Raw genomic sequence first — 69,858 nt, forward strand, 5'->3', positions numbered from 1 at the left:
TTTGATTATTTTTGAGATAGTAGATAGTCTTTTTGCCCAGAATAGACTGGGAATCAGGTTTTGTGTGGAATTTCCAGAGCTGCTCTCATGGAGTTAGATTTGTCTGACTTAATCTGTGATGATTTGAACATAATGCTAGGATGGGCAAGGCTCTTGGAACACATACCTGCATTATATCACAAATAGCACTTTAATTTCATTCAGCACTGAAAACTGCTGCCAGATCTTTAAATCTCTTTAAAGCCAGGGAAGCAATTGTGCATATCCCTTAGTGAGAAATGCAAATCAGAGTCCAGTTTCTGACAAGCTGAACTTGAATGGGTTTAAGTTGGATCAGAAATGAAGGATTGACATCTCTTGCTTTCTGTATGCTCTGAGAAAGTGACAGCTCATATGAATGGGAAAGAGCTTTAGTCTATTTTGTCTATTCTGTATCAGCATCTGAGAGCCCAGTATTCTTGATAACGTGGTTTTCATTTGTGAAATGCATGATGAAATAAGGAATAGGTTATAATGATGGCCATAGAAGCCTTAAACTCCTGTGTCTAGAGTAGATAGGTAGACACTTGTGTTCTCTGTTGTGTTAAATTGTGAGTGTTCTTTTACTGAGTTGCATTTAATGTTGCAGCTAAAGCTCTGGATAAAAACTTACTTTTAAAGTTTTTTTTATAGGCTGGCTGCTGAGCTAACAAAACTATTTAATATGTGTATTAAATGTGTACAGTGGCAGTCACTTCTAGTAACTTAATTGGTTGTGTGAAAAGATGGAAGTAGAATTCCAGAAGTGACAGGGTTATGACTTTGTTTCAGTAGTGAATGGTCACTGAGGTATACTTAGACACTTGATGAAATACAAAGTGTTTGCTCAGTCATTTCTGCACATTTTGCAGTCATTGAAAGGGTGTGGGTAGATACACCCCACAGTAGCCAAGTGTGACTGATTTTGTTGAAGTTCTGTTCCCTCCTCAAAAGAACCTCTGAATTTTACAGAGTATTCTATATCTTGCTGTAATAACTTAACAGTAGAATTGCAGCAAAAGCCATCTAGGTGGTGAATAATGAGTGAATTGGGATATTGACATTAGCACAGCTGCAAGTATTTTGTCCTCAGTTGTTTTTCATTTATTGCTTAGTTGAACTACTCAAGTTAGGAGATGCACTGAATTTTGATTTACTGGAAGTTTCTAATTTACCTAGCGTGAAAATCCAGCCTAATTTTGAAGAGACAAAATGGGCACTGGTCCTAAAATATGCTTGACCTGTAGCTAACAGAAGGATCTGATGTTGCAGCTGAACTGAAATAAAATTGATTTCATCTTAGCTAATACCCCTTTTGTTGCATTTGCTGGGAAAAAATCCTTCAGTGACTAAATAGCTGAGCAAAACACCTTCTCTCTCCACAAAGTTTGTTGTTTCCTGATCTGTCAGTGTTGCACTCCTGCACAAGCATTTGAGTAATGTATTGTTGCAGAGGCTCTTGCCTTTCAATGGGTTTGTTACTGCATTTTTTCCACAGAAATTGGGCAAGTAAAATGAGAATTTTGGTAATGGGAAGTTGAAAGAAAATTCTCAGAGAATGGTAAAACGCAATAGAACCTTCAAATGGCCTTGAAACGAGTTCCACGCTTGAGCTTCTGTTACTGCTTTTGTTGGTATAGATCTATGTCTGCACTGCTTATAAATTCTGTATAGCAAGTTCAGTGTGTTGAGATGGCAGACTTGGTAGAAGTAGGAAGTAAATCATAAGTTCTACAGAAGAATTTGTAAGCAATTGTTTTATATTAACTTAACAAGCCATAGAATTGTTTTATTGTTTTAGGTGGATGAGAATACTAGGAAAAGTTTATTTAAATTGCGCTCCACATGGGATGATATTTTTCCTTTGAAGAAACTGTATGCACTTGATGTCAGAGTCAACTCATTAGATCCTGCTTGGCCAATTAAACCTCTGCCCCCAAATGTGAATACTTCTAGCATCCATGTGAATCCTAAGTTTTTAAACAAATCGGTAAGTTTTCGCGCCTCCTGCACGAACAGATGGTAATACTTGCACTGTGCCTTGTTTATATGCTGCTTTTTCACAGTTAGTTGATTAGAAGTGAAGTGTCTGACCTTTGTAGCCAGGTAAGAGGAGTTTCTGAATTCAGAAAATACTCAATGTGTTTGATTTTTTTATATTGTAGATTTTGGAACATTGGTGGATTTAGAGTAGATGGTGTACACCTGTCATGTCAGGCAGATTCTAGTGGGGCAAATTCTAAATGAGTAGTGTTTTGTCACTGCTCTGCACACTTTAGTCTCAGCCCTGGAGCATAGTAACAGTTAAAGGAGATGGAGTTAGTTGACTCCATCAGGATTTTAAATGTAACTTTTTTTGTTCTGCTTTTAGCCAGAGGAATCTGCTGCACCTACCTCTGCTGTCAATTCTGGTGCCTCTACTCCTCCAGCTGTTCCTGAAATACAAAAGAATTTGACGCAGGAGCAGCTCATAAGGCAGCAGTTGCTTGCAAAGCAAAAGCAGTTGTTAGAACTTCAACAAAAAAAGTTAGAGCTGGAGCTGGAACAGACTAAAGCACAGTTGGTGAGTAGGATAGTTGAAACTTCTATAGTTGGGTCTCTCTTCTGGGCAGTACTTGGCTACCCTGGTAAATGCAGTACATTTTCCCTTACGTTAGGCAAGTGTGCTTATTTTAGGACTAGAGCAATGCAAGTTGATAGGAAGTATTTGCTACCCAAAACCTGTAAGAATTACCCTCAAAATAGAGGTTAATAAAGAGAAGTTTGTGGCTTTGTTTTTAACTTCTCTCCAAAGTGATGCCTGCCTCTGGTCCTTCACATCCACCTAACAGCAGGCCAGACTTTTTCAAATTCACTTGGCTCCTAAAGAGGAAGAAAGCCCCATCGGTGGAAATCAAGTCACTTTCTTCATTAGGTCAGGTTGGATTGATGCCGTGATCTGGAGATGGCAGTTAAGCTGTACTGTTTTCATAGAATCACCTGGATTGGAAAAAATCTGTAAGATCATCCAGTCTAATTATTAACCTTACAGTGACAGGTCCCTGACTAAACCATATCTCTAAGCAGTATGTCTACATGACTCTTACATCCCTGAGCAAGCCATTCCAGTGCCTTTCCATGAAGAAATTCTTCCTAATATCCAAACTAAACTTCCCTTGATGCAGCTTGAGGCCATATCCTCTTGTCCTGTCACTTGTTACTTGGTTGAATAGACTGACCCTCGCTTCTCTTGCAGCCTCCTTTCAGGTAGTTGTAGAGAGTGATAAGGTCTCCACTACTTTTGCAATTGAAGGTCTTGCAGGGTTGATAGTCGATGATGCCAGAGCAAAGCATCTTTGAACGGTAGCTGTATGAGACGTAGTTGGTGGCTTAGTAGCTTGGATCATGTGGAATGTATAGAAAAACTCTCAGTGACATGGCTGTCTCAGTTGGCTTTCAGGACATTTCTATCTGCAGCTTTTGTTCAGAGACAGAATATTGAGTATCTTGGGGTAGGAGTTCTCATGCAGATTGATGCTGGATTTTTTTTCTGTTGCAGGCTGTATCTCTTAGTGTTCAGCAAGGATCATCTACTGTAGCTTCAGTTCCAGCACCTTCCAAGCAACACATGTCTCCCACTCCTCATATGACAGTTAAACCACCTCATCAAACTACTGTGCAACCTGAAAAAAATAAGCCATCCCCAAGTCCTCCACTTCATGATACAAAAATAGTAAATAGGGATCCTCGACTTAACAGGATGGCTCAACATTCTTCCCATGCTAAAGATCAGTCTCACAGGAAAGAATTTCCACCGAGCGTGACCAGTCAGTCCGATACCAAGACTAGCAAAACAGCACAGGCTGAAAAACAAAACTCCACGAAGCAAGAAAAACTGAAAGCAAGTGAAAAAACACAGAAGAAAGAACTCGACCAGTCAGAAGCAAAATCTAAATCACCATCCCCTTTGAAAAATAAGATACCCAGTACTAAAGATACTAAAACCCAAGAATGTGAAAGCACTAAAGTATCTGAAATTAGTAAGCGGGATCCAAGACTGAAGAGACATCTGCAGGATAAGTCAGAGGGCAAAGAGGATGAGGTGAAAGAAAAGAGGAGAAGTACAGAGAAAAAGGAAAAAGAGGAACATAAGACAGGTGAACATAGACCAGCAGGCAGCAGAAATAAAGTAGTTAATGGTGCTGTTCAGAAACAAGACACCACTCCAGAGGAGTCAGAAAAACAGGGTGGAAAACAAGGGAGATCGAGTAGTAGGAAACGGTCACGATCACGCTCCCCTAAAGCACGCTCACCATCCACACATTCTCCAAAGAGACGAGAGAGGAGATCACCCAAAAGAAGACTTAGGAGTTTATCTCCCACTTCATCAACTCCTAAAATTGGAAAGATAAGACAGATAGGCACTAAGCAGTCTCATGCTGAAGAAAGCACACAGGCAGCAAGAGATGAAAGAAATTCTAATAAGAGAAATGCTAAACAAGAAGTGCGAGATCCGAGGAGAGTGAAAAAAGCCCAAGAAGACAGGCCTCAAGAAGCAGCGAGCCAGCATTCCACCAAAGCTTCTCCTGATCCAAAGGAGAATGCAGAAAACTGGCAAGGATCCAAATCAGGCAAGAGGTGGAAATCTGGTTGGGAAGAAAACAAAAAGTAAGTTACTATCTTTTAAAAGACTTCTGTTTGAAGGCACTGGAAATTCTGCTGCTGGCTTGAGTCTAGTCAGCTTTGGGAGACAATGTTCAGATTGTTAAAATTGATAACGTCAAGTTACTTCCACTTTCTAACAGGAGTGTGACAGTTATGCCCTGAATGAAGGAGTAATCTCTACTTTGTATGTGTTCTTGCTTGCAGCTCACAGCAGAATGAGGAACACCAGGCACTTGGTAAGACCCCTCACCAAAGACACCGGGAAAACTGGCCTGCCGGTAAAGGAATTCTATCGCCCCGAGCGCCAAAGCAGCAGCACCGCTTAAGCGTGGATGCCAATCTACAGATTCCCAAAGAACTGACGTCTGCAAGCAAGAGAGAGTTGCTCAAGAAGGTAATACTGACAAGTCTCTCTTCATAGAAGTGTCCTGGGTATAGTTTGCTTCGCTTGTCTTTTTGGAAGTCTAAGCTTTAACTTTGTATTGCAGGCCAACGAACGCTTAACATCCGGTGAAATAACACAGGACGAGTTCCTCATGGTGGCTCATCAGATCCGACAGCTGTTCCAGTATCAGGAAGGAAAGCATCGCTGCAGTGTCTGGGATAGCCCTACCGAAGAAAAGTGCGGTTTGAAAAAGAAACCTCTTCTGTCAGATGCTGAGTTAACATACTATGAACATAAAGCTAAACTAAAAAGAACACAAGTTCAGCATTCCTTGTCAAGGCTTGACTTGCTGGATCCTGATGATATTTTAGATTACCACATACCCGACGCGTTGCTTTCTGGACTAGAATGCGAGCAAGCGAAAGCCAAGCGTGGAGTGCAGTTTGACAGGAAAGAAGCGTTTGGAGACAGGTCCAGGAGACACTCTCCTGTAAGTGGCACTAACAGATCGTTTCCTGATAACCTCTCGCCGCTTGAGAGTCGGCGAAGGCTGGAGGAACAAAGTGCTACTAAAGGAGCAAGAGGTTCCAAGAGCTTCGATCCTTACGACAGCTGGGGAGAATCGGATGAGTTCAGAGATGCTCTCAGACAGCAGGGGAAAAGCACAGCGGAGTTCCAAAAACTGGATGGTGATGCAATCTGCAGGTTCGATAATCGTGAGGAGAGACAGCTGCTTGGGCAGGCTGGTACGTGCTTTCACCTTGGCTTACATCTGTTAAACAGTTGGCGACAGTGGTGGTGAGGGATTATCTGAACTGCTCTCCTTGTTGCAGGCGTTCGAGAGGAGCCAAGGTCGCCCTTCAGCGACCGCTTCAAGAGAGCGCGCTTTGAGGATCCGGAGAAAGCACCCTTCCCGGAGAGTCCGGGCTCCAGGTTTGGAGGCATCGAGGCAAAGCAGAGGATAACAGCACTGATGGAAGACAGACCTCTCTTTGATGGCTCGCCTAGACCAGCTGCTGCAAGAGTTGGGGTAGATGGACAAGGAAGTCCTTTTGTTGATGGTCCTGCTGCTGGCTCAAGTTCCAGAATTGACGGGCCACCGGGACAGGCTGCCCTGAGATTTGAGGGGCCTTTGGTGGGGGCAGGTGCATCTCAGTTTGATGGACCACATGCAGGAGCAGGGGGAGCTGGAGCTCTAAGATTTGATGGGCCCCCAGGGCAGCTGGCAGGGGCCCTGAGATTTGAAGGACCCCCGGGACAGGTTGGTGGAGGAGGTCCACTAAGGTTTGAGGGACCTCTTGGGCAGATAGGTGGGCCTTTGCGCTTCGAGGGGCCTGCGGGGCAGCCTGTAGGTCCGAGATTTGAAGGACCTGGAGTTGGGCTCAGGTTTGAGGGTCCCCGTGGTCAGCCTTCAGGTGGTCTCAGGTTTGAGGGACCTCATGGTCAACCTATGGGGCCTCGAGGTCAACCAGGGGGTGGTCTCAGGTTTGAGGGACCCCATGGTCAGCCCTTGGGGCCTCATGGTCAACCAGGAGGTGGCCTCAGGTTTGAGGGACCACATTTGCAGCCATTGGGGCCCCATGGTCAGCCTGGAGGTGGCCTCAGATTTGAGGGTCCACATGCTCAGCCTATGGGGCCACACGGACCGTCAGGGCTTAGGTTTGAGGGGCCACACGGACCATCAGGGCTCAGATTGGAAGGACCACATGGTCAGCCAGGTGTAGGTCCTAGACTGATCGATGGGCCAGTACACCAGGGAGCTGGTGGACTTAGATTTGATGGTCCTCTGGGTCGGGCTGGTCCCAGATTTGATGGTTGTCATGCAGCTGGATTTGATGGTCAGCCTGGACAGCTGTCGCTCTTGCAGAGATTTGATGGAATTCACGGGCAGCCTGGCCCAAGATTTGAAAGGGCACCTGGCCAACAGGCACAACCACGATTTGATACACCCATACCTCAGAGATTTGATGGACCTCACCAGTCAGCCTCTAGATTTGACTTGCCCCTTGGCCTTCAAGGTGCACGTTTTGAAAATGTAGCTAACCACCCTGCCTCAAGACTAGAAATGTCGCCATACGGACAAGGGGGTCCTTTTGTTGACCATCCTGGCCAGGGCTACAATGGACCAGCTCATGGGATGCAATTCCAGAGACCTGAGCTGTTTGATGGGTCACCTGGACCAAATTTCAATGGGCCAGCTGGCCCTGGAGCACAGAATTTCCCGTTGAGAGCAGCTGGACATTACTTTGATGAAAAAGGTCTTCAGGGTCCTCAGTATGGAAACTTCAACAATATGCCAATGGGAAGTAACCAGGTAAGAGCTGATGGTGTGAAATGGTTTGCTTCCAAAGGTGGTTGTGTCTAGAGAATTGGCTGTTCTTTTCCTCTAAAAATGACAGATTTTTCTGAGGAGCCAGCAGACTGGGAGCCAGTGCCAAGCTAGAAGCTGTCCTCCTTCAGCAGTTTATAGCTAATTGAGAAAGGCCATGCATTGCTATTCTTGAAGAATGTTTTTTTTCTGAAGAACTTAACAAAACACAGTCATCTTTTAAGTGATTATAAATGGGAGTGTGACTGTGAAACTGGTATTTTTAACCAGGGAAGCCTGAGGTGCTTGCACAAAGCTGAACTCTCTGAAGCATCAAAGATAATGCAAGTGGATAAACATGATTCATTTTTCTAAGAGGTGTGGAATTAGAATGGACCAAAGTCTTTCTGCAGCTGTTGGTCTGAGTGAGGAGGCAGTTTTAAAGAGATCCCCATAACCTGGGGGAATTGAGAAAGATAAACTACAGTCTTGTAAAGTTACCTCTGCAGCAGCACGCTTTATGAACTCAGTTGTCTGTGCTGTTGCCTGTGGGAAACACTTTCCTCAAGAGAGGACAGCACCACTTGAGCAAAAAAAATACTTGAGCAAAACTGTTTCAGTAAATGAGAGATTTTGGAGAGTAGTTTTCATTTGGGGGATAATAGCTGAACATGAAGAGTTCCCTGATTACACAAAAGCAGGCAGTGTGTTCTGCTAACCTGCAGTGGGATAACCTTTTAAACTCGGACGTGCAGAAAGCAGACGATTAGGGGAACCATTTTTATTACAAGTCTGTTACTGAATTCTGTCTGAAGCTTGCTGTGGCTGGTCTGCTGAAGATTCCTGCTTTCAAGATGTGTTTCATGTAGTGGGTGCTATTTCATAAGATAAGAATTAATCATGGCCTTTGTTAATAGTTGTTTACTGGGGTTTTTCAAATCTCTTTCTGGTGAGCCTGCTTTTGGGGAACAGGAGGTTTCATGTTTGGGAAATGTGATCAAAGACTTGATAAGTAGAAGAAAACTTACTTGGGTTTTATTTTTAATTTAAATGTTAGGCCAAATGAGTGCATGCTGAAGTTTCCTAGAGGGAGATGAAAGTGAGGGAAAGGTTATGTAGTCATTTGTGGACTGCTCTATACCAAACTGACATTCTGCAGTCCCCAAAAGAGTGTAACATCTAGGAGTTAATGCTAAAATCAAAAGCCATTAAGTTTATAATCACATCATTATACAAAACCCACTGAAGTGCTTACTTCCACAGGTTTCTCTCATGTCAGCTCAGCCAGGGTCTTATGGCCAGGGTCAACAGTATTTGCCAAATCCTGGAAGTTTTGTTCAGAACCCCACAGGTGCGTAACAAAATAAGTAACTTCCTTTTTCTTTTCACCTTACTCTGTGTGTTAGTGGCCACAAAGATTATCATCTGGTAGGGTCCTGCTGTACTAGGTCTGTGTGGACTCAGAACCACAGAACATCAGAGGTTGGAAGGGACCTTCAGAGATCATTGAGTTCAATCCCCCTGCCAGAGCAGGATCACCTGGCGTAGTCTGCACAGGAATGTATGCAGGCAACTTTTGAAAGTCTCCACACAGGGAGACTCCACAACCTCACTGGGCAACCTCTCCCAGTGCTCTGTCACCCTCACTGTAAAGAAGTTTCTCCTCATGTTGAAGTGAAACCTTGTATGTTCAAGCTTGTACCCATTGTGCCTTGACTGATTATTGTGCACCACTGAAAAGAGCTTGGCCTCTGCACTTGACACCCACCCCTCAGATATTTATAGACATTGATGAGATCCCCTCTCAGGCTTCTCAAGACTAAACAGCCCCAGGTGTTTCAGGGAAGTATCCTCAGCTGAGGTGCCATAGATGTGATTTCTGTCTTGCCTTCATCTCTTTAGGGCTTTCCCTCAATCAGTGAAGGCTTTCATTAGTTTTCATTAATTATGTGGTTTTGGTATGTGGTTGTGTTTACAAACAAACAAACAAAAGCTACCTGCAAGACACCAGTATGTAGGTCTGTCTTGCATTTGCCAGGGTGTGTAAACATTCCCAGTATATGAGTGGTTAGTAATATAATGCTTCTAGGAAGTCAGAAGTGGTTAAAGTAGGTGATGAAGTAGGTTAGTCCTGGTGAAATATTTAAGCATAAAATAAGAAAATAGTGGATTCCCATAAACACTGTGCAGCAGAAATCTGTGCATGGGCTTACCAGCCTGGATAGCACATGTGGGGTTGGGAGGGACTTCTAGAGGATGTCTAGTTCAATCTGCCTGAAGTGAGCAGGGACATCCCCAACTAGATCAGGTTGCTCAGAGCCCCCTGTCAAACTTGACCTTGAATGTCTCCAGTAATGAGCATCCATCACCACTCTGAGCAACTGGTTCTAATGCTCTACCACCCTCACAGTAAAGAACTTCTTCCCAATGGCCAGTCTAAATCTACTGTTCATTACTTGAAAACCATTGCCCGTCGCCCTAGTGCCGCATGCTCTTGTAAACAGTGCCCCCAGCATTCTCGTAGGCCCCCTTCAGGTACTGGAAGGCTGCTGTAAGGTCCCTCCCCAGTTGGTGTGTCCCAGGGTTGTGAAGGAAGCTGTTGCAAAGGAAGAAACTAGCCAAGGACGAGGCATAAAGCAGAGTTGATAATTTAAAACAAAGAATGGAAGAAACAGGAGGCAGAAGGAAAAGCATGTTTTGAAATACACTGATGAAGGTGAAGTGAATTTCTGATGTAAAACTTCAGTCTGATTGAGTGTTGGTGTTTTTTCCCAGGAGCCCTTCCACATTCCTACCCTGATAACCACCTTGGACAGCTTGATGTCAATGAGTTATTTGCTAAACTGCTGTCAACGGGGATCCTCAAACTGTCAAAAACTGATTCTACTTCAGCACGTATGTAGCAGCCTTGCTATGTTCTAAATACTCAGCTTACTCACAGTTGAAGTATAGATAAGAGTTGTTATGAACTCTAGCATGTGTGTTGTAAATGGAACGTTGTTTTGGGGAAGGAGTTCAATGCATGCAGTGGAGTAAATTTGTAGTGTCCTGTTTAATTTGTACACTTAGCTGTCCATAGCAATCGGTTTTATCTTTGGGGCTGTGCCTTAGTAACTTGTTCCTGATGATAATCAGATTCCTGTCAGTTTCTGAAATAACTCTGTCTGTGAAGACTGACTTTAATGCCAAAGGCTAAGGTGAAATACTGTTTCCCTAAATTGAAATTCTGAGTAACTCTTAGTATCTTACATGCTTTTTAAAAGGTTATGTTAGAAGATTACTCCCTTAGCTCCTGCACACTTGCATTCTAGCATAGTCAGGTATGAGCACTTCTTTCTTTCTGATGATGTACTGATAGTTTGATAAAATACTGTCTTCACAGAAGTGAATGAAACCTCAGCCCAGCCAGCTGCTGAGGAGGAAGAAGATGACCAGAATGAAGATCAGAATGTTCCAGACCTCACTAACTTCATAGTTGAAGAACTTAGACAGTGCGTATAATCGAATGAGTTTACAGCACAGTGACAATAACGATGTGGTAGTAGCTGGGTGCAGTAAGGAGCTTTTAAAAGGTGCAGCATTTGATGTTAGCCTTGGAAAATTTGAGGGAGGAAACAGGGACAACTAATCTGGGAGAGCTGTCTTTGCACAAGTTGCATGTTGTTGCTCAGCCAATAAGGTGGTGATACGTATTGAGGTCGGTGTTTCTTCCATTGTTACTGCTGATTTTACCACCTTCTGTATGGTTTGCAAAGCTGAGCCAAGTGCAGGTGTTACCCTTTCATGCACACGGTAGCTGATGAAGGTAGTAGGCATGAAACTTGACACACACTCCTCATGAGTGGTTAACGTGAGCCCCTTGTTATTTGAATCTTTCACTTGATTGTGTTACAGAAATCAAGAATAGTGTAGCTATGCCGTGTGCTGTAACCTTGCAGTAGATTGATGCTTTTCCTCTGCTCTCGTGGGCATGCAAAGTAACGTGGTGAGAAACTTGCCTGTTCTGAGGAAGCCGCTGAGGCTTGCGCTGTGTCCTTTTCGTAGGCGCTACGACAGCGTTATAAACCGCCTGTACACGGGAATTCAGTGTTACTCCTGTGGGATGAGGTTCACCACCTCGCAGACAGACGTCTATGCAGATCATCTGGATTGGCACTACCGTCAGAACCGGACGGAGAAAGACGTTAGCAGGAAGATTACTCACAGACGATGGTACTACAGTTTAACGGTGAGCGGTGCGGGATGTGTCTCGGTAGATCACTTGGCTCTTCCATGCGTGTGCTGCGGGATGGCGCTTGGAGGTTTACCTCGTCGTAGGAGCTGGCCTTTGGTAAACAGCGATGCCTTAGGTACCTCAAGCGGTTGTCAGATGACCGCCAACATACGAAAGGCGATTGCGTGATGAAACGGCAAACAGTTTGACGCTGTTGGGACTGTTTCCATCCCAGAGGGTAGGATGGAACGTCTGTAAGGAACTCTGGATGTGCAGTGTTGTGAGAACGTGTGCGCTGTGCCCAGGCTGCTTGTGTTACACTTGTGATGAAATAAGCCTTAGTAGATCTGGTGCTTTTTTTGTATTTCCCCCGAGATGTGATTTCTCTAAATATTTCTGGCTATTTGTCAGTGTCTGAATGTGAGCTGCAAACTTTTTCCAGGACTGGATTGAATTTGAAGAAATAGCTGATCTAGAGGAGCGAGCAAAAAGCCAGTTCTTTGAAAAAGCCCACGAAGAGGTTGTCTTGAAGACACAAGAAGCTGCAAAAGAGAAGGAGTTTCAGAGTGTCCCTGCTGGACCAGCTGGAGCAGTTGAGGCAAGTTTCCTCTTGCTTTTATTAGCCCAGATACTGGGAATCACCTTGTACCTCAAAGAAGTTCAGAGCATTCCATCCTACAGTGGGAAGCATTGTTGTTGGACCCCCATGCAGTCGCCTCATAGATTTGTGCATGTACTGGTTGTTCCCCAGGGGCAGGTAGTAGTATAAATGGCTTGTAACTCAGAAACAATCTATACCCGCTGCCATTCTGTTGCTTTAGCAAACCGAAATGGGCAGTGTGTTATTGTACTGAATGCTTCCATAGGAAGAGTACATAGATCAAGTGATGAATTGGTCTTTTCTCATTCAAATAATGATTTGCTTTACTGGGTTTCGATGCTTGGACACAGAAATGTCTTTGTTTTCTGTGGAAGATGGGTGTTATGACAAAGACATACCTCAAAAGTAACCAGTAGTGCTGTATTTTGGTAGATGAGTTGATGTGGTAACCAGGCAAAATGTTGATAGAACCTACAATTCAGTTTTGCATGCTAAACCTCTAAGAAATCAGCCATGAGCAATGAGGGCCTTTGTTTTTATTCTTTAAAGTATTTTTGGTGCTTTGTTCTGTGAGCTGATTAGTTTGCACAGAAGTACTGAAAATGTTAATACTTCATCTAAAAGTTTGCCTTGTTTTATGGCTTGAGACCCCAGGCTAAAGGGAAGAGTGAAGATAATGTCATAGATAAGATGAATTAAATACATGCACTAGACTCTCTTACCTAACAAAGAGTATTAGGTTATTATGTGTGTCAGAGAGACTTCCTAGCTTCCCTTTCTAAAGGGACAGCAGTCTTCAAAGCTAGGTGATGATCGTTACTCAGTCTGCAAACTGTTATACTCAAGTAAAGTCTCCTAAAGTACTTTTAAAGTGTGGAGGAAAGATGATGTTGTGGCCTTAGTGTATTAATCTTAATTTAAAAGACCCTTTTTTTACCCTTGGCAGATTGGTGGAAGTTGATGCATTCAGTACATTGTCGCAATAACCTCATTTGTTTTGTTACTCTGATGACTTTATAGAGCTGTGAAATTTGCCAAGAGCAATTTGAACAGTACTGGGATGAGGAAGAGGAAGAGTGGCACCTGAAGAATGCAATCAGAGTAGATGAAAAGGTAATTTGATCTTACTTATGTGTGATGCTTATTTATAGTAAAACCTCAAAAAAATTATAGCAAAAAAAGGAAAAGGGAGGACTCTCTCTCCTGGAGGATTCCCCTGGTATTTTTCCTAGCTTCCAATTATATAAATAGATCAGCTTTGGGAAGTTTGTGAAGCTAGTGTGACTATTGTAGGTCATCAGCCTTCCCTTACACTGCAGTGCTAAAGGAGGAATGAATGTCTTCATATACTAGATACTAATGTAGATACTGCTTCAATTATTTTCCCATACAGCTGTACTTAAATCATTCCCAATACTTCCCAGGTTTCCATATGCTAACTTCTCCTAAATAAATAGGACAATGATAGGAAAAGGGGCATGTATGGTTCCATGTAAACACAAGGAAGAATTTTTTCAGTGTGAAGGGTGGCAAAACCGGTGGGCTGCCCAGAGAGGTTGTGGAGTCTCCTCTGAAGACATTCAAAACCCACCTGGACATGTTCCTGCGTGGCCAGTAGGTGATGCTGCCCTGGTGGGAGCATTGGACTAGATAATCTTTCAGGGTCCCTTCCAACCCCTAATGTTTTGTGATTCTCTTTTCTCTGTTTTATTTGATGCCATGCATGGCTTGCTGATACCATTGCTTTCTTAGACAGATTGTGATGTGTAGCTGAAACTGTTGTGCTCTTAACAGAGATCCTCCTATCATGTATTGTTATGTATTTACATCTGTAACAATTCTTTTTCAGATTTACCATCCATCTTGCTATGAAGATTACCAAAATGTAAGTGAATCCTTCTTTGTACTTTCGGAAGCATTTTGCTTTCAGTTTGTCAGCTTGATCTGGACTTAGCAGGAGGCAGATAAGTGCTTGAAACAAGCATGCTGCTTGTTTGTTTCGCTCATGACTAGACAGAGAATTGAAGGCCTTGAGCGAGGCCAGCTTACAGTAGAGAATTAGCTGAGATGTCTGTCTTGTGAAGTACTGAGAGACTAAAGAGAAGTCATACTTTGAAAACAGATTCTTCATTTCTTGTTGAGTAATGTGTGTAGTACCAGGATTTGGCAAAAATGTTGGGGGGTGTTACTTTTTAAGGCTTTGGGAGTTAAAATTCCCCTGGGAATAGCAGAGAGTGTGCTGTTCACAGTAACACATTAAGCATTTAATCACTGCCTGTATGATAGCTTATCACAAAGTAATTGTGAAAAAGTGATGCTAGTAAGAATAAGTTTGTTAGGATTTAGGTAAAGTAGAAGTTTGGATCTTGAGTGCCTGACTGCAAGTGTGTTTGCATCTCGAAAAGGTAAAGGGGATAAGAAGGTGCTGATGGTTATTTCCCTGTGTGTTAATGCTGCATGGATTTTTGCTTTGCAGACATCATCATTTGATTGCACACCATCTCCCAGCAAGACTCCTGTAGAAAATCCTCTAAACATAATGTTGAACATTGTCAAACAGGAAACACAAGAGTCCTGTGACTCGCCTAAAGTGAAAGAAGAGCCCGATGAAACCCCTTCTGCCTGTGCAGAAGAAAGCACGCCTGCATCTACAGATATTAAAACAGAACCTGATGAGTCTGTGCAAATGAACTGAGGTATAGTTTTTTGTTGTTTTTTTACAGAAGAGCTGCTGTGTTAACTCCAGAAGGCAAATACTTTTTATATGAAATAAAAATGTTCATCTGAGGCAGGGCCTCAACTCTTGTTTGGTTAATAAATACATTTTTGTATTTGAATTTCTTCTTGCCTGCACAGTTTCAGGTGTCATTGTGTGAAAGGTCTGTAGATGGGTGAAAATTTAATGGAATTAAATGATCTATGTATAAAAATGTACAATTTTCACTTGTGGAAATGTAAATTATAAATAAAAGCTATTTTTGCTATATATGGAGTGTAATGTTTATGCACACCATAAAATGAAGACAGTGTTTCTGTACTTTTTTTTTCAGTTTAAATGGAATTAAAAAGAACTTTTGCTCTATAAGGTTCAGAAAAATTCAAGCCAATAACTTCCTTCAGTTACCCCATAGGTGGGTGAGCAAGGGCAGCAGTGCAGGAACTTCTCAGACAACCCCAGACTGATCTTCTTTTAAAACTCATTTGAACAAGCTTACATATACAGGTATCTAAAAACCCCACAGCTCAACCAAACAAAAGTCTCCAAAAAGAGGGTTCTGGGTCGAAGGGGACAACTTAACAAAGCAGCTGGGAGCGCTTGATTGTGAACACAAGTGCCAACAAAGAGTTAACAAACCAGGATGCCTGGTACTGAAGACATTTTTGATGATTTTACTTTTTCTTTTTTCCTTTTTTTTAATTAAACACATAAGAATTTAATACAAGTGAAGAAACTTTTCTTTACATTACAGGGGGGGTGAATGTAAGAATGCTCATTTGAAACAGGGTTTCTTTTTTTCGTTGATTACTGGACTTAGATGGTAAACCAGCTATCCTGAGATGTTAATATTTCTTAAATCTAATAAATAAAATTAAGCATACATTTGAGTGTGAGTCTCTTCCTTTCAGCAATGGGTTCGTGTGGCTGGCATGTTTGGGGGATTGGAAGAATTCATTTAATTGTCTTGAGAGAGCGTGTGTTTAGTGTTCTGTTCACTCTGATGTGTGCATGGTGCCTATTTTTAAAGCTGCTGGGACCAAGGCATCAGCACTAAATGCTATAGGCCTAGTAGATTTAGTACTCTCACAGTGAGCATACTTGAAGGCGAGAATTTGACCTTACTGTGCAAGTAGAAATAACAGCCTGTGAAGGTGATTTTGCTGTTCCCTGCAACACTTCTTTCCATCTTCACAAAAAGGCTTCAAGCAGTTTTTAAGATGTAAATAATTCCTTGGTTCTCACATTAAGGCTGTAGCTGTGAGTGTGTCCTGTTACAGGTGGCAGTTTCAGCTGGAGAAAGTCTAGAACAAAAGCGCTTGGGATAAAACTACTTGGCTAAGTCAGTCCATGTGGTCTGTGTGGCTTCTGCTTGTGCTGTGGGGATGCATTCCTGTGTTGCTTGTTGAAACTTCCCAGAGCAGGGATGTAGGCTCGGCCACATTGACACTTCATGTCCTGAATTACTGTAAACTGTTCGTTGTACAAACTGAAACTCGGAGGAGCCTGAGCAGAGCCGTGAGGTCTTTAAATCAGACTGTTAGAAAGGGGGACCAATTACTTGTGTTAGGGATAAAAAGAAAGAAAAGACCTGCAAGTTGCAGGAGGAGGATTTATAGCAGTTTTCTAATGACAAGGATAGTTGAGCTCTACACAGACCTTACTTGGTCTGTGTCATTATAAATGTGCACCTGTAAATCTGATTGGGAAGGGTTCACTCTGCTTGGAAGCAGCTCCCTTCTAAGGCACACAGCTTCCCACGCGTGCACCCACTGGTTCTGGCTAATGGGGCTGAGAAGCAGGACTATGTAGCTGCTGGACAAGATCCATCCCACTTGCATCTTACGAGCATCTTCAGTGCAGAGAGGGTTAAACATATGCCAGCTGTGACTGGAGGCTAATTATCCTGGAGGCTGATTATCCTGCAGGGAGAGAGAGCGCATAAACAGGTTAAATGCCTCTTGGTCGGCACATGAGTGATGGTTTCAGGGGCGACAAGAGATCCTTGTTTGTTACGCTTTGGGGAATGAAGACACGAGCCTAGGGCTGCTATACAGGCGCCCGGCAGCACCACCCGGCGATGGAGGTTCCCTCACGCCATCTTTTCCCAGGCTTGCACAGGTAACTGTGCTGGAGCTCACACGCCTGAGCCCTGCCTTCACACACGCGGGGCCGGCGGGCTCCGCCGCCCCAGCCCCGCGCTCTCCCCTCGCCCACCGAGCCGCTCTGGCCGCCCCCGGCGGGCACAGGCCTCCTCGCGCGCCCTGCCCTGCCCTGCCCTGCCCTGGCCGCCATTTTCCTCCCACCGCTGCTTCCCGGCGTGAGGCGAGCCCCGGGCCAGCGCACCCCGTCGCCATAGCAACCCGTCCCGGCGTCGGGCGCGGTGAGGAGGCTGCGGTGAGGAGGCTGCAGTGAGGAGGCTGCAGTGAGGAGGCTGCAGTGAGGAGGCTGCAGTGAGGAGGCTGCAGTGAGGAGGCTGCAGTGAGGAGGCTGCAGTGAGGAGGCTGCAGTGAGGAGGCTGCAGTGAGGAGGCTGCAGTGAGGAGGCTGCAGTGAGGAGGCTGCAGTGAGGAGGCTGCAGTGAGGAGGCTGCAGTGAGGAGGCTGCAGTGAGGAGGCTGCAGTGAGGAGGCTGCAGTGAGGAGGCTGCGGCAAGGGAGGCAGGCTGAGCCCAGACCCGCCGCCTCTGCCGTGAGGCCGCTGCGCCGCTCTCCAGCCGGTGAGACTTGTTTCGCCCGCGCCCTTCTTCACCCTCGCCGTCCCTTAGGCCCGGGGCAGCCGCGGCTGCACTCCGAGCAGCGTCGTGGCGGCAGCGGCTGGTGTCCGCGGCCCCACCACCAGGGGAAAAGCCCTGCCCGGCGGCAGCGCGGAGCTTTATGCCGCCTGAAATCCGCAGTTCGTGGCATGGGGCCCCGTCAGCACCCACACAAAACACGGGGGTGGCTCAGTATTCCCACAGGTGCGGGGAAGGGCGGCGTGACGGCGGCGGGCACCCCCCGCCAGCCGGCCGGGCCCCAGCGCCCCGACCGAGCTGTGGCACTGCCCTTGCTTGGGGCCCAGTAGTGGCCTTCGCCTGCGGCATGGCTTGCTGGGGGGCTGGCAGCCTCCCCTCCTCTCCTGGAGCTACTGCCAAGATGTGCTGCCTAGGATTGGGGTTTTGTGTGTGTGCCACAGAAATTGTCTGGGTAATGTGGTGTTTAGCACTGTGCTTTAGGGGTAGGCTCAATCTTAAAGGCCTTTTCCAACCTCAATTATTCTATCATTCTGTAGTCTTCACTTAATCTCTTTAATTAATTTTGGCCAGGTATTCATCTCAAAAAAAAGCTTACTTAATTCTTTCTTTAATGGAATTTTCTCCTAGACTGTCCAATAAGCATTTGATAATAGGTTTGATTAAAAAAATGGTGCTGAAATTACAGAACATGTCCTTCACTTTCTGTTTTGTACAGAACTTATATTAGCAGCTGTTTACTGAGCTTCAGCCCAAGGGCAGCTGCCTTTGACTTGCTTTTGGTGGCCAGCACCAAGAAGCCGTGCAGCAGCTCTTGGCATTCATCTCTGTACAGTTGTAGGTCTCTGGAGGCAGGAGGGAGACAAAATTCACTCTTCTGGCAGGCCTTGTCCTTTGCTTTTCTCCTGGATACAGAAAACTAAAATTAGGGATTGCCTTGAACTTGCAGCACTGGAACATTGTGTTAAACACATTAATACTTCAGCAAGTCATGCATTTGGCCAGATCTTCCTCCGATGCAAGTCTGTATAATTGTGCTGAAGAATGTAACCCTCACTTGGCACGATGAGAAATTACTCTCTTGTGGGAAAGTTATGTCCTGAAAATATTTTCTCTTTAAACAGCCAGCTCAAACTACAGAACATGCTTACATATTACTGAGAAACATGAACTAGATGACCTCCTGAGGTCCCTTCCTACCTGAATGCTTCTGTGGGTTTGTGCTGCTGCTGTTTGTTTGTACAGTATTTTGCAGGATGGAAGCCACTTGTCACAGGGCACTGAATCAGCCCATGGAGGTGGGGGAGGTGGAAGTGGAGTGACACAGAGCCACAAGATCAAGCAGTGTGTTACAACACAGGGTGTGTTACTCTCAGCCTGCATTATTGAAGCATCTTCAGCCCTCTGTGGCAACCCCAGGTCTGCCTCGACCACTACTGTCATGCTACAGATTACATGAAAGCAGGCACTGGTCAACTGCAAAGGCTGGTTTTCATCATATTTACTGCTTTTTGCATACATCACAAGCATGTTCATACCATGCCTCGTTTATGTTCTTTAATGGTTGTTTTCTTGTATTACATAACAGTTTTTACTACTACTGTAGTTTCTTCTCCCCAGGTGGAGAAGCAGAGGCACGAGTACTTGACACCTACATTTTCCTGCTTGCTTGACTTGCAAAACAGTAGCCCATCTCTTCAAGTGCCTTTGGGTACTGGAATGATGACTGCTCCAGAAGGTGACTACTAGCTGTTTCAGGTTCCTCTTATGTTTGCCTATCTGAAATTAGCCCCCTCAGCCATTGCATGCTCTTGCATCACATATTTCTGTTCAAAAGTTTTGGCAAGGTATCAAGGTGTTGCAAGGGGGTTGGCTATGGAAAAAACTGGAAAGGACTCCCATTGTTTCCAGTCACATAGTTAATCAGTGAAAAGGCATGCAAGGTAATACTTGACCCCACTGCTTCTACATTTAGAGTTTGATTCTGTGCCACTGAGGTCAGTGAAAATGTTACTGACTTTGGTGGGAACAAAATACTGGGCTGCTAAGAGTGAGCTGTGACAGAGCAATGCCATAATTCTAGCAAGAGAGTGACAGAGGAGAACTAACACATTGCATAAAACCCCTGCTTTTCTACAGCAGCTTTTTTTGATAGCAGCTTGTCCTTGAAACCTATCTGTGCAGCTCATTCAAGAGCAATTGCATGGTATGCTCACCTGCTGAGGGCACTGGTGCCCTTCAGCATGCTCTGCTGCCAAGTTCTTAGGTAGGAGCAGCAGGAGCATGGCCGTGTGGAGCACAGAGGAAGTGATGGCTGAGAGCTTGCTTGCCCAAGTGAGAAACCTTGCTGGTGCTGTACTTGGATATGTGACTCATGAAAGAGTTTATGATGCCCACAGCTTTGGAAGACATCCAGTGCTGGTGTGGACCCGCTCCAGCATTTGCAGACATAGATGGAGTAGTTCTGCTTCCTGCTCTTGTGATGCTTCTTGTCATCTTCCCCAAATCATACTCTTTTGGGTCCTTTTCTGTGGCCAGAGGGGATGTGGCTGTCTTGGTGTTTTGCACATTGCTCTTTTCTGACAATCAGAAGTGATTTAGGACTCCTGCTGAAAGGAGTCTCAATCTTGTGTTACTCTGAACGTTTTGATTGGTTCCTGTGCATCTGACACCCTGCTGTTTCTTTGATTCATCACTCATTTCCTGTCTCTTAAATGTTGCTGAACTGACTAATGCCCTTTGTTTATTCCTCTCTAGCTGTCAAGAAGCAGCAGGATTATGCTAGTGTGCATGAGGCGGTGAGAGCTGGTGATGTAGAACAACTTGCAGCCATGATAGAAAGTGGAGCTGGTGTTAACGAGGTGGATGTAGTCCACAGTTTCACACCTTTGCACTGTGCTGCACACTCTGGGAGTCTGGAGGTAAAACATGTTTGTGTTCAGACACAGCAAGGTTTTTCTGAGGTAATGTTTTCCTTCTCTGGGAGAGGCTGAACACAGAATTGCTAGTTTTGATCAAGCTAAATGAATTAACTCTGCCAGTTTGTCTCATTAAATATATTCTCTGGAGAGCAGAAATGCAGGATTTTAGGTGTTCATTTTGCCTTTCTGAAGGCCCAGGTGGTTCATATAGGAAGTGTTGCCAGAGACCCATCCTGGAGTACGGTGTCCAGCTCTGGAGGCCCAAAGGAAGAAAGACATGGAACTGTTAGAGTAGGTCCATAGCAGGGCCACAAAGATGATCAGAGGGCTAGAGCACCTCTTCTATGAAGAGAGAAAGTTGAGGTTGTTCAGCCTCGAGAAAATAAGGCTTGCAGAACATGTGAAATGTTCTGAGGATGACTGAAACTGGTGAGGAGCAATATGAAGACATGCTCATTCTATTTGCCAGTGTCCTGTCCCATGCCTCATTTTCTAAAGAACTAGATCCAATGCAATTTATTTTAACAAGTAAAGACATTGAATAAGGAATCAGCAGGTGCTTGGGTGGATGTTCTGAGCTTCCAGAAGGACTGATTTGCTGCACTCAGCACACCATTCACCTTCTTCTTGCGGCCTCCTTGTGTGATCTCTATAGCAATCTTGTCTTGAAGCCACAGGGCCGTGAATAACCATCCAACAATTCATGTCCCAAGGAAAGACTGGAAAGTTCTCGCTAACCTCAAGAAATAGTAAGTGCAGTGCTGTTTTGGAATGTACAGAAACTGCCAAGAGAAGGCTGGTCATGGTGTGGTCAGCCTGAAGAACAGATTGCTTACCCACTGTTTTCTTCTTCTAGAAATGCTGCTTGGATCTCCTGCTTTGCCATTGATACAGTAGGCTTATTGAATTATCTGTCGTCTGTTTGCCTCTGAACTCCTTGGTGGAGACAGTGGAGGAGCCAGAGCTGTAGGCTGTCATAAAAGATAATAAATCATAATAATCTGTAGTAAAATTTTAACTGGTCCTGTGGCTATTTCTGGGTAGTCCATAAAGCTTTCCATTGCAAGGAGTAGTATCTGCTAGAAAAAGGTGGCTGTATCTAGGCAGTGGAAAGATGAGAGGTGACATAAGAAGATGGTGCTAGTCTCTTTTCAGTGGTGTCCTGGGATAAGACAAGGGGCAACAGATACAAACTGGAATGCAGGAGGTTCCATCTCAGCACGAGGGAAAGCTTCTTTACTGTAAGGGTGATGGAGCCCTGGAACAGGCAGTCCAGAGAGGTTGTGGAGTCTCCTTGTCTGGAGACTTTCAAGACCTGCCTGGTCTCAGCCCTAGGTTGCTGATCCTGCTTTGGCAGGGGAGTTGGACTAGATGATCTCTGGAGGTCCCTTCAAACCCTTACCATTCTATGATTCTGTACCTCAAGGAGCCTAATAAATGAAATGAAGCTTTAAAGTTGGTTCCTGCCATTAATTTGAGCTGGAATTTGAGTAAGCACGTTTGCATTGTTTTTTCCAGTGCCTTTACCACACCCCATGTGCATACTCTCACAGATTGTTTTACATCTGGAAGAGTAAAATTAAGATGCCCTAAAAATCAATGCTAAAGTTGTTTGCACTTTCTGTCCCCATGGGTGAAACCTGGGAAGTATAACTTACCTGTGACTCGCCAGTGCACAAGTACCTGGCTGAGGGATACACTGGGGTCTCATTTCCATGATGAAGTATTCTGGTACTGTCTTGAAATGTAAGGTTGATAAATCCTGGTCAAAGTGTGCCTTGGAAGTCACAAGATAAGAATAGTTAAGTAACCCCTTTGGTTTTGGTTGGGCAGTGCCTTCACTGGTTGCTCTGGCACGGAGCTGATGTGACGCACGTAACCGTCAGAGGCTGGACAGCAGCTCACCTCGCGGCCATCCGAGGCCAGGATGCTTGCATGCAGGTATGTGCAGACAGCCACTCTCAAGTGAAAGTGAGTAGGGCAGAATATCAGTTTGGACAAATCCATTATGAAGGTCAGCTGAGAGAGCTCCTAATGGAGCTATGAGTCAAGACATCTTGATGTCTTTACATCTGGAAGCAAGTAATACTTGTTAAAACCAATACACTCATTTGCTGTGCTGATTGGTGTTCTGTCAGGGCCTCGAGGTCATCCCAGAGTTACCCTGCTCATTGTCTGAAGTCATCCTGCTTGGCAAGGTTTGCCAACTCAACTTCTGCTTTGCCTGTCTTTAGGCTCTGTTAATGGCCGGCAGCGAGGTGGAAGCCCCGGATGCTCGCGGCTGCACGCCGGCACACCTGGCCGCGGCCCACGGCCACTCCTACACCCTGCAGACCATCCTGCGAAGAGGAGCGGTGAGAGACTGCTGCCCACAGTTCCCCGGGCCAGAGCCAAAGTCTGGGATCTTCTTCCAGACACATCTCTCCCTAGCTTCCAGAGAAGGGTAGCAAAGCTGGGGAGGGGTCTGGAGCACAGCCCTGTGAGGAGAGGCTGAGGGAGCTGGGGTTGCTTAGCCTGGAGAAGAGGAGGCTCAGTGGAGACCTTATTGCTCTCTACAACTGCCTGAAGGGAGGTTACAGCCAGTTGGGGGTTGATCTCTTCTCCCAGGCAACCAGCATCAGAACAAGAAGACAGAGTCTCAAGCTGTGCCAGGGGAGGTTTAGGCTGGATGTTAGGAAGAAATTCTGCACAGAAAGATTGGCCATTGGAATGTGCTGCCCAGGGGGGTGGTGGAGTCACCATCACTGAAGGTGTTTAAGAGGAGCCTGGCTGAGGCACTTGGTGCCATGGTTTAGTTGATTAGATGGTGTTAGGTGAGAGGTTGGACTTGATGATCTCAAAGGTCTTTTCCAACCTGGTTAATTCTGTTCTGTTCTATTCTAGTTTAAGATGAGATTGAGGACTGTAGATTAATTACTGTTGGTGGTTTTCCTTTTGGGGTAAATTTCCCTTTTTTGATTGTAAGATGTGCTAGGGAAATGATGCAAACTTCTGAAGAGCATCAGTGCTATGAGTAAATCACCTTCCACTCAGGATGCCGTTAACTGGGATTGGGTGCTGTGATGGTTGTGATTTTTTGCAGTTGCACAAACATCCTCTATAGCAAAGGAGACAAACTTGAAAAGAAATCAATCCAGATCCATACCAAAGGAATAATGACCAGCACAGCCACAGAGGCATGTCTGAAACTGCACCTTTCATATGTGCATTATTGAAATAAACCCAAGAACGTGCAAAACAGCTCTCCTGGAGTGGGGGCTGCAGATAGGGGATGAGCTTTGGCAGTGTTATTTGATGTGATTGAAATAGCCTAAGACAATGAATAGTTGATGCTGTTAATAAAGTTTGTCCTGTGCCTAAGAGTAATAAATGACCCTGCTGCTTCCCTTTTAGAATGTGAATGTTTCAGACAGGAGTGCCTGGAGGCCTCTCCATTACGCTGCTTTCCATGGTCGCTTGGGGTGTATGCAGCTTCTCGTTAGATGGGGAGCGTGCACAGATGCTGTGGATAACAATGGAAACCTTCCAGGTACATCAGGGTAAATCATACCGTTGTTAACCTTTGATCTGCAGTTGTGCTATGTGATAATTGTAGCAAACAATAATTAATGCCCACCAGCAGCATTTGCAGTTTGATTCCAGATATTCCATTTTTACAGTGGTGAGGGGATTTATAACATCCAAAGTAATGATCTCCTGGTGACACTGTCCTGTTCACCTCCTGCTGCTGCTGAGGATCAGAGCTGGAGTGGTATCTCCCTTTAGCCCATATCTGGGGCCAAACTATAGCAGTTACTCTGCCACCTACAGACACCTCCCCAGCAGGGAAGGGGAATCTGGAAAAGGAGAGAAGAGCCACAGCTTGAAATGAAAATGGATTTAATGAAATGGTCAAATTAATATTAATGTCAATACAGGACATATAAAGTTACACTGAGCCTAACAAAATGCAGTAGTCACAGTATCCAGGAAGGCAGTTCTCAAGAGCAGGAGGAAGAAGAAGAACAAGGTAAGGAGGATCTCAAACAGGAAGCTCTAAAGTGAGACTCCCCTCTTCTCAGCAAACTTCTCCCTTTGCACTGATCATGATGCTCATGGTCTGGGATACACCTGCATCCAACTCCAGTCATCTGCCCTGGCTGGCTCAGAGCTGCTAATGGCCTGCAGCCCATGTCTGGTCTGGGATTCTGTCCCAGCACAAATGGGCACTGGAGTAGGGAGGGGGCTGTGTAGGTGGGAAGCATCTCCAGTGCACGTGGTGGAGCATGTGTGCCAATGGAAGTCACAGGAGGAGAAGGGTAGGTGGGGCAGAGGCTCCTTTTTGATTTTGTGCCAGGCTTATTGTGCCACTGTGATCAGATTCTGGCATGTTCATATGTTTTGTATCCCTCTCTTTCTTAACTGATTTGGTAAAGCCTCTGTTCACATGTACCTGTTATTTCTTCATCTTGATTTCTGGAGTAGTGGTGTTCTGTGTGATCTCTAAACTGTACTCTTTTCTTACTCATGGGTGTAGTTGTTTCTGCACTAAAATGGGCAGTGTTCCTTGCTCTTCATAGTTTCTCCAGTCTCCCTCTGCCTACCACACCACTGCCTCAATAGCTTCTGTCAGTTCAATGATGCTGTTTACAACCTGGATTCTCATTGCATCCTTTCAGCATTTTCCTTCTTGTGGGGTGTCACGCTGCTCCAAAGAGCACATTGGGTTTTTCCTCTGTATCTTGTAGCTTTTTAAGTTCCTTAAATCCCTTACCCTCTGTTAAGCACCACTTACCTAGTGAAGTGCTGTCTGTGCTCTGTTTTGCAATGCTTGGTCTTGTTAAAGCCTGGGAGGCTCTTGCATCCCCGCAGGACATCTGGTGTGTTGTCGGTAAGGAGTGATGGTGCTGGGCACCCCGATGGCAGTGTACAAGGTGGATTTTATTTGCATTTGGGAACATGTTCCTGATGACACACTTCTATGGAGCCATAGCAAATGCCAGCACAGTTGTACTTAAATGCTCTGTATATCCTGCTTAGTAGAACATTATTTTTGTTGTTGTTTTAGTATCTGGAGCAGCTTGATCCTCTGTTTGATTTGATCACATCGTCATCCAAAGGAGAGAAAATGCTGTGGCATGTCGCTAGTAAAAGATTTATAGAGGTGGTGTACTGTAGGGAGCAGCTTTTTTCCACAGCTTGTAAAACAGCCAAGGGAACTTAAATCATCTTTGCATACCTCAGCTTCAAGATCAGCTGGAGTGCTATAATTTTCTCCTGAGAGAATACTGAACTAAGATGACTGAGTTTGCAGTGCCATACACTGAAAGTGAGAAGAAAGGGGCTGCACCCTCTGCACGTGTGAGTTACAGCAGAGCCTTTAGTTACCTGCAGCATGCTGATTTGTGTGAAGAACTGTGGCCCATTCATTGCACAGAACAGGCTGTGCTTGGTAATTCAGTGTTTTGTTTTCTCTCTGTGTTAGATTCTGGGCCATATCCATGCTGCTTTTATTGCCACTAGTTAAACCTGTTCTAAATAGAGTATTAATTTAATCATAGCACAACATCTGAATTTTTCCCCAGACACTGTGTCTTCACTTGACACTTTGAGGAGAGCAAACAGTTGTTAGTCTGATTTTATACAAGCTGACCAGCACTAACTATCCACTGCCTGTTCATGATGCCTGAAAAAAGGTTTTCCCAAGTCCTTGGCACTGAGCTGCATATTTTGTGTTGCCATCACAGTACCCTTTGGCTTTGGTCTCAGTTTCAAGTGCTCCACGTGCCTGAGGATGGGTTACAAGTTGGGTATGGGCTACTGAGGAGCACAAAGGTTAAAAGCTAGCTGTGAAAAGCTCCACTTTGTGTGCTCCACAGCATCCCACTGAAGCTGCAGAAGGACACGGACACAATACAGTTCTTTCATCTCTTTTCCCATTGCCATCTCTGCAGAAGGTACAAAGCTGTTCTGCCTGCTTCCTGCACAGGGCAGACAGCCAGTTAAAATGAAAAGTAAAAAAAAGCTGAGTAAAATTGTATCCCTGGAATTTCAGGCATCTGAAAGTGGGTTCATAAGGGCTGAGTCAGTGTTGCACCAGCTAACTAGTAATTTGTACTTGACCTTTAAAGGGTGCTTCTTCCTTTCACTTCTCCCTGAGTAGCTAACTCACTGAACAAAGTTAAGAAAATGGGGAAAACTGCCCAGATTAAGCTCAGATTTAACTTTTAGCAATCATCTGTACCTAAATATTGTCATCTTGCTGTAAAACCAATACCCATAACCTTTTAGAGCAGTTGCACTCAGCTGTGAATGGTTTGCAATAGAGAACTTGGATGTGCCAAAAATTGACTTGGTTTTTCCCTTTTAGTCCTGGGTACATTGTATGTGCACCATGGAGATAATGAGATTCTTGCTTGGAGACAAGCTAATCCTTTTGCCTGTAGAACCTCAGCCAGCTTTGCCAGGACATTTTCATGGAGTGATAACAGATAATAAGCAGTTATTTGCCAGCTTTTTTCCCATTAATGGGACTAGAGACTACTATTCATTTCAAAATAATGAGCATGTTTTGTACCTCTTAGTTTGTTGTAGGTCCAGCACTCTGGTTTGGTTAAGTAACTAAACCTCAGCATAGCCTAAAGGACAGAGGAGGAAATAACTTTCACATGGAAGCAGTCCTTGCCACGGTGGGCTGGAGCAGCTCCTGCATGCAGGAGCTGCCTACTGCAGTTGAGAGGGGAAAATGTAGTAGCAGACATGCTGTGAGTCGAAGCCTCTGCAGTGGGATGTGCCTTCAAACACTCTGCCTGGTAAAGTGAATGTCACTGTCCTCATTTTGTAGGCAGAGTAACTGAAGGTGTGATGCAGCTTGTTTGTAGTGGCACAGTAGAGGCAGAACTACAGCAGAAATGGCTCTAATTTGTAATCAAAGATACTGTTTCTGGCCCTCAGTTTTGAGTGTGCCTAGGATAATGAAGTCATACAGCTGCTGAGGAATGAGATTTGTGTTCATGGGAAGATAAAACCCCAGCACTGCACTCTCCTAGCTAGTGCTCAGTGGTCTCTTGGCAGCATTGTCTCCTGCAGTCAGCATGGCCAGGGAATCTTCTTTGCAGATGACAGCTGTCTTCTGCCTTCTGAACTCTGTCCTAGATAGGAGCTGGACATCCTTGTGGAGACTGAGGCTGCCCATAGGTGTTTTGCAGTGTTGGATGGCTCAAGTGCTGTCAGTGGGAGCAGTGCTTTCTTGGTGGGCAGCAGTGCTCTGCCCTAACATACTTTGCTTCTTCCTTGTGCTGTAGCTCATCTGGCAGCAGTAGAAGGACATCTGCATTGCTTTAAGTTCTTGGTCAGTAAAATGGCCAGTGTCAGGCACACACTGGAAGCCAGGAATAACCAAGGAGACACTCCAAGGGACTTGGCTGAACGGTTCTACAAAGAGAATATTCTGCAATATATTAATGCTGTGGAAAGAGAGGGGAAGCATCCAGAGACACAGGGAGGTGAGTGTGGGTCAAGGTGGTGTTAAAATAGGCCTTGGAATTCTATCAAAATTCTGAAAACCTGTATGAGCAGCAGCAGAACATTTAAATTACTGATACAAGGAAGAGCTGTTGCTTTCCATGCTTCCTACACATACTGATAGCAAATGAGAGGGGTACTCAGTGTGATCTATAAATGTTTTAGCTTTACCCATTATCAAAATCAAACTTGCCACTCTGTGTAGCACTGTGAATACCAACTTATCTATATTCTTCACTTCCAGCAGAGCTCCAGGAAAAGTGTGTAATTGTAATGAGTTTGCAGATTCACCTGCTCACAATCCCTTGCTTGCATGGAATAGCATCTTAGCCTGCAAGTGTCCCTCTGAAATTGAGGTTACTCACTAGCCAGCAGTACTGCTGCAGTGAGAGCTGCCAAAGGATGCAAGCATGGCAAGGTCTGTAAGGAGAGCCTTCAACAGATCAAGGACATGGGAACTGCACCTTCACCTCTCAATCTATCTGCTAGTTTTTTTTCCATTAGAGATACATGTCATTACTCTCTCTCTCTACAGAATAATCATCTAATGAATAATCTAATCTACAGAAAAATCTAATTGTCTGGTTTTAAGCAAGGAGAAGTAGTCTGTATACTTGCTTAGACTGTGGATTTCAAAGCAGGCAGGTGACTCCAGTTACCTCCAGCACTACAACATCAGCCATAAACCAAAGGAACAGTAGTTATTTCAGGTTGATGAAATGAATCTCTTGGCTGTGTGAGATGCCTGTAGCCATGTCAAAGCCATGTTTAGGCCAGTCTGTGAAGAACAGCGCTGGTTACGCAGCTGCGTTTTCACTGGTGAAGCGTGCATTAACCTTGCTGACTATAGCTGCGAAGTCTCCGCGCGTAAGTTGCTGTAGGAGAGGCAAACGTGAGGGTGTTGAGTGGAGTTACTGGCAATGGTTTGGAAACGGGCATTTCATTCTCAGTTCTAGCTTTCCCAGCCCACGGCGCTGCTTTCAAAGGGGACTTGTCAGCGCTGAGGAGATTAGTGAGAAGCGGAGTAATCAATATTAATGAGCGGGATGATGAGGGATCCGCTCTCATGCACAAAGGTCAGTAATTATGATCTCTCTTTCAGCCTGTTATTGGTGGTTGCTGACTTGTTTACTTAGTTTTTCAAGTGGCTGCTAATCAGATAAACTTCATGAACAACACTGCCTCATTTCCTGTGGGCTCGAAAGGGCAGCCCTGAACAACTTCTTTTGTGATGCATGTGTGCGTGGGTGTCACTGTGAAAGGGAGTTACCAAGCTGAAGTCAGGAAAGAAGAGTTCATGGTAAAGGGGAAGCAATACCTAAACTGAAAACGAAATTGTTACTTCTCCCAGGTGAGATGTGACTTTTAGAAACACTGACTAAGGTGGAAGAGTGATCCATGTTGTGGCCTGGGTCTTTATTTGCTGAACATATCAGTGCTGTGGAGATGTGTGACAAAAACACAAGGGAGACATTTGGTAGGATGCTGTGAAGGAAGGTAAACTTCTGGTATTTAACACCTTGATGTGTAGTGGGGAGGCAGCATTACAGAAAAACGTGGTCCTCTTGTGTCTGAGGGTTTCATGGTAGTGTCTGAAAGAACAGCTAGGAGAGGAAGCAAAGAGGGAGCTATTGTAATGTGTTGTTGACACTGTTCCCCATATTTCTTTTTGGCTTAGGTATGAATGGCAGAACTTTAAAAATCACAGTGGAAGTTCTCATTAGAAAAACAACTGTTATGTAGTGCCTTAAGGCCCATTTGTGTTCATTGCTTTCCACCCTCTTTTTCTGGGAGTGGTGCTGACTTATCAGTTGTTCCATGCCCAGTCTTTACAGGTACTGCTACTGTTATGGGGAAGTGCTGTGGCTGGTATTGTCACTTGATTTCCTTAGAAAGAAAAGGAATGTGGTAAACATACAGAGGGGTGCTGTCAAGAAATGGATTTACTCTTCCTTGAGAAAAACAGCTTACAGGTTTGAGCTGGACATGCCAAATATGATCCTCCATATGTGAGACCTTCCTGGCACCACGTGTTAGGAGCAGTAGCCATGCCAGACCATATGACTGGGCAAAGCTGGTGTCTTAGACTGCAGCTGAGAAATGCTGCCTGGAGTGAAATGATGTACCTATAGCTCCAGCACAAAGTCCTGGCTTCTCTCCTGTGTGAGACAATGCCACACACCACAGACTGGGGCAACAAGCTCTGTCTGACACATGAGAGCCCAAAGCCAGAGGGCAGTGACAGTGCTTTGCTGCTTCTCAGTGACATACAGGCCTGACTGCAGGAGTGTGAGGCAGCAGTTATTTGTGTTCCTCATGCTTCCTGCATGAGACTGGGCATGTTTAGTTTAACTTGTGTCCAGGAAGAGCTGCCAGTGAATTTCTGGAATTGGAAAGAGTAACAAAACCTCCTTGTATGCTCTTCTCCACAACTGCCTGTAGCCACATGGCTTGAGCATCTCGACATACAGTCTTTCCTGGAAACACCATCTCCCCTGTAGTGACTTAGTGAACCCAATCTCTGGCATGTCAGGCAGTGACAAGAAGAGGGTGGTTTAGATTTGGAACACTTAATTTGTACACAACTGACTGGTGCACCTTCCTTCCTTTAGCTGCTGCACAGGGGCATATCCAGTGCTTGCAGTGGCTGATTGAAATGGGAGCCGACTGTGACATTAAAAATGACGCTGGAGAGACTCCAAAGGACGTGGCCAAGAGGTAGCAGTACATGTCCTGTAGCTCTGGCATTTATTTACTTGCTCTTTAGAGATCAGTAGTGTGTCAGCTTTGTTGGAATTAATCCTGATTTTCAGGGATGGAACAAGAACAGATCAGGCCCATTCCTTCCAGTGCTGAGTGATAAGCAAAGCTGCACTGTAGCTATACAAGGTGGAAAGGGATAGTTGTGAGCCAGTATGCTGACAGCTTGCTGTGCAGAGTAAATAACCCACAGCAAAGGCCAGCTGGTTTCTGCATTAATAATGCAGTTTCTGATGAGATCCAATTAAGAAATATCCTGCAAAGGAAAAGAGATGCCTGATGTAGGAGTCAGTGTCATAAGAATCCACTGAGGCAGAGCTCATGCCATCAGAATACTACAAAAAGCAGCTTAGCTGCTCATAGTTTGGGTACTTGTGCTTCCTTTATCCTGAAACCCCCTCTCATAAAATGGAACACAGAGTTTCAAAGAGTTTCTGTCATCACATGCCTTTTTCCAGGTGAGGGGTATCTCTCAGTGCAGGTTCACTCTTTTCTCTGCAGATTTGCCCAAGTGGCAGCTGTGGATCTTTTGACAGAAATAACTGGAGACAGTGACTCTAGTGCTGAAGAGCTGGATGCAAACAATGTGAAGTTCTTTGAAAGCCATGGTGTGGAAGGCAGTACAGATAGCAAAGGAGATTTAGCCCTGGACAAAGAGCAGAGAAGGAATGCACGCAGTAAGCACTGTTTCCCCACCACTCTTGACTGGTAGGACCTTTTTTTTGGTTTAAGATAAGCTAACTGACATGATGTCTGTACCACTGGGCATTCAGAGGAACTGTGGAAAATTGGAAGGCCCAGCAGAGGGAAGTGAGAGTATAGTTGTTGCAATTGTTTTGGTCTGTGCTGGTGAAACTGCTTGGATTGCTGCTTGATTCTGAGACCTGTCTGCTGTGTGGGGGTCAGGTGTAGCTCAGTGTTTGCCCAGCAGTGCAATTTCTACTCTTGTGTTTGTGAGACTCTTTTCCAGACTATTGGACTGCAGCAGGACTGCCTTCTCTGTGAGTTTCACCTACCTGCAGCACTCTCTCTCACAGTCAGGGCCTATGGCAAGATTCAAGAGCTTCAGCAGCTTCTAGAAACTGCCTACAGCAACTACAGGCAGCTGGGAGGGATAACTGAGGAGGAGAAGCGGATGAAGAAGGAAGAAAGGGAAGCTGAGAAGTAAGGTTCATTTGCCCTGCTAATGTGTGACTCTGTGAGGCCTGTTTTAAGCCTTCTTCAAGGCTGTCTTACACTCAAATTGTTGAGGCCATTCTGTCCTTTTTTGCTTACCAGCTTTAGGCAGGCCAGAAAGAAAGGGACTTTAGCAACTTGTCTGACCATCTCAAACCTTCTGCCACTGGCATCAGCCCCACAGCACAGCCCAAGTGTCTGATGGCTCCATGCTTTTTGTGCAAGGTCACCTGTTTTCATGCAGTGCATGTGGAGTAGCTCTGCACAGTCCTGGCTGTTTTGTTTCCACTGAAGATGCCAAATGCATGTATGCACTTGAATTAAAAACCACACATTACTTTTGGCATGGCTTGGATGGCAGTGCTTATACAGCAGAAATGATTCAAGGTCTGCTACATTTCTGCATCAAGGGCAATGCATTTCCATGCTCAAGAAAGCATTAGCTCACATGCAGACCAGAGGAAAAAGAAATCTCAGCAAACCTGCTCTTGCACATGGAGAGTCCATGGTGTCTGATTCTCAGGGTGAAAGGTTTCTGTTTGGACTGGTGATTTGCTGGGCAAGCTGAGTTTCAAAGAAAAGAAAATGCAGAGCTTAAGTGATACTGCAGCATCCAAAGGTGGCCCTGCCTCCACCTCTACCTGCCCAAGACTTGGCTACCCACTGTGCTCAGTCTATTTAGATAATCATGTCTGTGTGTGTTTGAGCCACCAAAACCCACTGTCTGTATTTGGTCACTTAGAGGAGACTGTATACAAAAGCCTTTATGTCATCAAGCAGACAGCAGACTTAGCAGTCTGCATAGATCTGGAGCAGGTAAGAAGTGTCACAGATTGGCATTAAGTAATGTATTTTACAGCCATATATGAGCCAAGAAACTGAGGTCTGGATTTCTTTGGGTTCCACACCCCCCTTTAACTCAGCCCAGGCTGAAAGTCCATCTTCCTTAACGTGCCTGCAATGCAGATATCTGTAGCTGACTTAGTTACCTTGAGCTCCTTTTCAGAATCCATGGACAGATGGAGACACTTTCAGACTTGCACCTCAGGATATTCATAACTTCTAGGAGCAACTCTCCTGGCTTTAATGGAGAGTGGCCAGCTCAGATGCTGATGCTTGCATTGGAAGGTCAGAACACCCTATTTGCAATGATGGAGAAGTCAGTGTTGACTCATAGCAGACATCAGAGTTCATTTTGGCTAGAGCAGCTACTCAAAAGCTAGCAGTGCCTGTTGGGGGTGTGGGGGGGCTCTGATAAGGCTCTTCAAGAGATTTGGCTTTCTGTGACCTGTGCAACTAAACTAGATCAATTGTGAGGATCTCTGAAGGGTCTTCCTCTCACCTGTGGAGGCCAGAAAGAATCCCTAGCTTGGCACTGGCCTTTCAAAGTGGAAATACTGCTTCTAGTTGTACCCACCTCCCCTTCTCATCCCCAGGGATGAATCCCAAGCTGCTTGTATCACTTCAGGTCATGGTTTAATGGCATGGTGGTGTTAGTTTGATGGTTAGACTTGAGGATCTTGGAGCTCTTCTCCAACCCAAACAATTCAGTGGTTCTATCATATGCCCCAACCCCTCATATTTACAAGCTGCCACTTGGGAAGGCCACTGCAGCAGACTTTGGAGATTCCTGCTTACAGTTTTCTGGCTGTAAGACATCTGCTCTGAATCACTGTGCAGTGCTTTGGCTGGGCTGTGAGCTGTCCCATCGCTGATCTGAACCTTGCAAGAAGTTGCCTGTCCCCCCAAGCATAAGCAGAGGCTGATGGAGCCTTATGGCTCTGGGCTGCATGAGGCAGGAACACTTCAGTCTCAGCAAGCAGCTCTCGCTGAGAGCTCTGCTGCTGTGCCATTTGGACCCACAGGGCAGACATTTCCCTCGTCCTTCTACCAGTCTTCCATCTTTGTAGCTGTGCTAATTTACCCTGATAGAGAGGAGGCCTAGCTCCACTTCAGGTGACTCATTTGCTGAGGTCAGTTGCTGTTATAAGAGTATATGTGCATTATGTCTCAGCTACCCAGTGCCAAGACTCTCAATTGATTCAGAAGCTGTTGTGGGTGTGACTGACGAGATCTGGTGCAACTGATTCTCAGCCAGTGCTTCAGTTTCCCTTCAGCGGCACGCAGGCTGTCATTTGAGTATTCCTCATCCGTAGCTAAAAGCCAATCAACAGGAAGGGTGTAGGAGCGCCAGATGTAAACGATAAGGCTGTGTCTGACCCCTCTCTGTTTCGTATTAACCGTGGGCACTCCTCCCACTTAGGCGGCTGGGGGTGGCCCGGGGTTACAGCTTGCCCAGCGCCTGTCTCGGTGTGTGGGAAGATGTCTCCATCTCGTGGCCGCATTGCGCTGAGCACGGCTGAGGGGGCAGCAGGAACCCCAGCTGGTGAAAGCCAGGAGCACAGCTGCCCTGAGCGTTACTGCCTGGCTTTCTGCTGTCACGATCCTCTTCCTCAGCAAAGGCGTAGAACCACGCGGAGCAGCCAGGACGGGTCTGGATGTGCTTCATGCTCTGCTTGTCTCCTTTTGCAGGGCTGTGAGGGAGCTGGAGGCCCAGCTGGAATATGAGCGTGTCAGGCGGGAGAAGCTGGAGAGCCAGCTGGATGGCTGCCGTGCTGAGATAAGCCGCCTTAGAAAGAGCCTGGAGAAAGCCCGCGCTCCTCCTTCTCTCCCCGTGGTGAGTGCTACACAAACTGCCCCAGAGTGTGGGACAGAGGCTGCTGCCTATGGCTTGTGCATGTTTGTGCTCATGAGGGTTCCCAGGCATAGTGCTAGAAAAGCCTGGAGGAGATGTTCTGGCGGTGTTTAGCTTGGGGCACTGCATGAGCAGTAGCCTTTGTCACATCCTAACAGCCTCTGCTGTGAAAGGACATCAGTTTCTGATCACAGTCTGGAGTCAGCCAGGTGTGAGTCCAAGATCTTGGAGAAGGATTGTGTGGGCAAGTCATCCCGTGCAGCAGAGGGCTTAAAGAAGCACGTACAGCATGGGAAGTTCTCAGGGAGAGGCTCCCTTGTGGATTAAAAATGCAGCCCATTTTAGAGCACAAAGATGTAAGAGGGCAGAGGACACCACTACTGGAAGCAGCCAAGAGATGCTGAAGTTTCTGTTACTTTAGACTGTGTTTTACTTTCCCAGGCTATTTTCCACTGTTTCAGACAAGAAATTGCCTTTGCAGCCCCTTGGTGTGACACTTAGCCGGAGTACCTCAGGACACCTCTGCTTTCTAGGTACCACAGCTGTACTTCCCAAGGATGTTTCTGGTTCCCAGGCTGGCAGATACATTCTTTGCCAGTCTTTTTCAGCAGGCAGTTTCTTCTGTTCAGGAAGTTCCCCTCCTAGCTAGGATGCTTTCCTAGCTAGGATGCAGCCTTCCTGGCTGCTCACAGCAGGTCAGCGCCTGCCGCGGCAGCCCCCGCCCCAGCAGCCCCCGCCCCAGCTGGCAGGGCTGTGGTGGTCACCGTCACGCAGCACATTCCTTCTGCTTTGAAACTCTCCTTCAGAAATGGTTTTCTTCCCTTTTACACCAGCCTGGGGAGCGAGTTGGTGGGAAGCTGTGTTGCTGTGCAGTGGCTGATGTCAGTGAGTGTTCTTGTGTGTCATCTGCTGTCAGTTATCAAGCCTGCTGACAGCAAGAAAGGTGCAGACATGAACTACTGATTGGCTTAGCAAAGACAGAAAAAATGACTTCTTAGAGAGTCAGGTCTTGAGGACAGAGGAGAAGTTCACATGCTAACATGCTAACTCTGGGGACAGAACTGGAGTTTCAGTCCTTTCACTGCTACCGAACTCCCACAAACTGATGCAACAGTCAAGACTCCGTTTTTCTTTGCCAGCCATGGGTGAGACACCTAAGTTAGTCCTGCTGCAGGAACCTGCTGCACACTGCTGCTTCTTCCAAGGATTCAGCTAGTGGAAAAAAGCTTCTAATGTTAAGTTTACTTTCTGGGATTGGAGACAATTTCTCTAGAGGCAGGTTTGTTTTCAAAACCTTTGGCTCTGAACAACTGCTACAACCAAGGGGGCATCAACTCTTACCCTGCTGTGACCTTCATCCCATGCCCTGGGACTGCACTCTGCCCTCAGCCGCAGTTTGCAATGTTCTGTGGTTCCTGGAAGCCATATAGTTTGAAAACCTGTCCCGTGAGGTGGCAGGTGTAAGCCACTGCTGTTTAATGGCTCTGGTCTCCTTTGTTTCAGGAAGCTGAGAGCACCTCCAAGTCTTGCAAAGAGAAAAAGAAAGTAAAGAAGAAACCAGCCTGCAGCCCTGGAGGAGTGTTGGTGAGACTGCGCTGAAGGAGGAGCCTCTGAGGAGGAGGCTGCTGGGGTAGAATGGCAACACTCCACACAAAGCAGTGTTTGCACAGCCCTGCCCCACAGAGTTCTCTGCATTTCACTCAACTATTTTGCAGTTCTCTGGGATACAAAATATGTTTTTTTGAATCACAGCTGCAGCAGTGATTGGAAACCAAACCAAACCCCAAACAAAACAAGCCACCACCACAAACCCAACAAGAATAACATCATGGCTTCACATATGAAGATTTCCCTCTCTTCTTTGTGCTCCTGTGAAATTATTTTCCCTTTGGAACCCTCGTTGTGCCTCATCTGAGGTTTGCTTTCTGTAAGAAAGGGGAGGTTTAGATTGAATACTTGGGAAAATTCCTTCACTGAGAGGGTTGTCAGGCACTTGAGCAGGCTGCCCAGAGGAGGTGGGAGAGTCACCAGCCCTGGAGGTATATGTAAGACCTGTAGAGGTGGTGCTGGAGGGCAAAGCTGAGTGGTGGAATGGGCAGTGCTGGGTTAGCAGCTGGACTCGATCTTAAAGGCCTTTTAGCACAAGTCTGTGATTCAGAGACCCTCAGCAATGCTTACAAGAAGCACCATCGAGTTCAGCTGTGAGCAGAACAAAACTGCAATGAAAAACCTGCTACCCATTAGCTCTACATGCTCCTCAGCCCACAAAGGGCCTGCTCTTGCTTGGAAGTTTAATCCAGGAATGTACTTTACTGAAAGGATCAAGCCCAGGATCTGCATTTGTGCTCAACAAGATGTGACTGCACAGGTTGGAAAGCATCCACCTGCTGTGTCCCATCTCTGCAACAATTGTGAAGTCCTTGCAGAAGGCAGAGCGTCAGTGTGTGCCATGGGGTTACAGAACAGGCTGGAGACGCAGGGAGATGGCAGAAGGATGACCACCACCACGCCCCTGGCACCACTTAGACTGAGTGTTTCCCTGTTACAAGCCAGATCCCACACCCAGAAAATACCTGATGGCTTCCTGGGAATGCTCTGCACTACCTGAAGGGAGGAGTTAAAAGCACATCGCTGCCTCGGGGCTGTGTGCAGCTGCTAAAGGTGGGAGCATTTCCCCTGGGAAAAGCAAAGGCAGAGAAGTGCTCCCAGCCTGCTGCCCTCTCTGATTACAGAAGCTGCAAGTGATGCTAAAAAGTAAATCCATGGAGACATTTTAGCTCTACATGAGACTTTTAATTCAGAACAGCAAGAACTCTTCACTAAAGCCTCGCAGTGTGTCTTATATACAAAAACCCCAAACCCAAAGGATGAGGCTTCAAGCTGTCAGAGGAGAGAGGAACAGACTGAAGGCAAAGATCCAGCTCCTGTACTCGAGATGAATGTACTTGCATCAGATTAGATCTGTTGGCATTAGCATTCCCACGTGGGACACACTAACTTGGGAACAAGTGTTTCCATTTCACGGGCATCCCAAACATTGAACATTTCCCTTTTGAGAGGAGCTGAGAGTGAGGATGTTCCAAAAAGGAAACAAGATTAATTCTAAACCACAGTAAGCAACAAAGGCCTTTGAAATAAATACAGTCAGTCAGTAGGGGACCAGAGGATACTACTATGTGCCCAGCTCCCCTCCCAGCTGTTTTGCTCTTTAGTGTTAAGCACTCCGGCAGCATTCCTAGCACACAGCAAGGGCAACGAAACACAACGATCCCAAGGTTATCTCCAGCGTAAACATGATCCTTGAGTGAGGCTGCCTGGGTGGCTGGCTCTCCATCTCCCTCATGCAGTCCCTCCACTGAGACCTATTTCCAGAACCTGTAAAACCCCAGCGCTATTGCCAAGCAAGTGAACACCGACGCTGTCAAAACAAAACAGGAAGGAAATCATTAGCTGCATGCTAGATTGTCTCACTCCCTACACACAGGAAGTACGCTGCAAACAGAATGAAGAATGGCAGCCACTGTAAAGCAGAACCTCCTCAACTTCCTGAATTGCTGCAGGTGTGATAGAACAAATGGAAGACAATGACTTTGTCTTGCAGGTAATACCCTGCCAGGTCCCGAGGTGGGAGGTCAAATACAGCAGCCTGAGGAACGATGTGTTCAGGGACACATCTGAGTGACACTGGGGAATGCAGAGCACAACAGGCTCCTGGAACTTCCACTATTACCACCCATCTATTGGAGACTCTGCTCCAGGAGAGGAGGCTCTACCAGCTGTTGCATTAGACATAATCAAAATGATTCCCTACTAAACAAAATGACAGACGTGGTGCAGCACTAGGATATCTGAGGCAGCACCTCTGAAGCCTGAGGAGCTGTCTTTCAGATTTGTTAAGCTGCTGTTTCCTCTAGTGTTAGAATAAGCTAATTATGTTTCCCTTTGAACTTGTTCTCACTTCCAAAGGTGTTGTGTTACTCTCTTTATTCAGCTCCAAACTGGTAATACATAGAGATTGAGAAGGCAATCTCAAATCAGACTGAATGTGTTCTGCTTGGCAGGGGAAGGTACCAGCATTAAAACTGCAGGTCTGTGGGGAACTGAATGGGAGGCAGAAGTGGTCACTCTTGGACTAGTCCTGAAGATCAGCACACTTTCAGGGTAATTTATACAAGCTCAGGAGAATATTGAAGCAACTCTGCTGCATAAATGGCTGCTGTGCAGCAAGCAGAGGAGGTCAGACTGGGTGAGGTATTTAGGCTTCTTTCCTACACTAAGAAAAGAATTAAACCATGTCCATGTTTCCTCCTAATCCCAGTTGGGAGTCAATCCCAGTCCAGCTGCAGCAGTGTCTGCATGTCCTCCACCTCTTTTGTGTTCTCTGTCACGTTTCCTTCAGCTGGGGGTGGTGGGGTTGGTGGTCCTGTGCCCCCCTACTCCAGCTGTTACACAACTGATTTCTTGAACACAATTTTACACCCCCAAAACACAACAGTGCTGCTCAGCCTCTTTCCCCCCAGCACCGACCTGCCAGGTAGCGTATCGTGTCGAGCTTGTTCGACTCCATCAGCGTTTTCAAGGAGGCTATCTCGGTGTCGATTTTATTGCTGATCTCGGAGATGACACTGTTGGTGCTTGAATCCTGAAACATGGAAAACACTGCCCTTTGACAGTGATCTCCATCCATTTCAGCTTTGCACAGCCAAACCACAACAGAACACCGTGCTGCCAGGAACAAGAAACAGATTTCCAGCCCACCACTGAGGTAAAATATGCACCAGAACAAGAGGACACAGTCTCAAGCTGTGCCAGGGGAAGTTTAGGCTGGATGTTAGCAAGAAATTCTTCCCAGAAAGAGAGATTGGCCATTGGGATGTGCTGCCCAGGGAGGTGGTGGAGTCACCGTCCCTGGCGGGGTTCAAAAAAGGCTTGGATGTGGCACTTGAAGCCATGGTTTAGTTAGTGATGAGGTGTTGGGTGATAGGTTGGACTTGATGATCACTCAGGTCCTTTCCAACCTTATTGATTCTATGAACTGGTCAGAGACCTTAGAAGACACAGAGCCACATTTCATACAACCCAGGAAGAATACTGAAGAGAGCCAATAAAGAAAACCCAACCCAAGCCTCAGCTCATACAGACTGTTGTCTCCAGTATGTCAGTGCTACCTAAAGGAGTCATTCCACAGAACAGATAGTACACCTCCATTTCTGCAAAACAAAGCTTTAAGAATTCACAAGTCACATCCAGAGAAGGGAGAAGACACTGAGGATGGGACATATCCATCTTCAGCCTCTGAGTCTTCAGTGCCTGCCAGCAGCTTGAGGCTTGCAGCCCCTGAAAGACTTGCTTGGCTGTAGGCACCTGAAGCACCGCTCTGGCACAGCTGAGCAGCTCATCTGTTAGCACTGGGAAGGGCAGCACCACGAAGCACAACCCACTGACACCAGCCTTCATATAAGATACTTGGGAAGTGAGGGCCGAGGCCTGCATGGCTCCTCCTGCCTGAAGAGCACTCAGTGCAGATCCCACAGACTGAGGCAACTGACACAAAGCAGACACAAGTGACGTGGCCAAACCTTTTGCTTGAGAGCATGAAAACCCTGCTAACTTCCATGAAGTCTGGGGCTTGCACCACAGCTGAGCTGCCACTGTGTCCTGCTCACTGCAACAGGAGTCCTGTTCAAGACTTACTTTTTTATGGAACTCTGTAGTTGCTTCCATCAGTTTCCTCTCCTGATCTGTAAACTGTGGACAAAAGATAAGTTACAATGGCAGTGATGGAAAACAAGACAGCACTGAAGAGGGATCTTCCCAGGCCAGCTTACCATGTCTGTCACTCTGCTCCTCTCCAGGTTGATGTCCAGCTTGCTGTCAGCTCGGATTTTACCGGTTTCATTCTTAAAAGCAAATGCAGATTACAAGAACTGCTTCCTTTCCCCAGCAGAGGTGCACAGCTACTTGCTGCTACTTACCATTAGCTGCTGTTTCACTTGATCCAATTCAATTTTCATTTTCTAAGTGCAAAGGAGAAAAACAAAAGATTTTACAAACTGAGGACCTGCTGACCAAGCTAAGCAGTCACCTAAGTGTCACCTTGCCATGCCTGCAATTCTTCCTCCCAGTGAGGCCACTTATTCTTGGTCAAATACATGAAGTGGTGTGTTCAGGTTGTGTAGCCATGTATAATCTGCTGGGAATTTTGCTCAGACTAAAGAGATCATCTTGTGTTACTCTGAGGCTGAAGGCAGCAGAAAAATACCAAAATGCTAGAAACAAATGAAAGCAGCCCCAAACAGCAGTTGAATGGCTGCAAGGAAAGCAGCTGACTCCTCTCTCTGCATTGCATGGTTGATGGTGACAAGGCTGTACCAAAAATCACCCTTAAGTAAAGTTACAGGAGACCATTTTTTTTCCCCTTTATGGAAGACTGGATCAAATCCTATCACATGAAATACACTTCTGTGTAAGCACAGAAGCTGAAATCTGCAAGCACTTCAACTCTGATAAAGTATCCAGAATGACTCTGACATTCCAAGCTTGCTGCATGGAAGCGTGCCAGAGGGCCGAGCCATGGTGTGTGACATTGTAAGTGCTGACAACACTCCTGAGTACCTCATTCTCCGCCCTGAGGTTGGCAAATTCACTCTTCTCCAGGATGACCATGTCCTTCCGAATGGAGTCCAAGTGTGCCATTATCTGCTGTAAAGTGATTTCCTTAGAAACAGGAGAGCATGGCATTAGCTTGGCAAGTAACCATGCTGAGGTCTGAAATGAGGAAATTGGCTGCTACAAAGGACAAAAACAGAGACTGCAACAAGTGACAGAAACACTGAATTATAGCTGCACTTGGTTTGAAACGTTCAGGGTTTGGTTTTGTGCTTTTCGTGATGCTTTAATGCACTAAACCTGAATGTAAGCACAAAAAGAATTAGTCCAAGTAGGCTATGACATAAAACAGACCAGAAACTACAGCCCAGTCCTTCATCCTCCTCCATTTTCAATGACCAGTCAGTAGCCTGCGAAGTATCAGCTGTTGTTTTGAATCCAGCTCCTCAGCAAGCACTTCCATTTCTTGTCCACAGAGTCAGCCAAAGCCAAAGGCTTAATGACACCAGGGCCATGCTGTCCTCTCAGCCTGGAAGTCTGACACAGTAGCACAGTATCACTAAGGTTGGAAGAGACCTCAAGGATCATCGAGTCCAACCTGTCACCACAGACCTCATGACTAGACCATGGCACCAAGTGCCACGTCCAATCCCCTCTTGAACACCTCCAGGGATGGGGACTCCACCACCTCCCTGGGCAGCACAGCCCAATGGCGAACGACTCGCTCCGTGAAGAACTTTCCTCACCTCAAGCCTAAACCTCCCCTGGCACAGCTTGAGACTGTGTCCCCTTGTTGTGGTGCTGGATGCCTGGGAGAAGAGACCAACACTAGGCCAGTGTTGCTACAAAGCACTGAAATAAGCCCCCTCAGTGTTTGCACTAACAGGTTCAGAATTCAGCTGCTATTGACAATACTCCTTCAGTTAGCATAAGGAAGTGACTTTGCTGTTTAGCATGGAGAATGACACACTGCTGCCTGATTCTGGTTTTAAAGCTGAGTCAGCAAAACAAAGAGCTTTTATTCAGCCCATAAGCAAATGGTATTTCTCAGATCCTACATCAGACTATATTTGTTGAAACATGCCCTAACTCAGCTTCCACTCAAGCCTGCCCACTTCCCTCAACACAAGTTTTTACAACTGCTGCATTTACACTGGGAGCTGGTGTGCCTCAACCCATCCTAAACCTCTCAGCCTCCAGCACTGACTACATGATAAACCCCCAGTGCTTCTGCTCTGCACAATTCCATGCAGATTACGTTTGGGGTACTTTCTTTACAGGTAATGGGACTTTCAAAAAGAAAAGGTTTCCATCTGGATGAAGAGCACAGAGACACTCCAGCTCTTGCCCTCTCCTAAGGTTTAGAGAACACAAGGAGTTAGGTGACTTTGGTTAAGAACAAAAGCCAGCAAGATAAGACTCTCTTGGCAGAAAGGCTCAGCAGTTTAAATACAATAGCAATGAATGCTTAATTGCATCAATTCAGTGAAGAATAATGGCAAGAGTTTCAGCTTGCACAGCCTTCCTGAGTCATTGTTAACCCATTACTGTGCATCACAGCTTTACTCTCCTGGCCCAGATGCCTGGCCTACGAGAAAAACTGAAGTTCTCTTAAAATGCAACTTGTCACCACCTCTGCTAGCACCAGAAAACCCAGCTGTGATTCTTAACTGGTTCACTGCCTCCAGGCACGTCCACAAACATGAACTTGAGGCTCTAAGTGAAGGAGACACCCCGATGCTTTGCTGGAGCTAGGCTGAGGAGCTGACCCGACTAGCACCAATGGCCAGGTTTATACCAACAACTAAATCATTCAGAACCTGCCTGCTGCCCTTGAGAGCACATGACACAACACAGACTATGTCCAGAGGGATAAAACCTCTTCCTCCTAAATCATGGTGACTCTGTGCACTGTGCCTGGGGGGAACAGTTCCTGGCCCTATACATTCACATACATTATGCCCAGATCAGGAAGAGGGAGTGGAGTGCTGGCACAGGGCAAAACCACACCAAGGAGTGACAGTAGCTGTGGGACACTGTAGACAGCCACGCCGTGGTGTTTGAGCCCACACTGCAGCCACACCTGACTTTAACTAGAGAGGTGGCTTTAGAGGATGAAAGGCAGAGCAAGATCATCTAATAGCTTTAACAGTAGTTTTTAACTTAGGGAAAACAGGACAGGAACAGCAGATGTATTTGTCTACAGGACAGACACAGGGCTGACATCTTCAGTGAATCAGTAAAAGCAGTGACGATTTCAGGCGGGTTTGTTCTCTCTCAGGAAGCCTGCCTTCAATCTGTCTTCTCCCCTCAACTGTCACCATGCACAGCTACAACTCTGCTTTCCCCACAGGGCTTTTCAGCAGCAAATGAAGCAACCTCTGCATTACACTTTGATATTGTGGCTGCATGGGCAAATCACTCCAGTGAGATGAAAGATACTATTAGCCTTAATAACACCTTGAAACTTAGGAAAGCCTACCTCAGTGAAATGCCTGCAGTGCTACAGAGAGTAGCTCACTTGTCTCTTCAGCATGCAATTCTGAGCCACTACAGCTACAGAGAGCTGTATGAATCCACACCACAGGTTACTTTTTACCTGCTGAGCCTGTGTGACCATATCCTTATAGACTGTGTCTAGGCTGACATTTGACAGAGTTATCAACGCCGACACGATGGTCTCCGCCTGCTCCTTCCCAAAGCCTGAAAGACAGTTGAAGGATGACAAATTCAGGTAACAGAAAGCTGGAGGAAGAACAAGAGGTACAAAATAAACCAGGACACTCTAGTGCTGGACCTGACTACCGTGGCAAATGGGAAGTCACAGAGTTAAGGAAATTGAGAGTGAGGAGCCACTCACTGTGACTTCTAACTGGAATAAAACCGTATTTAATGCTGCAAAAATCTGAAGCACATTGACCTCTACTATGCTGAAAGAGTCTCTGCATGCACCTGCCAGAGGGACCAAATCCTCTGTCTGTCCATGCCTTACAAAAACAATTCAGCAAAATCCTACTTTATACTGAACTCTCACAAATTCTGTTGAAGCCAAGCACCCCTTGAGCTACCATGCAGGCATCCTATGCAATGATAAAAGGCTAAATCTGTACATGAAATTGTTCCACAGAGGTGAGCACAAGCACAACTACTTTTAAAACTGCTGCACCCACTCACTGTCTGGGGAATGAACTGGGTTTTATGGCTTTCTGATGGTAAAAATGTCACTGAGTCTATAGCTTGGTTCAATTTTGCTGCATTGAGGATGATGTGCAATTAACAGTGAAAAACACCCCAGCAGTCCTGTCTGCCTTATCTCATCTAGAGCTAAGAGCTTTGGGCCTAAGGATTTACTTCCAGCAGTCTCACTGTTGTGCTGTATTTCAACTGGTCCATTTTATAAAGTGGGATCAGTTAAGTTTTTGTTTAAAAATGCTTTCAGGGCAAATCATGCAGAGAAACATGCTGCTGGCCCCCTCTGAAATACTGCTCCACCAGTCTGCGTTACCGAAAACGCTAGGCAAGCTTTATGACAGCTTCCTTCCACTAAGTGGTGTGGCAGCACTGCTTCGGTTCCTCTGCATTTTCAGGGTTACTCAGGTTTTTGCCAATTCATTATTTTGTTCTTCCTCTCTAACAGGATCTGTTCTTGTTGCATGGAAGTTTAGATGTGGAGAAATTCATGTAAGCAAGAAAACAGAGCCTGCAGCCACCCTGAGGAAAATGAACTGCCTCTCTCACTTGTGAGGTGGGTGCAGGTTTTACCTGGAGCCCTGTCACCGTAGTGCTGAGGTATTTCCAGTTACAGGACAAGTGAAATTGAGCGACAACAGTGTCCCAGCACCACACACACTGCACCCCACAGGTCCTAAAGGAGCTCAAAGATGAAATTACCTAGTTTAAAACAGCTAGGTAAAGATGTGCCTGCTCACTGAAAGAGAGTTGGACTAGATGACCCAAACTGTTCTGTGATTCTATGCAGAAGTGGCTGCAGTAGTACTGGAGTAATGTCTCACAAACTACCTCAGCTGCCTGAGGGCTGGAAGATGGCAAATGCAGTGCTGGCTTTTAAGAGCAGTTCCAGAACAAGTCTGACATGCATGAAAAAACCCAAACATTGCCAGTGGACTATTAGGAGTCTTCTAACTACTAACACATAGTATGTTTAGACCCAAATAGTGGAAGAAATCCTAGCTTCAAACTAGATCAAGCTCTGTCATGTGGGAGAAAGATCATGGGATTTTCAAATGTAGGTGCTGATCTGATGACAGTATCAGCCCAGTGCTTTGCAGGGATCAACAGAGCACACCAAACCCTCAGGAATGGCTAAGAACAGCTGCAGAGAACAAAATAGATGCAACACCATGTGACTGTTCAAATCCACAGGACACTGGGTTGTCAAGTGGGTAATGCCAGGAGCTCTGTCCCCTCTCCTCTGAAACAACACAACAGAAACGGAAGAGAGGCACAGGAGGAACCATCACAAGCAGGGAAAAGCTCAGGGAAAACCACAACATGCCAGGATTCTTGTTAGGAAAAAACTGATGGGGGCACCAAAAGGAGCCTGCAGGGGGCCTGCAGGAAGGGTGGGCAGCAACTGTTTACACAGGCCTGTGGTGATGGGACAAGGGACCATGGGTTTAGATTCCAGCAGATTTAGGTTGGATGTTATAGGGAAGTTTGCCATGAGGGTGGTGGAACACTGGAACAGGTTCCCTCGGGAGACAGTTGAGGCCCCACACCTGAAGATATTCGAGGTCAGGCTTGACAAGGTTCTGGGCAACCTGATCTAGCTGAAGATGTTCCTGCTGACTGCAGGGGGGTTGGATTAGATGGTCTTTGGAGGTCCCTTCCAACCCAAACCATTCTACAATTCTATGAATATGCTAAGACTTTACATAACCATGAATGCAACAGGATCAAACACTCCTCCAGCCCCTGACATCCTATGATTCATTCTCTCTTCTCACAAAAGAGCTGAGTGGCCTTGTAGAAGCCAGGCTCTGCATAAACAAAAGGAGTCTGAAATTCTGTGAGAAAGGAGCTTCTGGGTGCTAATCAGTTTGCAGTGGTTCAGAGACTGAGTAAGCAGTGGAAAGAATTCCACTGAAGGCTACTAAAACTCACACCTGACCCTGATATTTACCTCCAGGGTGAAAACAAGTGGGCTTAAGAAGTACAAGAGGATGGGTCACATACATCTGCCTCATTTCAACACTCTTCTGCAGGCAATGACAGCTGCTGCCAGGGCTGCTAGCCCAGAACCCAGGGCTAGATGGACCTCTCATCTGGCTTCAGACACCTGTACTCACAAAATAAAAGCGACTATTCCAAATACTCCAGAGCATTATGCTGCTGCAAATATTTCTAGTTGGAAGAAAACCTTAAGATACTATCAGCAGGCTAAGTAGAAGGAGCTCCCAGTAAAGCTTCATTTCTGCTAGAAAACAGTTCTTCAGCTGTTACATTTTTAACTCTGTTATGTCCCTCAGCTGGAAGCCACTATATAAACTTGCCTATAAATGAGGTAAATCTCATGTAACAGTAATTTGTATGGTTACAGAGGCATCAAACACCTCCAACAGCCTCCCCTTCAGCAACCTCTTCGAGGCTGCCAAAATGTTTCTTAAGACCAAGTGTCAGTACTTCAGGCAAACGGACAGCACTCAGTTATAGTAGTTAACCTACAAGTGTTCCTCTGAATTATTCATCAGACACCACTTACCATGGGCTTCCAGATCCTGCACTAAAGCATGGGTATCAAAAGTTACCTTCCTCTGCTCCAGGGGAGTGATTTCAACTTTTCTGACGTCGTAAGTCTTCCGAGCAGCCGTGGCAGCCCAACCTGGAAGCGACAACATATGCCTTAAGGTTAGCTGGCTGTTTATCAGGCAGTGTGGTATTTTTCATCTCTTTCACAGCAAAGCTGCATGACTGCTGCAATGAAAGGCTGGCCTTTTTTGATTGCTTGCTTACAGCACGTCAGAAACTGTCAATGCCCCTTCCCTGGGACACGTACACCTGCTGGGACCCCTACATGGCGCTGAAGTGCGTCTGTGTGACTAGGAAGCTGTGCAACACACAGGCATCCTGGTAGCACACAAACAATCCCACCACAACCAACTGTTCTGTGATATTTGAGAAACACAACTCAAATAATGTTCTTACTATTAAAGCAGCTGTAATACTCTGCTGATTCCTACTGGTTACAGCCAACATAATCCATTTCTTCCCAGAAGCTCTTAATCACTTCCTTGCTACCCTTTCTTCTATCCCTGTCCTTCCCAGCAAGGAGAATGTCAGCTGTGAAGATACAGCTACAGATTTATTGTTTTTTAAGAAAGCTGGACAGATCCAACAATCAGAATTCATTTGTTGTTCACCAGGAAAGTAATTTGGAACTGAAGAGATATGCTGTTTGCAGGCAAAGCCTCAGAGATAGGTATAGTTAAAGATCCACTCCATTACATGGCTGCCTTCCAAAAGATATTTCACTGCTTTGCTTACTTCAAGTGTTATTTCCCCTTCCTCTTATCTCTGTGGGGTCTTGTATGTTACAGATTCCAATCTGACAGATGCTCTGGGCTGATTCTTTGCTACCTAAAAAGCACCATTACCTCTAAATCCCTGCTTATTCAAAACCTTTTGCACCGACTCTCTGCCTTAAAACGTTGCTCTGTATTTTACCCAGATCTTTACTCAAAGGCTTTCTATCATTTAAACAAGGAAATGATGTTATGCACTGCCTGATAAATTGTTATGTGGTGCTGCTTTGTGTCTACTACAAAGGAGTGACTATAAGTTAGCTGCAGTATCTGCACTAAAGCCGGTGTAAATTGAAGATTAAAAAGGAGAGCTTTGTGTTTATGTGCACGAACAGTGAATACTATGTACTTTAAAACAGCTCTAAACTTTACTGCGGCATAAAACATCCCTCCCCGCCCCGCAGCTGGAACAGCTTTGTTCTCTAAACGTGTCAGCCAATTCCCCTCATCGGACTGAGCACATACACTGCAGACAAGACTCCAGAAAAGCCAGCATTACATAACAGATTTGGCTCCCTGGACGTGCTGCTCCTTCCCCTACTGCTTCGCTCCTCTGCCGACTGGATGCGCAGCTCCCGGCCCCAGGCTGTGTCAGAACTCACGGGTGTTTTCACACTCCCTTATCTCACACGCCTATTACTCCTCTCATTTCAAACATCCTCTCTCAAGCCTCTTACGCTGCTAAACCGACTGCTCTTGCCCATGTAACTCCCTCCCTTGCCTCAAGCTTGTCACAGCCCCCAAGGCAGCGTTTCGTGCTCCCTCACGCAGCGCCTCCGGGACAGGCCCTCACGATCGGTCTCAGGCAACGAGCCAGGCTCGGCATCAGCCTGCGCAGCCTCAACGCAACCCAAGGGTCTCCAGGGCAGAGGCTACCCCCGCCACAACAGGCAGCTTTGTGTCCCCTCGTCCCCACGAGAGGCTGGAAGCCGTTTGCGTGCCCTGCGCGCAGCGCCGAGCACAGCCTGGCGGAGGGGCTGGCGGCCGTCTTGGCGGCTCCCAGCGGGCCAAACACGACCCTGCGGCGCCTCTCACCTCTCCGAGGAACGGGAGGCAGCGGGGCCCGGAGCGGGCCCGAGAGGGCAGCTCCGCCCCAGGCGAGCAGGGCGGCAGCGCGCCAGGACCCCCTCATAGCGGCACGAGCCCGCCGCTTCCGGCGCGCCGCCAGCCGCGTCGGGGCCGCACGTCCTTCCGGTGGCACCCCGGAAGGCTCGCTGGGGACCGTAGTCGTGGGGCGCAGGGATGGGCCCGGGCTTGAACGCGGCGGAGCAGCGCCGCCATGCGGAGCGGAGGAGCGATGGCCCCCGCGGCCAGCAGGCACGCGGCCGCCTTCGCTGGAGCCGCGCCGCGGGCGCCCCTGCGCTCCCTCAGAGGAGGGCCAGGGCTCCTTCCTCAGTGTCGCTTACTGCTGCCAGCAGCTTGCCTTGCCCGAGAGGCTGGCGTGCAGGAGGCTGGCCCGTAGCAGATCTCGGGTGCAGAGGAGGTGGCAGAACTGAGGACAGGCTGAGCGAGCTGGCGGCGTTCCGCCTGCAGAGGAGAAGGCTCCAGGGGGACCTCGGAGCAGCCTTTTGGGACTTAGCGGGAGTCTGTATGAAAGAGGGGGCTGCTTTCATAGGGCAGGAGTAATGCTTTTAAACTAAAGGAGGGGAGATTTATGCGAGAGAAATAAGGGATTTTTGGTTTTACAGTGGTGGGGAGGACTCTGCAGGGTTTGTGAGTCCCTGTTTTCTCCTAGCTCTGTTGGGGTGATGTGAGCTGCTCCTGACTTATAGAACCAGTCAGGGTTGGAAGGGACCACAAGGATCATCTAGTTCCAACCCCCCTGCCATGGGCAGGGACACCCCACACCTAGACTGATTGCCACTTGTCTTCTGCCTGGGAGTTACTCTAGCCTCAGGTAACTGCCATGGGTGAACTTTTCTAAGCCTGGCTCTGCCTCTGCCTCTGCCTCTGCCCCTGTCCAAACATCCCCAGCTTTAAATGCAAAACTAGCCCTGGCTCCAGTTCCCAAAGTTCTACACAGTTGTCATTGGAGTCCCTACCAGAGCCAAATGCAGATTTCACAGCCTCAGTATTTTGTAAATGGAATTCTTGACTTTCATCCTGAGGTGCTCTTAGACATTTGTTTTGCTGCTGAAGGCTAGGGATGTTGAGGTATCACAGTGTCACAGTGTCACTAAGGTTGGAAGAGACCCCGAGGATCACCAAGTCCAACCTGTCTCCACAGACCTCATGACTAGCCCATGGCACCAAGTGCTACATCCAGTCTCCTCTTGAACACCTCCAGGGATGGGGACTCCACCACCTCCCTGGGCAGCACAGCCCAATGGCGAACGACTCGCTCCGTGAAGAACTTTGGTGACATCTTAAAATTGCTAATGGTGCTTTCTATAAGCTCCTAGCTAAAAGAGTGAGTTTGAGAGCCTCGATGTAAGGCTTCTGTAAGTAAAAAGGATGCATTTTTCAGCACTCACCAGTCTGAACTCAACCCTCCGTGTTCTCCCCAGAGGCCTGATTTTCTCACAGTCAGTATGATGCAATGCTTTAAGCTGAGCACATGAAATTTGGCCTTTGAGAGCAGAAAAGTCTCCTTGGTAATAAAAGCTCTTTGATTTCCAGTTACTTGGCAGTCCTTTTCTGCTGTCAGATTGGATTCAGCCTCCATTCAGCATTGTCTCAAGTCAGTGGAAGGGGTTATTACTTCAGTGAACTCACATGGAGCTTCAGTCCTGCTTTGTGTCCTTCCATTCCTGAGAGCCATTTGGGGCAATCTTCATTCGTTCAGAACCATTTCCTCTGTCAGGACTTGACTTTCATTCAGAGAGCTTCTAGGATGGGAGTGAAGCACTGCTACCAGCGGTAGATGTCTGAACCAGGGTGCTGAAGGCAAGAAGCCAAGGAACTCGCTGGAAGGGTGTTTGCAGGAAAGCAGTGCACGGTACCTGTGCTGAGGTTTAGCTTCACAGTCCTGCCATGGTAACAGATGTGGGATTCAGCAGAAACACTGGAACCAGCCTAGCCTTATTTAAAGCACTTAGTTTCCAAGTCAACAGCTCCTGTGTTGCCAAGATACAGATATTAGGGGCAAACCACAATAGCAACAAAAAGCTGTCACTGAGGGAGAAGAGCCCTCTCTGCAGGGACATCATTGTTCAGCACTAACAATGTCACACTCAGGCTCCCGATGGCAAATTGCTCCTTGAGCAGCATGCAGTCCCTTTCCAACCACAGAGGCCTCTCTCTCAGGATGGAAAAGCTTAGTGCCCCAGGGTGCTTATTTTCTACTTCAGACAGACAATGAACTGACAGACAGGGTGTTTGGAAGCTGTCATTTCTGGCAGCCGGTACCAGCGATTGAACTCAGTACATCTTAGTGATACAGAGCTGCTCTGAAGATAAGGGTGGCTGTGCCAGCTTGCCATAGGAGGGCAGCAGCCCACAGCCAGACGGGGTCAGGTGATGAGACTGTGTTCTGATCAGTTCACCCTTCTGCTGTGTTTTATTTATTGCCCTTTATCCGAACACAGGGGAGGGCAGCTATTCCTCTGCTCTCATCCAGACTGCTTTTGCACACACACAAGTAAACATCTCTATATTGTCTGTTTGTCTGTCTAGATGAGGGCCTGCAGCAGGAACTGCTTCATGCTGCCATGCTCTGCAAAGATGCTGTAGGGCAGAAGGCACTTCTCTCAACAGCAGAGAATAAGGAGGGCAAGCAGGTGTAGACCCCTGACAGAAAAACATTGCAAGCAATGAGGTCGGGGAGAGGGTAACTCATGAGAGAAGCTATTTTTTTAACCTTCCTCCTGTTTTGCATACAGTGTATATTTTTCACTCTCTGACATCCCTGTTGTCTCACATGACTTGGGGACACAGATCAAAGTTTCATTGTTGTTGTAGTGCTCTCTAGCCCATGGTATGGGGGGCTGGAAAGGACCATCTGTCTTGAGTCCCCCCTGCAAATGACAAGTGCACTTACCTCCTTTTATCTCCTTGTTTGCTTTGAGATCTTTCCCAGCCTAGGGTTGATTTCCCCACTGAAATCACTGGCAAGTGCCTTGCTTGAGTGTAGGTGAACCAAAGATTTTCAGAGCTGGGTATCCCCTGAACTGCATTTAGAAACCTAAACTGCTGCTGGGTTTTGAGAGATCTTGAACACCAAGTGCCCTTTTCTCTCTCTTAGTTCTGAATATCTGAGCCCCTGTCGTGAAGGCTTACAAAACCAAATCGGGCAGGTGACAAAGGAAAGTCATTCTAACCAAAACTGTTTAACAGGTGATAAACTGGAAATGAAATCTGTTCTTAACATTGCTTAACGCTCTGGCAACAGCAATAACCCACAGGTTTGCCAAGCCAAGTGAAATCGATTATTACACAGCTGGCTTAGGAATGTGTGGAATCATGACTCAATGTGAAGTCACTCTGCTGTAAGGTAAGTACTAGAAGGTTTCCTTGGGTAGTGTTCTGATCCAAGGGGAGAGTTCCCAGCTGCAGATGCCCTGCTTCAGGGAGGGCTGACTCAAAATGGCCCTCAGGTGAGGCTCCATTTATGCTCTAGTTGAATCTACCTATGATCATGATCACATTTGGCTAATGGTCTAGAAACTTCTCTTGACAGAGGCATTTCACTAGTTGAGGGCCTGGACTTACTTATTCCTCAACCAAGGTGTGATACCTGAGACTACTGAGACAAAGCCCAAGTGCAAGACACAGCATGGAAGGAAAAGACAAGTGAGTTTGAAGAGCCTGGAGTGGGGCAGAAGACAGCACATCACAGTTTTGTCCTGTAATAGTTTCAGCAGTGGTTGAGGTTGTATGTACTTAGGAACACGAGACTCCACAATGTGAGTCTCTTCTCCCATCACTGCTCAGGTCAAAGTGCCATGCTCTGAGTCTCTTCTGCGTTCCAAAGGCAGGCTGTACCACTCCTGGCTACTCAAGGGGCTCTTGTGCTTCAGCATTTTGCTAACAAACATCTGTCAGAGTTTCACTCTCTCGCCAAAGGTACCTTGCAAACAGGATCTTGTGACTGAGTGGCTCTCCAGAGCTGCTTAAGCTCTTTACAGGAAACCCAGAGGAAAGGGCTGGTGTGTTCCACTTCATTGCTGAGACCTTCTCACTCTCTACAGCTACCCCAAAGGAGGTTTTATGGAGGTGAGCGTTGGATCTGTTTCCTCAAGTAACAAACAATAGGACAAGAGAAGATGCTCTCAAGTTGCACCAAGGGAGGTTTAGGTTGGATATTAAGACAAACTTTTCACTGAAAGGTCTGTGAAGCACTGGAACACTGCCCAGGGGAGTGGTGGAGTCACTACCCTGGAGGGATTTGAAAGACCTGTAGATGTGGTGCTGAGGGAGGTGGTTGAGTGGGGGCTTGGCAGTGCTGGGTTAATGGTTGGACTTGATGATCCTAAAGGTCCAACCCAAACCAAAAGAATTCCATGATTCTCTGATTCTATAATTTGGAACTGGTTGAAGCTTAGGAGCTCAACTCTGCTTCAGAAAGATGTGGAGATAAAGAGCAGGGAACAGGTAAATGATTCCAGTGTGGATCAGCAACAACAAAACAGGTTCTGTATTCCTCCTATAAAGGAACTGTCTGAGCCATGCTTTCTGGAAAGCTTTCCCCCCACTTTTGGAGTGCCTAACACAGCTTGCTTTCCAGCCACATAAGCACATTTGCAGCAAATTAGATTACCTTTGAAATAAACATGCAAGGTGGGGCACAGGAGCCTCTGGTAGGATAGGTCAGTGCTCTGCATGATTCATTTAGTTACATCAGGCTCAGATAAATCTTACCCAATTTAATTAGATGGAATACAGGCAGTGTGCAGACGGACTTGGAAGCTGGGGTTGGTATTAATGACACAGTTGACTTCTGTCCTTGTCAGTGTCTTGAATAACACTGAGACCCCAGTGGGGAAGGCAGAAGTAGGATAGTGAAATGGAGTGCCTGATTACAGATGTATTTGATTAAGTCTTGTCTAAGTCAGTGGGGTTGCTGTAGTCAGTGGAGCCATGCTGACTTGTGTCATCAGAAGCTGTTGCTTGTTCTTTGTAATCCTGTAGTACTGAGAAGCCCAAACCTTGTGTCAGCATCTCACACGTGTGGGGTCACAACATGTGGGTTCTGTGTGTGGCTGAAGGCAATAAAGTTCTAGTATGGAAGTTAGGGTAAGAAGGATTGACTACCTTGAGGCACATTTCTTTGTCACCTCACCAAGAAGTTGTTCACCCTATGCCAGGACCAAACCAGGCTCCACACACCACCACCAAGCCAGCAATGATCAAACAGCTTGAGTAAGGATGCACAAGGAACTTGGGAACCTGTGCAGCAGAGCTGGACATGCTCATCCCAGAGGAGCAGAGGTAGGTGTAATCCCTAGTGGTCTCCACAAGGTAGCTCACCCAGCACAATAATGCAGGCAGAGCCACATGCCTGCCCTGCCACAGGGCCATAGCCTTTATCAGAACGTATCCAGGCACAAACTTACAAAGCCTCACAGCCAGCAGCAAAAGCAGCCACTGGCAAGGCCTGGACTCTGACCTAGAGTAAAACAAGCAGGCTCCATGACCAGCACAGGACCTTGCCAGTTTACAACTGTAACAGTTTGTGGCATGCTCAGATCAAACTGTTGTTATCTCAAGCCCCATGCTGCACTTAAAAAGCCTGTTGTGGGCTGGCCCTGGCTGACAGCCAGGCACGTACCCCGGTGCTCACTCGCTCCTCTGTCTCGTGGGGTGGGGTGTAACAGAACGAAGGTGAGAAGTCTTCTGGTTTGAGGCAATGCCAGTGTAATGTGGCAAGCAAAAACTGCATGCACAGGCAAAGCAAAGCAAGGCCCTGGTGGAATTCATTCACCACTCCCCACTGGTGGCAGATGTTTAGCCACTTCTGGAATGCCAGCCATTGAGGACCTCGGCATTCCTAATGCTTGCTTGGGAGGACAAATGCCACGACCACAAGCCCCTTTCCTTCTCCCTTCCTTGAGCTTTTATTGCTGATCCAGATGTCACATGGTGTGGCATATCCCTTTGGTCAGTTGAGGTCAGCGGTCCCAGCCGGGTCTCCTCCCAGCCCTTTCACCGCCCCCTGCCGGCTTGCTGGGAGGGGTGGGCATAAAGGCCTTGATACTGTGCTGTGTTCAGCACTGGCTAGAAACCTGCTGTGCTGTCAACGCTCTTCCAGCCGCAGATCCGAAGCACAGCATCATATGGTCTGTTAGGAGGAAAGTTAACTCCACCCCAGTCAGACTCAGTACACCTGTCTAGCAAAGATCCTGGAGGAGCTGGGAGAAGGTCATAAACAAGTTTGCAGAAGCCACTGTGAGCTGTTTACAAGATACTATGGAAATAGCTGACAGTTCCCCAGGAGACCATTTTTAATGGCTCCTAAAGCTGCTCAGAAATTCTGATGGCCTCCAACAGCCTTCCCCTTGGATTACACAGGGCACTTTTAAGGTTTTGAGCCCATCTAGATCTTGATTCATTTCCAGATAGGCATGAAGAGCACCCACTTAACCTCAGTGCTCTGAAGCATGGGAACAGCTTGCAGACCACTGTTTGCATAGGTCTTCTTGCTTGAATGGATTATACCAGGACTAAGAGCAGTCAAGTATTTATGAGCCTGGAAAGAGAGCAAATATATTTCTTTGCAAGGTAATGAAAATCCAGCTGGGATCTTAAAACATTTAACAGATGAGCTTCAGAAAGGTACACTGCTGGCTTCAAGACAAGTGGAGGTGTGGAGACATCTCCATTTAGAGCTCCCTCATCACGCAGAGGATACAGGCATGCCGAACTGGTGAGGCTGTGTCAAGGGAGACATGTCACTGTAGCAGCTGCTCATTTCTGGATGCTCATTTCATCCATCTGCCCTGCAACCCATCCTGCTCTTAGCTACATTTGCCTGTGAGGACGTTTGTCTCCTCGACAATGCCGGAACGGTTAGATACGCGAAGTGCCACAGACCTTCAGAAACGACTGCAGCCTCTTCTGGGTGCTGTTGCATAATGGAGTTAAATGAGGTCATTTTTCTCCTCTGTTCCAGGTACAGCAGTGTACACTGAAGAGCTCTGTCATCTTACACTAGTGTTAACTGAAGTGTCTAAACTGCCACAAGAGAGCCGACGCCTGCCCTGTGGTCCCCAGGGCCAGCCTTACTCAGCAGGTAACTGAATTATGGAGGCACTGAATTCATGATGAGAACACAGACACATTTTGGCAGATTTGGTTCCCATTAGCATGGCTATAAATTAGGAGTGGGTTTACTTCAAGAACTGCTAGACTCACTTGGTGGCAGTAGTTGAAATTCAGTTGCAACCAAATCCCTGCTGCTGTCATTCACGTTTTGGTGTTTTTTTCCCAGCAGGAGATTTGGCCCCGGCAGTGTTGCACTGCAGGAATAAAAGGTCTCTTTCCCCTGGCCTAGAGGACACAAACCATGTGAGCAAAGACTTTCTGCATCAATGGCCTCCAGGCTGCTGTTCTGCAGTCATTTTAAATGGGGATGAATAAGCAAATACTACAGGCTGCCCAGGGAAGTGGTGGAGTCACCATCCCTGGAGGTGTTGAAAAGATGTTTGGATAAAGTACTTAGAGACATGGTCTGGCAGTTGTGTACAGGGGAGTGTTAGGTTACGGCTGGACTTGGTCTTAGTTGGACTTCTCCAACTAGGCAATTCTATGATTTGCTTTATTCTACTAAAGGAGCAGAAGTTTATTGGTCTAGTGTTGTGCCTCTTCCCTGGCAGTTGATCCAATTTAAGGTTTTAATGCTGATTTTCAACAGTTTTACTGGCTTTAGGTAACAGATAGGTAGAACATGGAAGCCATCTCCCTGGTGAAGCTGTTCCACTGTTTGTCATGTTAAAAGCAATAGATTTGTCCCACTAAGGGATAGGGTTTACAGAAGCTAATTTTAAGTCTTTTTAATAACCAGGTTTGGGCTATTTCAGCTTTCCTTTCCAGGCTTGGTTGTTAGAAACTTCAACCCACAGCCATCTACCCTTTCTGGTTTGCAGTTTCAGCTCTTTCTAAATTGAAAAAGTACACTTTCTGGAGTTGTGAAGGAGAGCTTGAAGCTACGAAGCCCATTGTGACTGCTGTCTCACACAGGTTGCATTGGGTTGGAAGGGACCCTCAAAGGTCCAGCCCCCCTGCAGTGAACAGGCATACCTCCAAAGATCAGGCTGCCCAGGGCCACTTAGTTTACAGGATGGTTACTTTGAGAAAGGTGCACAACAGATTCCACATTAACACCACCTATGTATGCCCAAGGACATGAGGAACACATCCAACCCTGAACAAACAGGCTTCCCAGCCACCCAAGGTTAGAGCTGAATCAGCTCTAGACTCCCTTACAATATCTCTGTGCCCTTTCTCAGAAACCAAGAGCTTCTCAGGATCTACCAATGGCATGCACAACTGAACTCTCTCCTAATTGAAATTTACATAAGGTGTTCAGGGTGTTCATCATCAGAGGTGTTCAGGGTGGGGCTGAAAGGGGTTCTGAGCAACTGCATCTAGTGAAAAACGTCCCTGCCTAAGGCAGAGCAGTCGGACTAGGTGATCTTTAAGGTCCCTTTCAACCCAAAGCATTCTGTGATTCATTGATAAACCTCCCATGCTTGATGTGGCAGCAGAATTACTTCTGAATGAATGTTTGGTAGATATCAGTTATTGCCTGCCTCTGTGAGAGGGGAAGTTATGCTGAAGATCAAAACAGCAAAATCAGATAAGGGGATGCTAAGGGAAAGCTGACATGAAGGCTTGAGGTGGAATTCAGACTCCTCTTCAATAAACTCAGAACAGTGGGAAGGAGAGAACATGACTCAGTGCAAGAGATGAGGTCTTTTTTTCAGGAGCAGAGTGGAAATGCTGCCTACCTGTCCCAGATACAGAGAGAAAGGGTATGGCGATGCCAAAGAGGTCCGTAGTTGCTCAGTGGCAAAGACAAGAGTAGCACAGAGGCCTTCTGGCTCCAGTGCCAGGGTCTAGTCACTCTCTGGTATAAAATCTTTTTCCTTACTACAGTGTAATAGTTTGGGATGAAATTTTCCAAACTGGGGATGCTGTTTGTGTCTGAATTTGAAAACCTAAGGCAGAATGGTTCAGGTCTTCCTGAGCAGGCAGCTTGAAGCAACACGGGGATTTCGGTAGGACATTACCTTTGCTTCCTGCAGCATCTCTGTATTGCGCAGTGAAGATGCTGTCAGTTTGTCACATTTTTTCCAGGTGAGGGAGTCAATCCCCACTTCTGTGAACCACAGCAGCAGATACTTAAGCACTGGATGGACACAGATCTTAAGGAAAGTAGAATGTGATCGTGTAGTTTTCAACTGAGTCATAACGCAGGTGCAACATGAGCATGAGTAACCCTAGCTCTGGCATTATGGTACTTGCATGTGCTTGGTTCTGCAGTTTGACATAGCAGATGTATCAAATGTATTTCTGCAGGTGTGTGTCTGTGTACACACCATACATATATTTAAGCTTTGCTCTTGCAAAGCAGCCAGCCTCTGTTTCAACAGCACTTGGAAACAGATTATACAGAGCACTGAAGTAAAGCTGAAGAAAGGATTGTTTTGATCTGAGGTATTATTTCTGTTCTGCTTCCCCTTTTCCTTTCCTCCTTTGCTCTAACCAAAATGATTACCCTGAGACCATACTTCAGAGCTAAGGCAAGCCCATGGGGAATTTCTGCAGCATCCAGAAGGAGTGCAATGGAGTAATTTGGCTTCATTTTTCTAGCTGTGACTGTAGATGTTCTGTGCCAGGTCTGGTCTGGTTTCTCAGGAAAGCTCAGGAAAATTACTCACAGAATTCTGATTGATGAACACCAAATAACTGGCCTAGGGGAACTAGTATTAGTGTGCCATCCCATCCATGCACGAGATGAGCCACCCCCTGGAACAGAGCTCCTGGAAATTGTGCTGCTCTGTGAGCTGTAATAAAATGATTTGACTTGCCACGTTTTGAAGCCACTCTTCATCTCGGTGCCGATGTACGGGCAGGGCCAGCAGCAGCAGGCCTGGTTGTAACAGCATTAAATTAGGGAGCAATGGGATTAAGTTAAGGAATGGAAAATGAAACTTCCATAGCACCTTTCCTGATGATGAGACTCGAATAACTTGACAGGGAAAGATCATCACCTGCCACTGAGTCACTTTGGCACTACAGAGCACAGAAATTTGACATGGGGAGGGATTAGCTCCAATGCCCCCTTTCCATCGTGGAGCTGTAATGATTCCTGTCCTCATTGCAGACATGGGCAATTTAGCATGAAGAAAACAACTGAAAGGAGCAAACACTGTTGCAAGTTTACATTTGCAGATCACCCCTCTGGGGAGAAGGAGGCCTACTCCTGCCATTGGCTCTGACCAGAAGTATTGCAGTGTGCAAGAGAGGATGGAGCAAGGCATAGTTTGCATGCTTGTGTGAGGTGCTCACATGTACAAAGGTGAGAGAAAAATGTCCCAGACTTCCAAGAATTTTTGGCTGCTATTTGTAAACCTGCTTCCAACCAAGACAGATGTATCTTATTTATTTCAAATGCCTTTGAAATACTTTCAGTTGTTCACATATTGCTGCCTTGAAAACCAGAACAGATACACGTGTGTGGATGATTTAGCTGAAATCTCCCGGCTGCTCCTCATGCTCCTGCTACAGAGAGAGCATTTTGTTCCTGTTTGTTTGCTTTGCAGACGTGCCAGCTGAATTTTTCTCCCCCTGTAGCCAGGTGGGATTCTTGCTCAGGAAAAGGTTAATCTGTGTCTAGGAATGAAAGTCCTAAATCAGAATTGTACCCAGCTGGCAGTGCATCAGATATTTCCCTCCTGCCTGCCAGCTTTCTCCCCAGAGGACCTAAAGACCAGCTTTACAGACAACAGATGCAGATGGAGAAGCTGAACAATTCCTTTTGTCCTTAGAAATACCTGGAGAGCAAGATAAAATGCAGAGTGCATCTCACTTAAGCACCGTGCTGCCTGCTTTGCCTCCGATGGGCCAGCGGCCTGTGTCTCGCACTGTTTCTGGGGCACTTCCAGCTACCTAACCACTGAGGAGGGAGGTGTGTGGGCTTTCACTACCAAGTAGACCAGACTAAACCCTTTATTATTTTAGAATGCACTAAAATATACTACCTGAGAGTCCATTTCATACTGAAATAATTTGAATTCAAGAAGAGCATGGGCTCAGGTAGACACAGCCAGGATGATTATGTGGCTTGAACTGAAGGCTCTTAAAACTTGGACCAGTATCTTAACCACGTATTCTCTTTCCCTTTTCAGTCAGTGAGATGTTATCCACCAGGGCCAGGAATCACATTATTCTAGAGCAGAAGTATGTGCTGAACCTACACACTACTAACTTAAAGCCATGACTTGCTTGAGCGGTGTTGGATTGGTTGATGGGTTGGACGCGATGATCTTGAAGGTCTCTTCCAACCTGGTTTATTCTATGTATTCTATTCTTTTTCCTTCCTTGAAACTGGTTGGTGAAATTGGGAAGGAACATAAAACAGTTTTAACTTCCTTCTTCTGATTTTATCACCTGTCTTCTTCAGGAAGCTTTTGACACACTGGGCCACTGGGAGAGGCATGTGGACATAGCTGTTTGTGAGGTTGGATGTGACACCTGCTGTTGGGTCTTGGGGCCGCTCAGCTGCACAGATCAAGAGCAGCAGCAGCAAGGAGGCAGCTTTAGGAGACAGTGAGCAATTCAAAAGGGTGTAATGGGTTGCCTAGTGCTGTTTTAGAGCCCAACGTTTCTTCAGCTGCTCCCGTCCTGGTTAAAAGCTTAAATTTCTCCATGAATGTGTTAGAAGACACTTGGCAAAGTGTTTGCAACCCTAGGAGGTCTTGGTAGCTACTGGTCTCTGAAACCAGTACATCAGCAGAGCCCTGTCTGCTTGACACACACCCAGTCTTATTTCAGTTTATATCAGCTGAAGACCAAATACTGTGCTTTGCAGGTGGGAAGGCCAGGCAGGCTACCAGCTCAAGTTAGAACAACTATGCAGGCAGAACTGTAAGTGTTGCATCATAAACCCATTTCCTAAGCCACTGATAGCAGCGAAATTTGAACAGCTTCTGCAGGTTGCCAAGCAAATCTAGAAGAGTAACGTGGCAAGGCACTGGAGCAGGAGAAAAATCAATTTCCATTTAACTCTGGCAGGAGGTAACTGGGGTGTGACAATTTGGTGGTCAATTCATGCTGTAGAAGGAAACTGTTCTGACTGTCCCGAGGGGCAGAACTGTGGGGACAGCTGATTTTTCCTTTCTTTTCCTTTGTCTTTGTGGATTCACAGACTGAATTAAGAACACCACCATGAATTTATCTTGGCTTGACCCAAAGCAAAACCCCACCAGTGAAACCACACAGATTTCATGTCAGTTGGAACCGGCCGTTGCCTTATCCTTTGAAAACTATGTTTGGGTAAGACATAGGTCTCAAAACTTCCTTTCTTCAAGAGAAAATTCAAGATGCTGCATTTATAAAAGCCAAACCCCACCAACCAACCAAAACCCCCCACATGGAAACGAGACCTGGCACCTGTAACAGCTGAGAGTATCTCCATTTGTAATTTGTGACAATTAAACCATCTGACCAAAACAGGTCAACTGCTCAAGGAAGTCTGGCAGCAGAGCTGCAAGCTGTGCAGGGACACACTCCTGTATGCCAGGGCAGCCACCCCACAAGGGTAAAAGGGAAATGTTCATGCAAGCAGAAGCTCCAGCAGAAAGGAGACAGAGGCCTATGAAATATGGATGACCACTGGCAGTGTGGTGCTGTCCTCCTGACGCAGGCAGTCCATACAGTGGTATCAAAGAGCAAGCCTGTCCCAGGGCTGCCAGGTTTTGCAGTCATGTTGAAAGGAAGCTGCTGTGACTGGAGGGGCTCTCCTGGGCATGGAGGGCTGTGGCTTGCGCTGTGCTGCACGTACAGTGTGTGCTGTGCTGCGTGAGCCCCTGACAGCGGCTCCCTAGCGGAGCAGCCTGCGGGCAGCTCTGGGTTGGTACCGGGGATGCCAGCACCTGTGTGGCCATGCCTTTATCAAAAAGTGCAGCAAGAACTTCTGAAGCAAATGTTCTCCCTGTTTGGCAGCAGAAATGATGCACAGAGTTGTTTCCTTGTTGGAACACCCTGCCATGGCTCCAATGACCAAAATGGAAGCACCTCTTATAGATGAGATCTGCACGGTATGCTTGGGTCAGAGGGCTCTGATGCTGTACCACTCATGGCTCCCAGCATCTCAAAGTTTATCTCTACTATCCTCCCCTTCCTTTTAGTCTTAGCTCTAATAAAGAACATCTTAAATGACTCTTTACAGAGTCTAAATGCCCCACCATTTACAAAGGATGTTCAGGTTCTTGAATGCATCCAGAGGAGGGCAGCAAAGATGGTGGCAGAGCTGGAAGGCAGGCTCTACAAGGAACAGTTAAGGACTTTGAGCTTGTCTAGTTTGGAGAAAAGGATGCTGAGGGGCAACCTTGTTGCTCTCTGCAGCCCTCTGAGAAGGGGAAGTGCAGAGGGAAGTGCTGAGCTCTTCTCCTGGTTATCCAGTGATAGAACTTGTGGGAATGGTTCAAAGCTGCATGAGGGAGGGGTTAGACTGGACTTTAGGAGGCATTTCTCTACCAAGAGAATAGCAAAACACTGGAACAGGTTTCCCAGGGAGGTGGTCAATGCCCCAAGCCTGTCAGTGTTCAAGAAGCATTTGGACAGTGTCCTTAACAACATGCTTTGACTTTTGGACAGCCCTGAACTGGCAAGCAGTTGGGGTAGATGATCCTTGTAGGTCCTTTCCAAATGAACTATTCTATTCTATTCTATTCTATTCTATTCTATTCTATTCTATTCTATTCTATTCTATTCTATTCTATTCTATTCTATTCTCAAGCAGGTAAGGAGCTCAGGGATTTCTGGACACCCAGGGAATTAATGACTCAGGTGCACTAGCTGTGTACATAGAGACAGCCTTGATACCCAGTTACACCACAGCTACAGCTGTAGGACAAACCTGAGTTTCAAACTAATGTTTAAATGCTCTGTCTCTTGCCTCAGAGCCTGCACTCCACTGGTTCTAACTCACATGCTGACAACAGTGGCCTAATGAGAAGTCTGCTTGGTGATTTTGCTGCCAGCTCATGAAGAAGCAACTAATTGGGCTGTCCATTTGTACCTTATTTAACATTTGGAAGAAAATTCTCCTTCCCTTACATTAGCCAGCAGGACTTCTGTCTTCCTCAGAAACCTGGGAATGTTAGGAGAAAGACCATGGTCAAGGTAAATCATCCATCTGGTCAAATGTGGCAGTTTGAGTATTCCTTGTCTATACCTACAGTAGGTGATTTTTCACAGGAGCACAGGGTGTGGAGGCTGGAAGGAACCTCAAGAGGTCTCAAGTTGAGTCTTCTGCTCACAATATGGTCTGCTATGAGATTAGACCAGGTTGCCCAGGGCTTTATCCAGTTGGATCTTGATGAGATGAATTATGGCATAAGAGTGTTGAGCTCCTAAAAATGGGAAAGACTGGCATTTTGCAGTAGGGAACATGTTACATCCTGTTTCCAGTGCCATCACTTTAGGACAAATGCAATCTGAATTCTGACTTGGTTGTAGTAGCCAGGCTGAGGGGGCTGGGGTTGTTCAGCCTGGAGAAGAGGAGACTTAGAGGGGACCTTATCACTCTCTACAACTACCTAAAAGGAAGTTGTAGTCAGGTAGGGGTTGGGCTCTTCTCCCAGGCAACCAGTGACAGGACAAGAGGGCATGGCCTGAAGCTGTACCAGGGGAGGTTTAGGTTGGGTATTAGGAAGCACTTCCTCACAGCAAGGCTGATTAGGCTCTGGGATGGACTGCCTGGGGAGGTGGTGGAGCTGCCATCGCTGGAGGTCTTTAAGAAAAGCTTGGATGTGGCACTTGGTGCTGTGGTTTAGCTGGTGTTGTGGTGTGAGGCACAGGCTGGACTGGATGATCCTGAGGTCTTTTGCAGCCTCCATAACTCTGTGATTCTGTGATATCCATTCATAACCAGTTCCCATGCAGGTGTTACTACCTATGGAAGGAGACAATGCCATGCTCCCTGAGCAGAGGGTCAGTTTCTTTCTCTTGTATTGGAAAGCATTACCAAATGAGAGCTCTCCCCTACTCCATGGGGCTGGTTTTCTCGGATCTGCTTTATGTCAGGATGAATAACCACACACAAATTCCTAAGCACTGCAAAAGGGACAGGCAGGCTCAGACTCACTTGGACTATTTGGCAGTGTGGAATACTTGGCTGTTCTCTTGGAATAGGTCTGGATGCAGTGAAGCATGCCCTTTTGTGTGGAACCATCTCCTCAGAAGGCCTGAGCACAGGGCTAGTGCTTCTGATTGTGAGGTGCCAGTATTGGGGATGCATAAGAAAGAACAGCAAGGCTACCTTCACATCGCAGCACAACAGCCTGGCTTCTGCTGCAGGGTTTCTTCCTCACGTCCCATGGCTCCCCCTGCTTTGAGTTCTCTGGAGCTGCAGGATGCTGTAATTCACGGGAGTTTTCAGCCCTCGGTACACTACCTGGAAGCACACCTGCTCTATCATTTTAGGACTACAAAAGTGTCATTGACACAATTTTCAATGTGTGCTCTCAGAATAAAGCTGAAGATTGGGGCTGCAGAGCCTCTGCCTCCTTTCAGCCTGTGGAGGCAACACACACCACACTTTCTGCTTGTTTAATATAGGTGCAGCTTGTAGCTATCACCACTGCTAGGTGATGTGAGGTGTTGCTTAATCCTGTGTAGTGATTGCATCAGGGGCTTTCAGGGAGCAGCGCTGAGGTGAGCTGATATCCTCGTTAGTTCAGGCAGCAGCTTTCAGCAGGAGCAGCTCAGCAGTCTTTGGAAGCACTGACAGAAAGGTTTCTTCCTGCTTGGAGGGAAGCATGTAAAACATTGTGTTATTTTTCAATGTAAAAGCTAGATACCCTTCACATTATGAAGCTGTAAGTGTGACATGCTGCAAGCCAGCCTCAGAAATGCTGATTAAATGCAAATAAAGGAGAGAAGATACATTCAGTGCAACCTCTACTTTTGTATAGAGCTAATAACAGCTCCTGTGGGGAATTTCAATGCAAGAACAGCTATGGTTTATCTACCAGCTGTAACTTTGAACTGTGATTGTAACTCTCCTCTTACAAATGTGTATATTGCTCATAAGCTGGAAGCTTCTATGCTAAAGACCATTAAATTCCTGTGCTGACACGCACACACAAATGCTCACATCCCAATTGCTGCATAATTGAAATGCTCATTATGCATACACAGCCAGAGTCAGGCACAATGGCAAATAAAATGTATTGATGAATAGCCATTGCATTGCTGTTCAATTTATTCCTTGACTTTGGAAAAAGCCTGTGGAGGTAGAACAAATTTGCTTGGCTAAATGGTTGATGTTGTAAAGATCGATTTGAAATTGCTGTGGAGGAGGAGGGAGTGGTGGAAAAAAGCATAAAAAGCCATCAGCAGCATCACACTCATCTTCAGTGCTGCTGTGTGTGGCTTGCTCTCACCTGCTTGTGCATGCTTAGAGGATGAGCAGAGGCCTGCAGCACCTCTCCTATGAGGACAGACCGAGAGAGCTGGGGCTGTTCAGTCTGGAGAAGAGAAGGCTCTGAGGAGACCTAATTGTGGCCTTCCAGGATCTGAAGGGGGCTACAAGAAAGCTGGGGAGGGACTTTTGAGGGTGTCAGAGAGTGACAGGACTGGGGGGAATGAGAAAAAAATAGAGATAGATTCAGATTGGATGTTAGGAAGAAGTTGTTCCCCATGAGGGCAGTGAGAGACTGGCACAGGCTGCCCAGGGAGGTGGTGGAAGCCTCATCCCTGGAGGTGTTTGCAGCCAGGCTGGAGGTGGCTGTGAGCAACCTGCTGTAGTGTGAGGTGTCCCTGCCCATGGCAGAGGGGATGGAACTGGCTGAGCCTTGTGGTCCCTTCCAACCCTAACAATTCTATGATTCTATGATGCTTGTGTCTGGGGATGGCTCATGGCTACAGGAGCATCTCAGTTCCCCAGCAGACAAGCAGTCTGGGAAGAAGGCTGAAAAAGCCAAGACAAATCATCATAGTGTGCATGAATTGATAATCAGCAGATTGATTAGCCTGTATGATGTGTATCATTTGAGGTTCTTTGTACCTCACTCACATCACAAAGTTATTCAGGTTGGAAGAGACCTTGGGAAGTCTCTAGTTGAACCTCTTGCTCAAAGCATGATCACCCAGGTGTCAAACCACATTTCTCAGGGGTTTTGTTTCCATTTGGGAGGTCGTATTTGGTTTGTATGGCATAGATCTGGTAGTGGGCAGGCTACAGGGGGGGCTTCTGTGGGAAGCCAGTGCCAGCCAGCTTCATAGAGCCAGGGTGGGACTAGGGTGGGATGTTCGAAAAGGCATCGTTTGTGACTGCATGTGGAGCTTTAGATGCTGGGCCCACCAAAGCCATTATGAAGCTTTGTGCAGATAGGTGTCTGCAGGATTGTGATTTATTATAATAATAATAGATATCTGCTTTTTGTCCAGCTGACTGTTTTGGCTCTATTCAGGCTGGAACAATCCTCACTATCAGTACAGACTAGGGGATGAGGTGACAGAAAGCAGCCCTGTGGAAAAGGATTTGGGGATGCTGATGGATGAGAAGCTGGACATGAGCAGGCAGTGTGAGCTTGCAGCACAGAAGGCAAATCACATCCTGGGCTGCATCCAAAGATGTGTTGCCAGCAGATCCAGAGAGGGTCCAGGGGAGGACCATGAAAATGATCAGGGGGTTGGAGCAGCTCTGCTGTGAGGACAGGCTGAGGGAGCTGGGGGTGTTCAGCATGGAGAAGAGGAGGCTCTGGGGAGACCCAATAGCAGCCTGCCAGTACCTGAAGGGAGCCTGCAAGAAGGATGGAGAGAGACTGTTTACAAGGGCCCGTGGTGACAGGGTGAGGGGCAATGGCTTCAAACTAGAGAAGGGCAGATTTAGACTGGATGTTAGGAAGAGGTTCTTTACCATGAGGGTTGTGGAACTCTGGAACAGGTTGCCTGGGGAGGTGTTTAGGGCCCCATCCCTGGAGATATTCAAAGTGAAGCTCAACAGGGCTCTGGGCAGCCTGACCTCATTGAGGAGCCTCACTGCTGCAGAGGGGGTTGGACTAGATGACCTTTGGAGGTCCCTTCCAGACCCTTCCATTATTCTATGATTCTGTCTCTTAGGACCCCACTTGACCTGAGGCTCTGGGACATGCTGGAAATTGAAGGGTTTAATAGCAGAGAAAGAACAAAAATGTGAAATAAACAACCAAGAAATCCCACCCTAGTCCTGTGGATATAAAAGGATGCAAGGAGGCTTTTACTGATTCCCTCAGACAACAAACTTTATAACATGTGTGAAAACAAGTTCTTTCTAACCAGTCATTGCTGCCATTTTTCTTTGTTGACAGCCAAAGCAAGCAAGGGAAGCTCATACATTTATATGCTGGCCATAGCCCAGGAGTTATTGGGGAAGCACACTGAGAAATCTGTGCATAGAAATGACTTCAGTGTAAGAGTTATTGCAAGGATGATCCCTCAGCAGTGATAAACAGATTAGCTTATTTCATATATTATAGAGGCAAGACACTGAATCACAACAATCAGATTCAACAGGGCAGGAGACTGAAGCATTAGTCATATGTCTTCTGTAATGAGCAAAGTCGAGGCAGCAAGGGAGAGGCTCCTCTTCTTCTTGACCCCTGTGTTAGAAATCAGTAGCTAATGGACAAGTTATGGGATAGTTGTCTGGGTTTTTGAAAGTTAGGTTTGTCCTTAGCAGTTGTGTGCAGTATGGGAAAAGCAGGCAACTGATGGAGCCACCACAGAATGGTAGGGGCTGGAAGGGACCTCGAAAGCTCATCCAGTCCAACCCCCTGCCAGAGCAGGAGCACCTAGAGCAGATCACACAGGAGTGCATCCAGGCAGGTCTTGAATATCTCCAGAGAAGGAGAAGCCACAACCCCCCCTGGGCAGCCTGTTCCAGTGCTCCATTGCTCTGACAATGAAAACATTTTTCCTCCTGTTTCCATGGCACTTCCTCTGCCTCAGCCTCCACCACTGCCCCTGGTGCTGGCATTGGGCATCCCCCAGCAGAGCCTGGCCCCAGCCTCTGGGCACTGCCCCTGCACATCTTTATAACCTTTATGAAATGTTTATGCATATGCAAAGGGTGAGTGCCAAGGGGGACCTCCAGAGATCATCCAGTCCAATCCCTGTGCCCAAGCAGGGTCACCTAGGGCAGGCCACACGGGAATGCATCAGGCAGGTTTCGAAGCTCTCTAAGGAAGGAGACTCCGTAACATTTCTGGGTGGCCTGTTCCAGGGCTCTGTCACCCCCACTGCAAAGATGTTTCTCCTCATGATGAGAGGTGGAACTTCATGTGCTCCAGCTCATACCCATTGTTCCTTGTCCTATTACTGGGAACCTCTGAAAAGAGCCTGGCACCTTCATCTTGACTCCCACCCCTCAAATATTTAGAGACATTAATATCCCCTCTCAGCCTTCTCTTCTCAAGACTACACAGCCCCAGGTATCTCTTCATGGGGGAGATATGCAAGGCCCTTAATCAGTAGATCCCTGTCTCTCTTGAACTGGGCAGCCAGTTCCAGGTTTGGTCTCACCAGGGCAGAGTGGAAGGAGACCCTCCCTGTATGCATAGCAGAGACTAAGTGCACATTTAGTGCTGGCATCAAGTAAGCGCAGTTGTGAACAGATTCTGTTCACACTCCCAAGTGACAGATTTCAGAGACCTCTTCTTAGGCAAGCAGCTTTCCCTAACTTTGAAGAGTTTTGGTTTTAATCCCCAAGCCATGCATTTTCCCATATACAGCTGTAAGACACAGGCAATAGTCATAGACTCCATTGCATGGTTCAGTGTCTTCTCTGGCTGTTTTATTGCAGCAGCTATTAGTGTGCTTAGAGTCAGCCTTTGTCAGACCATTAGGAGCATTCACGAGTGCAAGTAGTGGCAAGACTTACAGTCTGGTGAGCACATCTTCATCTGAAATACTCTTGTGGTTTAGTACAAAGGCATCTCAAACCTTTACCTACTCCTGTCTGCAGTGGCACTGTTAGTGACACTAATGGTCCTGTTACTCAATTAAGAAACGATGTGCTTTCTCATCACACACTTATGTTCAAGGGCTTCCTTTCATTCCTGTCCTGCTGCAGCTCTGTGCATGGATATGGATACCTCCATAATCAGTATTAGGAAAAGAATGAGCTTTGTAAAGAGGAGATATTGATGACCTTAGCATAGCTGAAGGGTTAATGAGGTTGCCCAATATATCTGTGTTCAGGTCAGCCAAAGGGACTCAAGAAACTGCATTTCTTGAGGTGGGGTTTTCCCAGCACAACAAGGGCAGGTGGTATGGATTGTCTCTATAGGCATGTCCTGCTGCTGGTGGTCCCCATGCTCATGTCCTCATGCTGCTGGTGGTCCCCATATCCACGTCCCCATGTTCTCATGCTTGTGGTAGTCCCCAGTATGAATGGTGCCTCCTCTCCTGTGCTGGATGGATTGAGTGAGTTTAGGGTGTTTGGGGATGTGGTGGGGCATGAGCCTCACCTAGGGGGGTCCTGAGCATGTCTCAGAGGGCTTTGGGGTTATCTGTGGGCTTAGGATGAATTTGGGAGGAGTCTGGGCATATCTGGCCCCCTCCCCAGCCACACGCTCTCCATTGCAGGCTCTCTCTGGATCCCACCAGGTGCTACCATCTCCCAGTAAAAAGCCATTTGCACCTTCTCTGCTTCTGCTGGTGTCACTGGGAGGGAATGAGAAGGACTGGGAGCAGCTGTCCTGCCCCCTCTCCCTCCTCTCTAAAAATATGTGGGAAGGGGATAAAAGGGAGGGTAAAGGCATAAAAAGGAGGGGTGAGGGTAAAAAGGAGGCCTAAAAGGGGGGTGAGGGTAAAAAGGAGGCCAAAAAGGGGGGTGAGGGTGAAAAGGAGGCCAAAAAGGGGGGTGAGGGTGAAAAGGAGGCCAAA

The 69,858-nt window shown here is 46.6% G+C and overlaps 3 protein-coding genes across 4 annotated transcripts in view; 2 read left to right on the top strand and 1 right to left on the bottom strand.

Moving 5' to 3' along the window:
• The window catches only part of PCF11 (PCF11 cleavage and polyadenylation factor subunit), a 21,467-nt gene extending 5,717 nt beyond the window's left edge, over positions 1-15,750 (top strand). The window contains exons 3-16 of the mRNA XM_054164894.1: positions 1,820-2,008; positions 2,390-2,581; positions 3,557-4,665; positions 4,867-5,056; positions 5,151-5,793; positions 5,881-7,361; positions 8,619-8,706; positions 10,131-10,250; positions 10,738-10,846; positions 11,400-11,583; positions 12,011-12,166; positions 13,190-13,282; positions 14,019-14,054; positions 14,646-15,750. Coding sequence (XP_054020869.1) covers positions 1,820-2,008; positions 2,390-2,581; positions 3,557-4,665; positions 4,867-5,056; positions 5,151-5,793; positions 5,881-7,361; positions 8,619-8,706; positions 10,131-10,250; positions 10,738-10,846; positions 11,400-11,583; positions 12,011-12,166; positions 13,190-13,282; positions 14,019-14,054; positions 14,646-14,864 — 4,809 coding nt within the window. The 3' untranslated portion in view covers positions 14,865-15,750. The remainder of the gene's footprint in view (positions 1-1,819; positions 2,009-2,389; positions 2,582-3,556; positions 4,666-4,866; positions 5,057-5,150; positions 5,794-5,880; positions 7,362-8,618; positions 8,707-10,130; positions 10,251-10,737; positions 10,847-11,399; positions 11,584-12,010; positions 12,167-13,189; positions 13,283-14,018; positions 14,055-14,645) is intronic.
• Positions 15,751-19,550: 3,800 nt separating this feature from the next.
• On the top strand, positions 19,551-36,321 carry ANKRD42 (ankyrin repeat domain 42). The gene is made up of 12 exons (XM_054164523.1): positions 19,551-19,557; positions 20,372-20,535; positions 22,369-22,476; positions 22,770-22,889; positions 23,929-24,064; positions 27,819-28,019; positions 28,989-29,114; positions 30,651-30,756; positions 31,300-31,475; positions 31,836-31,962; positions 34,507-34,651; positions 36,173-36,321. The coding sequence occupies exons 1-12, from the start codon at positions 19,551-19,553 to the stop codon at positions 36,266-36,268; spliced, it is 1,512 nt and encodes a 503-aa protein (XP_054020498.1). The 3' UTR covers positions 36,269-36,321.
• A 1,287-nt stretch (positions 36,322-37,608) lies between these two features.
• CCDC90B (coiled-coil domain containing 90B) lies at positions 37,609-48,952 on the bottom strand. 2 transcript variants are annotated; one of them, XM_054164766.1, is made up of 9 exons: positions 48,856-48,952; positions 47,001-47,120; positions 43,878-43,981; positions 41,285-41,386; positions 40,645-40,686; positions 40,498-40,569; positions 40,364-40,417; positions 39,197-39,311; positions 37,609-38,087 (listed from the first exon to the last, which is right to left on the bottom strand). In XM_054164766.1, exons 1-9 carry the CDS (start codon positions 48,950-48,952, stop codon positions 38,032-38,034), a joined length of 762 nt encoding a protein of 253 aa, XP_054020741.1. In that variant the 3' UTR covers positions 37,609-38,031. The 2 variants fall into 2 exon arrangements, with proteins under 2 accessions (XP_054020741.1, XP_054020742.1); XM_054164767.1 differs by lacking the exon at positions 48,856-48,952 and having other exon boundaries at positions 47,047-47,091.
• Between the last annotated feature and the right edge of the window lie 20,906 nt (positions 48,953-69,858).

Source organism: Dryobates pubescens, chromosome 10, assembly GCF_014839835.1.
Source record: "Dryobates pubescens isolate bDryPub1 chromosome 10, bDryPub1.pri, whole genome shotgun sequence".
NCBI lineage: Eukaryota > Metazoa > Chordata > Aves > Piciformes > Picidae > Dryobates > Dryobates pubescens.

Coding starts and splice junctions, on each gene's coding strand:
- CCDC90B (XM_054164766.1), bottom strand. CDS start 48,952: ATGAGGGGGTCCTGGCGCGCTGCCGCCCTGCTCGCCTGGGGCGGAGCT. Junction 41,387..43,877: donor TGGTCACACAGGCTCAGCAG/GTAAAAAGTAAC, acceptor CCTGTTTCTAAG/GAAATCACTTTACAGCAGAT. Junction 40,570..40,644: donor AAGTGAAACAGCAGCTAATG/GTAAGTAGCAGC, acceptor TTTGCTTTTAAG/AATGAAACCGGTAAAATCCG.
- ANKRD42 (XM_054164523.1), top strand. Junction 22,477..22,769: donor GCCAGGATGCTTGCATGCAG/GTATGTGCAGAC, acceptor GCCTGTCTTTAG/GCTCTGTTAATGGCCGGCAG. Junction 34,652..36,172: donor CTCCTCCTTCTCTCCCCGTG/GTGAGTGCTACA, acceptor CCTTTGTTTCAG/GAAGCTGAGAGCACCTCCAA.